Source organism: Cottoperca gobio, chromosome 22 (genome assembly GCF_900634415.1).
Source record: "Cottoperca gobio chromosome 22, fCotGob3.1, whole genome shotgun sequence".
In the NCBI taxonomy this organism is placed as follows: Eukaryota; Metazoa; Chordata; class Actinopteri; order Perciformes; family Bovichtidae; genus Cottoperca; species Cottoperca gobio.
This window is the reverse complement of record NC_041376.1, coordinates 19,899,684-19,971,260: the sequence shown is the minus strand read 5'-3', so window position 1 is coordinate 19,971,260 and position 71,577 is coordinate 19,899,684. Positions and strand designations below refer to the sequence as shown.

The following is a 71,577-nucleotide window of genomic DNA, read 5'->3' as shown; positions in this document are numbered from 1 at the left end:
TAATGTGATGAATACTGTTTTATTATATTCATCTTTTTTTCAAAATTAGTGGACATGGACCTGTTGGGAAAACAAACTCATGTCTCCATGGTTTTAAAGATGCAACATTTTGCACTTTTGTGTCAAGCCTTGTAACCATAGCTTTCCTACTGTTGTGTATGGACTGGTTGCTTTCTGCAATGAATTATGGTGATACAATTAAAGTGAAAAAAAGGATGCACGTGACTCGTTCATTTCATGTATTAGTAACTATTAACACTACTGTAAGTAAGAGTTATTTGTAGTGATTAATTGACAAAGTATTGTGTGGCCCACAAACCCCCAGTGATTTTCCTATCTGGCCCACGTGCTAATGAAGTTGAATAGCCCTGGCCTACAGTATGTTCCCTCCACCATTGTTCCAAAGTAAAAGCATAAATTTACCCTGATCTAGGAATTACGTAGCTATCCATATTTTGTTATAATCTAATCTGTACCCCTCCAGTGTTGATAAGCGGCATATGGTCATTTTGAAGTCAATTACAGCTTTCTATAAAGTGCTACAGAACTCAGTATTCCATTTCCCCCCAAACTTCTAGTTTTGTTGCTCGGTAGGTTATACTGTAGCCGTTATATTAGAATTGGTACCCGTTAGTTAAAAAATGTTAGTTATAAAAAAAAATGTATGCATGTACTGTATGTATCAGTACTGTATGTATCCTTCAGGAGTATACCCCCTCCCGCTCCCTCCGCCCATCCTCAGCTGGTCTACTGACGATCCCCACATCACGCCTCATCACCATGGGTGCCAGGGCCTTCAGCTGCACTGCTCCCAAGCTCTGGAACTCCGTCCCTCCACACATCCGACAATCCGAAACTGTTACAACATTCAAGTCCCAACTCAACTCACCTGTTTAAACTGGCCTACTCTCTGTAGTATCAATCATCCTGTATCCTCCTCCAATCCCCCCCCCCTTTTCTCTTTATTGCTTTCTTCATGTGTCTCAACCATATCTCTGGTATTGTTTGTCTGCTCTCCCTTCCAATGTCCTGCTGTTTCTGTCTCTTTTATTTTGTACGGTGTCCTTGGGTGTCTTGAAAGGCGCCTCTAAATAAAATGTATTATTATTATTATTATTATTATTATTATTATGTACTTTGCGAGTGTACTGTAAATTGGGAAGAATCACTCTACATGTTACAGCCGTATTCTAAAGTGTTATCAATGTTTTTTAACTGCCATAATGAGTGTGGATACACGGAGGGACATTTTACTTGTTAATAGGAAAGCTTGTTACATATTTATAAAGTGAGACATTACACACAAATATAACACAAATATTTACTTGTAAACAAGAATCTAGCACAGAAAAGTATTGCTTAATCTATCATGAAGAGTAGTGATGCACCGAGGCAGGGAATTGTGACAAAATGCCTGCTCTCAAGTCTCAATATGAATTTTCTTTATTTTCTTTATTTTTTTAAAATAATCATTTTGGGGACCTCACATTATGACAACTGAGTCATGAATCTCAATTTTCCATGATACTCTATGGGTGTGAAACAACCCTAAACCACCTCCTGTGTCTGCATTGGGAAGCACCCTAAACTCCGCCTGAGGGCTTAATGTACATACGACATCTATTGCACGTCTCTGGGATAGGGATCCCTCCTCAGTTGCTCTCCCTGAGGTTTCTTCCATTTTTCCCCCTTTAATTTTGGGGTTTCTTTTAGGAAGTTTTTCCTTGTGCGATGCGAGGGTCTAAGGACAGAGGGTGTCGTAACCTGTACAGTCTGTAAAGCACACTGAGACAAATGTATAATTTGTGATATTGGGCTATACAAATAAATTTGATTTGATTTGATATGAATGTACACCAGCAATTGGTTACTGTAGCCTGTGACCCATGACGTCACCGGTTCAACAAAACTGTAATTTGGCGATGTCATTGCTCTCTTTCTCTTTCTCTTTCTACCCGGACCTCCTCTCTTCTGGTCTTTCCTCTGCGCTACTTTATTCTTCCCCGACCGTAGTGCAGCAACGGCCTGGCGCAGACCCTTGCAGTTTGCCGCATTGGATGGCTCTCTGATCACTGAGCTTTCTTATTTTAACGGTACAGATTCGAAAACTTGCCTAAAGGACTTCCAGTTAGCTGGCATTGCTATTCTTCAGTAACCAAGTTTAGTGCGTTCAGTGGCTCTCCACAGCCGGTTAGCCTTCACAATAGGAGCAACAAACAGAACGACCAGTCTCCTCTGTCTAGCACACAGCTGACTAAGCTGTAACTGCACAACTCAACACGACTCGACCGGCAGCACATCGCCATCAACAAAGTCAGCTTTTTTTGACAGAACATTTTGCCAGCTAAACTAACAAGCTATCAGCAAAGTAATCTCTGCATTCATGGACTCCACTGAGCTTTTCAACTATCATTATTCAAGAATGTTTTTCAATTTGAGAGCATCCCTCCTTGATTTCAAATTCAGATGTTGTAATGTTTTCCCCCAAAACCCTGCCCTCACACTCAAATCTGAGCGCAGGAAATCTGTGCAAGTAACAATATATCTGAGTGCAAGCATGCAGTTTGAGGAGAGGCTGAGCAAATCTTAGCACAAGCAGGGACCATGTAAGTGTGGGGCATGGTTTTGGGTGGCAAGCCTTACAAAATCTGAACGTGAAATCAAGGAGGCATGCTCTTAAAATGAAAAACAAGCTCTTGTGTAAAGATACACTCTATATGGGCAAAGAACATTACATACATTAACTGTACACGGTAAGTAAGCACAGAACTACAATACTGTTGTAAATGTATGAGCATATGTTGATTTGTTTTTATTCACTAAACTGTATTGTGTAATATGTTGTATGGAGCTAATAGGCAACATTAGGTTGTTTCGCCAGGTGATGTGTTTGCATCGTATACACAGACAGAGTCGCATGCACACTAACCATCTTCTACACCCGGCCCCAATATCATACATGTTACCATCTCACAATAATTTGTTCAATCCCGGCCCCTGCGGTCAACATGTCGAAGTTTCCTTGGACAAGATACTGAACCCCAAATTGCTCCCGGTGTGTGAATGTTTATATAACTACTGAAAAGCATGTGGCACCTTGTATGGTAGCCACAAGCCGCAAAGATTGGAAAAGCGCTACATAAATGCAGTCCATTTACCATTTATTAATTTAAATATCAAATTTCTAGTCTAGAATATTTTATGAGATTATATTAACTGTCTATCGTTTTACTTTGATACAAAGGCTCTAAAGGTGGATTAATGTAAATTAAATCATTCTAATTAAAAGAAAATAATAATTATATTAAATATAATTGTTAATTCCTTCTGATAACCATTTGAATGCCTTTTTAAGATAACACACTTACTTCAATGTAATGCCAGTTATTATCAACCCCTATTTATTATGGTATGAATATGAAAAGTCGTATTAATATTAATTATCATGAATGTGTGTTACTAACCAGATTTGCTCATACCAGAACCCCAACAATAATTAACCAGGACAATTCATTTCCACAGTGAGACATATTTTCTGTTTGATGGTTGATAACCTGGATAGTTTTAATTCACATTATCACAGTATTACACACACAGCCGTTTTATTCTTGTTGCACAATATTTATACAATAAAATACTATACCGATTAATGGAATTCCAATTATTGGATAAATATGTATTCAGGATCATGGCTGGTGAGGCACTGACTTTTTCAGAGTCAGATTTACAAATATATGAACCCAACAGAGGAACTTATTCACCATTTTCTTGGCAGCATGAACATTGACTTCTGGTGATGTTCCATATCTCATATCAGCATTATTTATACACACACACACACACACACACACACACACACACACACACACACACACACACACACACACACACACACACATACATACATTTATAGCGGCTCAGAGAGAGGTACACTGCACCCTCCATGTGTTCTAAAGTTGCCCGCACAATTCCACAATTCATACTCCTTCTACACAGATTTCAATTTTGACCTTAATCGTAATATTCAGTTATTTTTAAAAGCTTTTTTAGTCTGATGCTTTGATTAATTTTAATACAGACTGTTCAACAAAAGGATAACAAAAAACTAAATAATATTATATTTAAGGTCAACATTTATTTTTAATTTAAATATCGGATTGTTTTCTCTTAAAACAGTTCACATTTTCAATACAATTGTGGTCTTACCTTTACTTCTAAATGAAGTACTATCCTTCTGAACAAAAATCTCCTTTACCTTTTCAGTTTTGAGAATTGTTTAATTAAGCAATAGCTCACGACAGGCCGTGGTATATGGCCATTTTATCACCAACCCCCTTAACTGTGATATAATGACCATATATCACGGTCTGAAGTGATTTTTATAAAATGGTTACCAAGTGTGGCAATATGAAAGAAAAATACACACTCCAATTTAAATAGTTTTTATTATTGAATAATGATGTTCAAAATAAAATAGTCCCTCTGTTGCCTTCTGCACAAAACATAGTGCGAGGTGGCTGCTATGCAACAACACTAACAGCTCTGCTCTTCACTTAGCTCTGCATGTCTCTTTTAGGGGCTTTTTTCTCTGGAGATAAGCACTGATCAATCCATTCCTCCATAGTAAAGCTTTGTAAGTTTGTTTCTTAACGGACATAATTTAGCTTTTTCTCAGATGCGGAGGGATACTGACTTGTTGTGAAAAGTAACTACAATTCTACCCATTACCACTCATTATACCACGCTAAGAACCAATCAGATTTCTTGATTTGACATGTCCGTTTTATAAGCTTAGATATATACTCTTGCATGTTTGGCCATCAGTCTGAGAAAAAAATTCAACTCAACGGACTGCTATAGTGCACTTGACTAGCTTGTTGGCGCCAACCGTCTCTGCGTAGAAGAACAGCAGAAACACGAACCTGTGGGCTCACGTGGGCACTGAGTACCGTCTGCCTCACCTGGTATCTTCTCACTGTGGTTTTATATTACATCAGCAAGTCTTAATATGTTACACACATACATTATATACATTAACTGGAGTATGAAAAGTCAGGACGCATAATAAAAGTGTCTGTAAACATTATATTGGCGACAGACAGAGAGATAGCGACAGGCACGCGCCAAATGCATGCGCACAACATAGATTGCGCAATCCGAGGTGAGGCTCAGCTCGTCGCTGCCGAAACTCACATCTCTCCTGAATCTGAACAGAGAATACGCATATTCAGCGACTATAAAAATGATCAAAATCATACAGAAAATATATTTAGAGCACAGACCAGTGGACACATATTCATATTTATTTTATTTTTATTGTTATTTGTTTTTTTACTTTTCATGAGAGCCTCCTCTGACTGCACGTCCCTGATTAGGATTTTGATTTTTGGAAACGGTTTGCCCATTTACTATCACTATCTTTTTCCGTCGAAGTGCAGCACGATGGGTGAAAATTCATAAAGTTGAGATTTATCGAAATGAATTGATGCTTGGTACATTATCGAGGCACCGAATTTAACAGAACGCCATAACAAGTCTTAAGCAACTCCAAAGAGTTTTGAGCCATGTGTGATTTTTTTTGGATATTCAAATAATCGTTTATTTGAAAGATATATCAATGAGGTCTGGTGTTGCGCTTTCTAAGCGGGGATGAATTGAGCGCTCAGAGCAACCGTTAAGAAAGGACGTGTATTCTAAATCCTTATGTTAACGCGGCTCATTAAGGTCGGTTGTAGTCCACTTGTAGAAGCCTAGCCTACTGCTGCTGCCTAACAAAACATCCCGTTAAACAGCCTTTATATGGAAAACCACAGACCCGTGGCCGGAGCCCGCGCGCGCGGTTAGTCTGCCGTCCGAGCGCTAGTATTTTTCTGTTCATGTATAAAAACACATATCACTGACATAACACTTACCGTGTCTTCCACATAACGATCAAAGAGACCAACATGGACATGAATTGTCCGCTCCATCGTCCTCTCATTGCTGAAGCCTGAAAACAAGACGGGAAACGCTTTCAGAGCGCGTAATTACATGGTAGAGCGGCACAAACCACCTTCCAGCTGTTGATATTCAACACATCCCAAATCGATATCTTTGTCCATAAAGACAGACATCACACCGGTTTAGTCTCCTCACACTGGGTTTCTGTTCAATTCACCTAATCCAAGACTCTGCAAACCCAACTCCTTCTTCAAACACTGCCTGAATAATAAGCTTTCTCAACAGCTCTTTCTTTTTTAAATGCGCCTAATTAAGTGTCGTTATCGAGTGATTCTCCCTACCTGAATCAGGTAGTCCTCTATGTTGCCAAGAGAGACTGGACAGAGACTAAACACAGTGGAGTTGAACAAGGCTTTGACAGAAAATGAGAGAAGAGCGTTTACTGTCCGTCCATTCTGTCAGCTCCGCCTGAGACTAACCCGAGAGCAAACTGTCCTGCTGCAGATCAGCACACTGATGGAGACATACTGAGGCGGAGTGGGCAGCGTTCATTTCCTGGTAAAGAGGTATTCGTTAGTGCGCACCACTGTGCACAATGACAATCGACCATGCAAGTTGCACAAAAAAAACGTGTGGAATGACATGTAGGCTATAGGTGTTAGGTGTTATAGTTTCGTGAACAAATGAATTTCTGTCAATATACATAAAAAGGAGGAGAGGAGAAGACTTGGCAAAATGTGAACTTTAGTAATCAAAAACCACAGCAAAAGAATAAATCCAGATCCTTTGAAGACCTCAAACTGAATTGGCACAACCGGAACTAATGAGAAACATTCATGAAATAAACATGCAGTTACCTTTTTGATAATGTTTTTTCCATGAATTATATAAATACGACTTGGTTCTTTTTTTGCTATTAGTTACCACTTGAAATAAATGCACTGATTGTACGCATTTGGGAGTATAACCCTTTTCAGCTTCTAAAGACAGAAAATGCTTTGCAACTAATTTCACCCAACACTTCAAAATTGGATGTACTCAGTGGTCACAATTTGCCAGACTGGCGCAGCCAGATTGACGGGCCACACACTGTCCCAGGTGTTACTAACTGGAACTAATTCTCAACCCAAATCTGAATCTCCAAAGCCAAGCCAAATCTGTTAGCCATGTATAATCAAGAGCCCGTTTACTTTAGGTGGCAGCCACAGCCAAGTGCCTTCAGCACACCTCCCTGGATTTTGAATCTAATCCTAGTATTTTGGAGCACTTTTATTGATAATATAATGTATATGTATAAAGCATTAAAATTATTGACATTTTTTTTAAAGCATAAGAAATTAAAAATAGTGTTATTTGTAGAGTACATGTTAATTAGCCTTCATTGTGCATAGCATGTGTGTGTTGTGGTACTGACAAAGGGTTAGGAGGATATCACAGATGAACCCTGGTTGTCCTCTGTGCCTCTTTTATTTGAACTCGCCCTGGGTTTTTTTTACATGAGAGCCGAAAGCGAACAATCACAAGTCGAAATAGAGCAACTGTTATTTCCACAATTGTGAAAACACACTCTGAGAAAGAGAAACACAGCAGGAGAAGAATTGTAGAGGCACCATGACCTGAAAGGTCGTAAATGTCTCAACTAATAGTCCCTGACGGCAGCAACCTTCACCAACAGTACTAACTGTTCAAAAACACACAGGAAATATATAGACCTTTGGGTTTACAGCTATCTCCTACCCTGCCAGCAGGGCTTTGGTGTCAGTAAAGATGCTCCAAGATCTGATGCTAACATATGTCAGGGGGTGGGTACAAGAAATGCATGGATATCAGATCAAAACAATGTACCTGCAAAAGGTCAAGGGTGTTGCATTTTAATAACCTTTGTGCTCTGTGCAGGCACCTCACTTTGCATACATCACTGATGCTCGGTTGGTGGTTGACATTGACATTTAATACAGTCCAGGCTCATAAGTTTTGATTCATTTTCAAAGAGTCACATGAGCCTCAGAATGAACCAGACTAAAAGCCTAAAGCTCTGATAGAGCGCTCTAGAATGTGTGGATGAACAGACCTAACTGACAACTTTGCTATTCTTATTCGTAATTGGAACAAAAGTGTAATTTTTTCCCCTAAATTTGGCTGGAGATAAACGGTCATGAGGTCTCAGTATAATTAGACCAAAGTGCTTGTCAGATTTTCAAACAGCGTCTAAACCCCATTTCTGACGGTAGAATTGAGGAGTCTGCATTCGTAACTTTTCAAAACAGGAAATATGAAAAAGCACACAGACTGTTTCCCCTCGAAGGCATTTGCAGCACTGCAAATGCCTGTTTGCCCTGTTATTCTCATTTGCTCACTTCATGGCATTGAGATGACAAAGACACGCAAAAGACACAGAGTTGTTGGGAATAGATCAGGGATGCAGTGGGAAGCAGCCATGGGCTGTGACGGCAGGCTCTTAGCTTTGCACTTGAGTGTGGCCATTCAGAACCGGTAGAAACACTTTTGATTGAATACATGGTTAGATGGCACGCCACATGAAATTATCTGAAGCAGGAACAGCATACAGGAGTTTAAATGTGCCTAAAACATTTCCATTTTTTGTTTAGTGGACAATTGGAAAATATAGCCTGATAGATGAAGGAAAACCAAAAACATTCATCCTCTTGGATATGGAATAACACAGCAACCAGCTACCAACTTACATGTGATTTGTTATACATACAAACCTACATGCAGTAAAAGGCTTGAAAGGCAGAACATACTTTGATCAGAAGAACTGCGGGGCGTTGACAGACGTGGACTTTTGCAGCACGTGCACACTCCTGACAGTGCTGATGACCGTTAGCACTCTGGACTGCACGTTTCCAGGCTTTGTTAGGTCAGAGCTGTTCTCAAAGGGTCAAAGAGTGGAGTGGATCCAGGCTTCGAGTGTAAATGCTTAGTCATAGGCACAGTCACAGTGACCTGAACATGAACACTACAGAAGACACAGTGTGTGTGTGTGTGTGTGTGTGTGTGTGTGTGTGTGTGTGTGTGTGTGTGTGTGTGTGCGTGTGTGTGTGCGCGCGTGCGCGCGCGTGTGTGTGTGTGTGTGTGTTTGTGTGTGTGGGTATTAGTCAGTTGTTTTATGGGCTTAGGGACAATTTTAAAGGTTCTTTACTTTACTAGTACACTCAGGTATTTTCATTTTATGTTACTTTATGCTTAACATATATTAGTTTGTGCCCGAGTGAAATTGAGTTTGACACACCTGAGTTAGAGACTAGCTGGTGAACATAGAGGAGCATTATGCAGCTAAAGAAACAGTTGTTGAAGTCCAAACCAGAGATAAAAATCAAGGAATCCAACTTAATGTAAATGTAAGTATTTACTTCCCCCTTCCTACTGTATATGTTTATCAGTACTGGGAAATCTTTGTTCAATTTCACTTCATATCTCACTCAGCCGTCTATGTATCAAGTCAAGTAATGATAGTTCTAACTATCATCTATCAACCACATGTACATAATACTCATGTAAACCTTTTTCTTTAAATGTTTTTCAATCAACTCCTAGCAAATCTGTACCAAGCTCAAAGGTAGCTGTTTCATAGATGACACCAACATCATGCTCTACTTATAGCTGAACTGTTGTGACAGGTTCAGTCCAGTATGAAGAATCAACCTGAGGCTATCTGGAGGGCTCCATCTTGGGATCAGCCTGACCCAGGAAACATCTAGAATACTTTGTTAGTGACACAAGGCTGTGGAGATTTCTACTCATTCAGATTCAATCCATAGCTCAGAATTTACTCCACTTGTGAGGCTATGGCTTTTCATTGCCTTTATTTATTTTATTGCAGATATGTTCTGGGTTGCTGTGTTTTGAGTAGGATATGTTATAGCTTATGTCTTCTTGATGTGTCCAATTATACAGATGGCCGAGTGGTCAAGGTGTTGGATTTAAGATCCAATGGCCAAATGCCCATGTGGGTTCAAACACCACTCCTGGTATTGTGTGTGTGATTATTTAACCTGCTGTTGGTAGTAGTCTAGTGTTTAGGCCAGGGGCAATAGAACACAGGAAGATTGTGAGTTCATTGTGCCCTTGAGCAAAGCATTTAACCCTGAGTTGGTCCAGGGGGATTGTCCCTGTAGTTAGTTCACTGTAAGTTGCTCTCAATAAGAGCGTCAAGAACAAGCTTAATGACATATACAAATAATAATAATTTATTAATATTCACATGACCACATGTTTTTGACTGTCGTTTTTTTCTGGTGAGATCAGGTACCCAACTTATATGACACTATGGGCCTTACAAATCCAAACCTTTCTTGATAAATGTTGTCATCTGTGTATTCAAATTTAATAGCAATATTGGTCCATTTCTGGTCATTTACTGCCAGTTATTCAAAATTGCCATGGTCCTGCCTGCAGCCTGCCTGCTTTGATTTTGTATTTTCTAAACCTTATGATCCTAAGGGCCCTGTCACACATATCTGTATGACAGAAACGTATGCCGGCGCATACGAAATATCGGCAATAGGTTGATATAAATTAAGGGTAAGTTGTGATCGTTTGAAGGACGCAGATGATACACTGAACACGCCAGACATACGGCCCTGTCACACAGTTCCGTATGGCAGAAACGTATGGCGGTGTATATGAAAATTAGCTCAAAATGTGTCAGAGTCCAAATACATCCAACTTTTCCACAGCGGTGTTGTAGCTGACGTATACATAACAAATACATAACAAATTATTATACGTATGTCAAACATTGATAGCTTATCACTTACTTATACAAAACGTATCAGAGTCTCTGGCCAACAGAGATGGAAAAGTGCCATCTGGTTCACATCATGCTGATGCTGGAGAACGGCTAAAATGCTGAACGCTAGCTGTACTGTAGAAACACGTTTAATAAGTTACTCCGTCGTCAGGGATAATCTTAACATAGGGTAGGAATAGGTTATCCACTCGTTATCAATACATTGGCTGTAGGATTCACCGTCAGCCGACGTAGCCTATATCATTCATATTTCATATATCATATTTATTTATTTACTATATTTACGTAGGTAAGTATTCGTGTACTGTATTTACATAGGTAAATATTCACGTACTATATTTACGTAGGTAAGTATTCAAGTACGTATTCCGTATTCACGTATGTCTAATGTAACGTAACGTAACTTATGAAGCACACGATGGGTACAGCCAGTAATTTTGAACATGCTCAAAACATCAGCGTTCAACAACGCACCCCAGCGTAACACCGCCTGCTCTTAACGAATACTACTTATACCTTACCTTATATCAACGTAAACCAGCGTGTTGCAGATATTGTGTATACGCCATGTTTTTGTATACGTTATGCATTCGTTGGGTATTCGTCTGATACATTTTGTATAAGTAAATGATACTCTATCAATAGGTTAGACATGCGTATCTGTATGCGTTCACTTTTCCGATCCAATGAAAAGTTGGACGTATTTGGACTCTGACAAATTTTGTACTGTCCAGTCCCCAGAAGAAGGTGTGTTTTCCTTGGCCCCCCAACGTTTTCAGCTGCCCAGTACCTCTGCCTCTCAGCTGCCCGTCTACGCAAACACTCTGCTAGATCATCCCCTGCTCTGGTATCCAGCGCTGCAGACTTTCAGCCTCCTGGCCTGACCTATGGCTGAATCATCAGTTACCAGTCACCTTTTCTGACCTCCAGCCTCCTGTCCACCCTCCAGAGCTGTTTCGGCTGTCTGCCCTGCCTTCTGGTGGACCTGAACCTCTGGAACAGTCCCAAACGTCCCCACGTTTAGAGACCAATTATTATACAAATATTCAGTCTATTCCCCCCAGTAGGCCAAAATCTGTACATTTCTTACATGAAAAATCTAAAACTAATGGCTTTTTGTAAAATCTGCTGTGGATATTTATGGTCTCTAGAGGAGGAATGTCTCTATTCTTGATCACCTGCTAATTATTCCTGAGGTGCCACAATTGGAATAAAATACCAACTTTGCACACAACATCTAACAAGGAAATTGAGTGATGAGCACAAGAACTAGGGCCAGATTTACTCAGGTCAAGTAAGTCATAGTATTTGTGTTTCTATCCTCACTGCATCTGCATTTTTAGAGAGGATCACACAAACAATAGGATGGAAAACTTTAACATAGAATGATTATGCATTCAGCTGGATTTACCAAAGGTCATGCAATCTGTGATGGTTTGTTTTCAGGGGGAAGTTCTCCCCATCTGTTCCTTCCAGATGGAATTTACAGGAATCCCAAGGAAGATTGTGTTGGGAAAGTGAAACGTGAATTAAATACCGTGCTACAAAGGCTCTTTTACCAAAAAATAAACATTATCTTATTTTGTTAAGACATTTGAGCATGTGTTTGGCTGCATTTACCTCAGTATTAACATCCATATCCACCTCAACCTTCTCCATCTCTCTTTTTCTAAATACATGCTTTCTTATGAGTGAAAACGAGAGATGGTGAGGATCATCAGCCGTACCATGTTGGATAACTGTCTTCTTCAGCCTTCTTTATTAAAACATGGTGACCCTTGAATCATTTCATTTCAAGGGTTGTCTGGCTGTGCTGTAAACAGAGAAACCAGATTATCAAAACTGTACTATTAAAATATACTTGCTTTAACCACCAAAGGACTGACAATTTATAGAACAATTAATAGTTTTAAGGACCTAATTCAGACCTTCCTGCCCTGACAACAGTCAAACAGATGATTACGGTGAACATTACATAGATTTGCAGTTGTCACGCACTACAGGAGGAATAGTTGTCACCAGCATCATGGGAGAGTGGGAAACACTGACCTATAGAGGAGAGCTGCACAGCTCAAAGTTGTCAGCTAAAATGGCCAAACATGTGACTTGATTCTCAAAATAAGTAATTTACAAAACATTAATTTAATGAAATGAATGATTTTTCATTTTGTTCCTCATCTGCTTTACTTCCCATGTAACTTACATTGATGTGATGTTAGGGGTGAATGTGGATCACAGGAAGTAGATTTACTTGTTTTATTTTGACAAATTCTGACCGTATTCATGTGACATTTGTTGACATTTATGGATAGGAATATTTACAGCAGCTTCTTGGATGCATAATCTGTGGACAAGCAATTGTGATACTAAGGGATGATGACAGCCACGTGTAGTGTGTTGGGGGAGGGTGTTCATGGGAAAATAGGGTAGGTGGTCATAACAGCTCCTCTTTGAAATTGCAGTATCCATGACGGTGAGCTAAAGCATGTGGCATGAAAGTGGGCTGCTGTTATCATTCAGATACCGTCTATAACATGATCATAGTCTCACAGTCTGTCTCCACTTCATAACCACCTTTAAGTCTGAATAATGACACTGAACCTTTTAGAAAGGGACGACTTCTATTTTTTATTTTCCTGTCAGTGCTCCACATGGGGATGTATAATAGACTATAGGTGGGTCCCAGTCACATATAGCAATTCCAACAGGTTTTAAGAACATTATGTGTTTCCAATGGAAAAGCAAATACATTCACTTTATCTTTGATGTGCCCTCTTTTTCTACAATGAAATGCAAAATAAAGTATTGAACTCTTGCACACTGTCAGCAGCTTCGGCTACTTACAGGTAGTTCAGGTAAGCAAACAATAAAAAGGCTTATGTGTGCCTAATGTTACAAAACCCCCAAAATGTTTTTTTTTTTTACAGATGTACATTATACAACACAAATATGAAACATGGCATATACATTTCACTACAAATAATCACGCTCATTTGAGTTCATACAGTAAATCCCACTGTTGTTCTGGTTGCAGATGTCTTGTTCTCTTATTTGAAGAGAAACTGTGTGCTGTCTTTGTGTTGCAGAGATGAAGTTCCCTTCCCTTCTGCTCCAACCATCAAATTACACCCTAATAACATCAAGTGGATTCTCCCATGTGAACTGAAATGAGCTGTTGTCAAATGCCTGAGTGCATGGAGGCTGAATAAACCTGAGGAGACTGAGCCTGGTTGCCATACATTCTAATCACATTTAGAATCAGCCTACTGGCCAGGTATGTGAACACATACAGGGAATATTACTCTGGTGTGTGTTGCTCTCAATGGTGCACACAGTTTCAATAGAAATAGACACAGCTAAATACAAGGACAAAGGACAACAAAGCTGAAGATAGGTACAAATAAACTGAACTATTATAAAATACAATGAACGAGTGTTTCTGTAAATTGTAAACAAATACAAGAACTGCAAAGAAATACATATTGGATGGCTATATATGAAGTGGATGGTTATGTACAGTATATGTATTCATGTTTATAGTATGCAGAATGCAGGATGTATATTTGACAGTGATAATTCATACATGTTAAAGCACAGTGTGCATTTGAAACTGTAAAACATGTTTTTTTGTAATCAAATGTTTATTGATTATATTACACATGCATACAGAAAGTAAAACACTTCACAGTACACAACTGCTATAGGGCAGGGACACAATACCATAACATGTGGTACTGATCCAAATTGGATCACAACATCACAGCCAATTAGGTGCAAATAGTTCATTTGTAGGTAAATGTTACCGGCTAATTGCCACTTTATGACTGATGTTCATCATAGTAACAGCATGTGGAAAGAAACTGTTCTGGTGCACAGTGCTGTAGCGCCACCAGAGGGGAGAAGCTGGAACAAACTGTAGGCTACCCAGCAATAGTTCACCCTGCAGCACGAGCGGAATAAAATGAAGCAATAGGCCACGAGAGGAGCGGAGAATGGTTACTACATATACCAGGCAAGGTTTCAGATAAGAAACTCACAACACCAAACTAATTAAATCATTCATTGATAACAAATAATCCTTCTTCCGCCAAACAATATAGTTCTTCAGCGACAAAGCAGATTGGTTGCCAAGCAACACGCAGACGCTGTGGAGCTTGTTTAAAGATCGGGCTGATTATTAACATTTATCTGGATATCCTCATTAATCTTCTTCGCTGGTACATGCTCTCTAATATCACAGTTACAGTTGTTATAAACACGTGTTTACCATCTGCAATTATTACGCTCACTATAACTAGAGAGAAGCGGGTATAATAGGCTACAAATAAAAACAAGCAGCTAGCTAAAGTTACATGGTTAGCTCTCCATAGGTCGATGGTGTAGTTTGTCCGTTTTGGATGGAGATAAAAGGGCGATGCTGCAACAACAACAGGAAACGTTTCTTTAACAAAGCAACATGACAAAGTGGGTGCTCTGCTGCTCCAACATAATCCCGCATACGCTCTCTGTGCTTCTTCTTTACAGCATCTGTCTTCTTTCTTTTGTGCATTCATTGAATAACCGTGCTGCGTACTTTCGATCGTTCTTGTCCTAGCGGATGACCAGGTCTGAAAACAGCAAACAGACTTCATAGTCTGTTTAACATTTGCGGCTTTGTTTCGTGACTTTTCCAGCTCTTCAGTTTCTCTCTCATTAATTTCAGTGTGACTCCTTTCTTGTTTACCTTGTTGCTCTGTCCTGTGCATCTCTTCCAACCACTTATCACAGTAGGTGATTTGCGCAGTGATACTATTGTTGTTGTTTTTTACAACGCGCCTCAGCCAATCATAATCTAGTACCGGAACTATCTGTCTATTCAAATAAAATAAAAATGTAAATCTTCCTTCATCCAGTCCTTCACCCTAACCCTTCCTTTACTATTTATAATATGCTTCTGGAGCAGAAGTGATATGAATGCACCGTTTACAATAAGCAATACCTAATTTATATCTGTCAAAATGTACTGTATCTATGTTGTTTATATATATAAAGGAAAATAAAAGTAAGTGATACTTACTGTTTATTTGTATTTATGTTTATATCTCTGTGAGAAGTTTAAACTCAATTTGATGATAATTAAGAAGTGGCATAGATCAGGGGTGTCAAACTAATTTTAGTTCAGGGGCCACATACAGCCCAATTTGTTCTCAAGTGGGCCGGACCAGTAAAATCATAGTATAATAACCTATAAATAACGACATCTCCAAATGTTCCCGTTTGTTTTAGTGCAAAAAAGTATAAGTACATTCTGAAAATATTCACATTTAACAAACTATCTTTTTACAAAACATTATGAACAACCAGAAAATTCTTAAGAAAAATAAGTGCAAATTTAACAATATTATGCCTCAGTTTATCATTTACACATGTGCATTACAACTTACACATCATAGTGTGTCTACAAAGGCACAAAACATTTAGTCACAGGTGTCTGGAACTGAACAATATAGTATTTTACTTTATGATCAAAACAACTCAAGATATAGAAATTATTTAAAATGTACATTAATTTCCACAACCCTAACCCACATCTGTGTGTGTGTATATATATATACATATATATATATATATATATATATATATATACATATATATATATATATATATATATATACACACACTTATATATATATATATATATATATATATATATATATACACACTATATATATATATATATATATATATATATATATATATATATATATATTATATATATATATATATATTATATATATATGTATATGTATATATATAATATATATATATATATATATATATATATATATGTATATGTATATATATAGATAATATATATATATATATATATATATATATATATATATATATATCTATATCTACGTATATATACATACATATATATTACATATACATATCTATATATATATATATATATATATATATATATATATATATACACACATATATACATATACATATATATATATGAAGCAATATACTGAATATACTGAATTTGAAGAAAATATTCTCTGTCTGAATTTCTTGTTGAAAAAGATGCCTGAAGATGGGTATAGCTGGTAGGTAAGAGCTGGAAAACACAATAGGAACATAGCATCAAGTATTACCAAGTTCAGGTTCAAATTTCAGAACAAAAACAACAACATATTAGACAGGTTTTTCTAAGAGTCACACAAGGCATTTCCAAGCTGAGCAATTTGGAGATATTATAACATTTATAACATGGTTTGTCAGTGTTTGGAAACACTGTAGTGACCAAAGTTTCCTTGCTGCATCAGAGTCTCCCACATGCAGCTTGGCTCTCACTGCATCATACATGTCCGTGATCACACGGCCCTGAAGCTGCAGGTTTAACAGTGAGATGCTTCATTATGTCTCACAAACAGGCCAGCTCACATCGTCACTTTTCGTCCCAGAGATCTGTGGTGTGTTTCCCTTTGCTTCCAAAAACGGCCAGATTTCCTCACTAAACTAAAAAAAATCCACTCAGCACTTTCCCTCGACTCAGCCATCGCACCGCCATGTTCAGAATGTATTTCCTCAGGAAAAGACTTACATTGACTCGTATAAATGTTCCTGTCTGTGTAACGGTACTTATTACATGTTCCATCTCCAGAGCTTTACAACACAGCGCTTCCTGGTGTGTGATGTGGTGATACACCGTCAGCTCACCTGCACAGATCTCCCGCTGCATCTTCTCCCGCATCCTGCCCACTAATCCGCTCTTTTCATCACATCGCAGTCTGTCGTCAGTCCCGTCAGTTTGTCCCGGGGAAGTTTCATTTCATTCACACATTTAGATACTTCCTTAAATATGTATTTTCCCGTGGTTGTGCCATGCATTGAATTGGCTCAAAGTTATGATTTTGATTTTGAGCTTAATTGCTAGTTTGAGGAGCTGATTGTACCTGCTGTTGTAATTGTGATCTCAAAATTTAAATAGTTGAGATTCTAAGCTTTCTAAAAAGATGTGACATGTGACATCCAGCATGGTGGACTGTACACAACACATCCAGGATTGTGGACTGTACACAACACATGGCAAAATAAAACTCCTGCTGGGCCCGCAGGCGTCCACATGGTAAGAGGTTTTAAATGAAGTTAAATATATGTTTCACAAAACTCTAATATTGTCGGTCGGAATGATCGGCCATCTGTGTAACGACAACAACAGGTCTGTACCACTAATGATGCAATAACAAGTGCTTTCATTAGTTTTATTTATATATAGATATGCTATATAAATAAGTATGTGGATAATGGTGAATATATGTCTCTGCTGCAAATACTGTGAGTTACATCTGAGCAACCAAACTGAACCCGAGTAATAAATGTCCAGTGTTATAATACAGCTCTGACCTGGAGATTCATATTTAGATATGGAGTTGATCTCAGGCTGATTGTATAAACTTCAGATCACAGAGATGAGGTGACTGTAAGAACACATGTGTACAAAATGGACGTGGAGGATTCCATGGTTGCTATGGTTTTCTCCAGGTGCATCATTTATATACGATCATTATTTAAAAATAAACAACGTCTGAACATTTTTTTTCAACTTTCACTCAACGATTTCTTCCAAACTATCTTCTTCTACTGCAGACTTTTTACTTCCGGACAAGAAGTAAAGACTCACAGAGACGAAAGCAACTCAACAAACCTCCATCATGGAACATGTGATATTTGATCACTTTGAAAGTCTGCAGTGTTTTCTATGTCATTTACCGTTGAATCGTCAAACTATTCATTAAAAACAACGTACAATTATGTTTTAATAATATTCCCTCTATACATATAATAAGATAATGTATATCACTGATCTCCCAGCTGAAATACGTTGATATTTTAATGAAGCTAATTGAAATAGGCCTTCATCACTAAAGTACTTCGGCTTAGTACATACAGTAATTCCCAGTAGATATGTGACATTATATTTTCATACAATATAATAAAATATATAATATGGGCTACAGTATATGCATCACTAAGTTATTACTGACATGAGGGCGAAGTCAAAATGTCTGCTCTGTACTTGTGAAGCCTCATTCTGACATGTGTGTGTTGTTGCAGTGTGATGTATCCGTCCACCTGCAAGTCAAGCAGACAGGAAGGAGAGTCTCTTCACGCCAAGCAGAGGGTGCAAAGAAGCCTGCAGCCTGCAGACAGTGTCCCTGCTGCAGAAACAATCAGGTGAGACATTTGATTCTCATGTTTGTTCTTTCAAATTTTTAAAAGTATGTTGTTAAGAAAGAAGTTTACTGGAGCCTGACATCCTCTCGTGTGTTGCTGACCTTCTCCAGGCGCCAGTTTTAAAGCAAAAGCGCCAGCGCTCTCCTGCTTCTGCAGACCTTCCCCAGAAGAGGAAGCGGGCCTACGTGGCTCCCAGCCCCCAGACCCCCACTGCTGCACTGCACCTTGACAAACCTCTAAAGATACAGAACCGCTCAGTCGAGGAGTACCAGCAGCTCTACCATGAAGCTGTGGATCATATGCTGAGGTATGTTGTGTCAACAATCAATCAGATAATTAACACATTTTCCATCACTGAGAAATCTATCGCAAAATGTTTCATTCATCGTTCTGTTTTAATTTCTGTGTCTTCCGCTCCTCACAGGTTCAAGAGTGGTCGTCTGCGTCCGTATAGTTTACATCTGGGACGTCTCATCAAGCAGAAACTGTGGGAGAGACTGGACCGTCCCACGTCCACACAATCAGTGGATGAAGACGGACTGGTGCTGGTGGACGTTTCCTACAGGGTTGTTATCCATCCTCCGCTTAATGACCTGGATGTTTCCAGAGAGCCAACTCCACCTGTCAGCAACCTGCAGGCATAGCCTCCACCTACAGATTCCTGCATACAGCTTCAGCCAAACCTTCACCTACAGCCTCTATAATTAACCTACAGCCACCGCCTCCACCTGCAGTTTCTGGCAGACAACTGCAGCAAAACCTCCACCCACAGTGTCTGTCAGAAACCGGCACGCACAGCCTTCACCTGCCGATTAATGCTTATAGCAGAGACAAAACCTCCATCTACAGCTACTGTCAGCAACATGCAACCACCACCTCCACCTGCAGGTTCTGGCAGACATCCATCCATCCATCCATCGTCTACTGCTTATCCGGGGTCGGGTCGCGGGGGCAGCAGGTCCAGTAAGGAACCCCAATCTTCCCTTCTCTGGGCCACATCCTCCAGCTCCGACTGGGGGATCCCGAGGTGTTCGCAGGCCAGTGAGGAGATATAATCTCCCCACCGAGTTCTGGGTTCTGGCAGACAGCTGAGACAAAACCTCCACCTACAACCTCTCCCGGCAACCTGCACGGCCAGCTTCTGTCCTATTGCCATGTGGAGACCTCAGCGAGGATCGGAGATACACACACACAATGATCTTTCAGTTAACATGCAAACACATTTATAGCTTCCTGGGCAGATAGTTTAGAGCTGCGTTTCTGTTTGGTTTTCTTCTTCTTCTTCTTCTTCTTCTTCTTCTTCTTCTTCTTCTTCTTCTTCTTCTTCTTCTTCTTCTTCTTCTCTTCTTCTTCTTCTATCTTCTTCTTCTCTTCGCGTGAATAGTGTTTTTTGGGTTAATGGTGTGTTGTCATTGTGAGCCTAGGTGAAGAATAGTTTAGCAGCTTGACTCTGATTGGACTGTGTTATTCAGGTCTGTTTGTGGGTCACTGATTGGACCACAGTGTCCTGTCTGACTATGCATCTCAATGGACACAAGTTGTGGAGGGATTGTTGTTGCTCTGTTTGATGGAAACTCTTGGCACAATATGCCATTTGAGCAAGAACCAAGCTAAACCAGAAGCCTGAATAGTCTTATGACATACAGTAAGTATTGATGTAAGGTAAAATCTAAAAGTGTGGCTTCAGGAAAGTGTTTTTCAAAGCCCCCATTTCTCTTCACTACAGTAGTGTATATGATGTAGATAGACCATGTCAGTCTAAATCCAATCCAGGTGCCAGTTGGAAATCTTTTGCACATAGAAAATGCCACATTGAAAGTTAAGAGTGAAAGTGTCACTAAAACAGTAACAAAGTAACAAAGACTGAGTGCTACATACAGAGAAACATAAAGTCATCCACATCACATGTTCTGCTTCTTTACCACCTTTAGTGAAAAAGTAGTGGTTCCCCCTGGTGGGGTGCAGTACTGCAGATGTGGAGTGAAATTAAAGTTGAGTTGATTTTTACCACGGCAGATATTTTTACTTGTTAAACATGTGTCACTATAATATTAAAGTGAAATCACTTTTTTTAAAGCGTCAAACTCACCAACTCTGCATTTCCTCTCAGCAAGATACAAATCACACATGGCATGAGCTTATGTGACGTGTTGGCAAACACTTTTACACATCCAGCAGACACAGCGGAACATTAGCATTCAATTGGAGTTGTGTTTATTTGATTACAAATAATAAATGAAGTTAATGCTGCTGTGTCTTTTGCATGATTCATTTGGAGAGGCACAGAGGGCTTGGAGGCAGAAAGTCCTTAGAAAGTCTCGAAACTTCATTAAAAAATGATGCGGTTTTAGTGATAAATTGAGTGAGAGGGTACTTTGTATACTTTGTGAAACGCTGTCAACAAAGCATTCTTAAATATGTGTGCTTTCTTGTGATTTCGGCATTATGGCAAGATGATATGGTTGAAAGCTAAGAAAATCTAGGTTAAACAGTAGTGAGCACGTTCAGCTGCCTCAGAATCAATAACATTATTTGGCTTCCTTTCCATCACTGTGGTCCAGTTTTAGAGTTTAAATGTTTGTCACATACAATTTTGCACCACATACGGTTATATATATATAGCATATATGGCATTGATTGAACACTCTTCTGGCTGCCCTAGCATGTGCATCAGACTCAGGGGTTCTAGTGGAGCTGCTGTGCATCTAAAGCTGATGCTAGCTGGAACCTCTCCCTCTCATTGGTGCCTTTCCTCAGCAGTGGACCTCATAAAAGTAATTTTAGCTCTCTGGAACTCTGATAGCTGAATGAGCTTTTGTGATGTCCCCAAGGCTGCTAGCAGAGAGAGAGAGAGAGGAGAGAACAAAACTTCTCTCAGCCGGAAAAAAAAATATGTCATTGGATGGTACAGCGGGCCACACAAAACACTGGCAAGAAGTAAGAAGGTGGTCATGTCTGCTTTATGACTAATACATGGACACAAGGATGAAAACGCATGATTGCATGAAAATGCAGTGAAGTTGCAGTGATAAAGGAGTTTTAATTGAGAATGTTAAGCTTTTAGCATGTTTATGGCAATGTATGTTTATGTTTGTACCATGCCTACCTACGTCTACTCCAGAAGGCAAACAGGCAGATCACCTTAAGCAAGACATCTGCAGACTATCAGACAAACTAAAACAGAAGGATATTCTTTTGTCCAGTTTTACTGCCGCTGCCACTGTTCAGGCATCGGATAGCGAGCTTGGATATTTTGTAGATGCAGTGTTCCACTAATGCTGCCCCTGCTGCCCGATCACCTACCTTTCTGATGTCCAAAGATGTCTATTTGGCCTATTATCCCTTGGTTGGCCTCGATGACACTGGCACTGTCCTGTTTTGCAGCCGGGGAGAGTGGCCCGTCCCCAGAAGGAAAGCTTCAGGTAGGGGCAGTGGGCACAGTCCCGACTCCAAAGACACAGCTAGCACATATAACAGCCATTTTAAAGTATTTGCATTGGTTGCCTATCTGTTTTAATATTGATTTTAATATTTAATTAATAGTTCTGTTAATCACAAAATAGTCTCTCAGACCTGCTCTTTAGATATGTATCTCGCAGGTCTCTCAGATCCTCTGCACCTGGCCTGCTAGTCGACACAAGGATCTCAACAGAAATGTATGGGAAGACAGCTTTTAGCCACTGTTGCCCTAGTATCTGGATTTGACGTATGTATGTGGATGTGGACGGAACAAAACCCAAGAACGTTATTTTAAAATCTAGTGAAGATCAAAGTTTACAAATGTACCAAAAGCTAAATTTATGAAAATGTGTATAACATGATGCACATGTGTTGACGCCATTATTATATTTTGCATCCTGTCTCTTGATAATGCATATTCATTTTTATGTTTCTGTTTTTTATTCATCTGTCCCAACGGGCTCTTTTATGGAACGCCAGGACATTGTTTTCCAAACACAGAGAGAGCTAAAATATTGGAGTTTCTTACAAAGGCAAAAGAAAGGTTGATGCTAAATTACTTTGAAGGGACTAAATACAAAATTCAGAGCATATCTATGATTGAGTGATTGCCTGCAGACGTCTCTCAACATGGAGATGCCTGAGACGGTTGCTAGCAGCTAACGGTGCTAGAAGCTAATGGTGCTAGAAGCTAACAGTGCGAACAGCACTAGCAATGCAAACAACGGCAATAGTGGTGACAACTGTCTTAACCGAGGGGTACCGGATGATGGACGTTACACTTCTGGGACAACAGCGTTGGTGAGGACGAGGGTGTTATCAACGAAAACCATCATGTGAGCACCGTGCAGAGCGGCGGCCATTAGCTAGCCAGTAGGCTCACATACACAACTCACAAACGAAGAACAAATAAACTTGGTTTAAAACACAGAGGGAGTGTGACTTCATTCTCTGCACAGGAAATCATTCATCCACTTTATATTTATAAAGCAAATAGTTGTTTGCTGCTATATTAATGTTCTGAATGTCATATAGATAACCTTTAATTATTGCACTTGGTTATAAACACAAAAAATGAAAGGCCAAACCCTGCCTAATTTCACTCCTCTGCACTATGAGCTCATTATAAACAAAAGGGTTTATCCCTTTGGGTGTATGAATGTGCTCAGTAAAGTTCATGACAATCTGCCTATAAGATTATGATATGAAGTAAGAAAGTTTGGCCTGCTGGTGGAATGAGAGAAAACCTCATGGTGTAATGGAAAGGGTTCATAATCTGGGAGCATGAGTGACCTCGTTATGTTCAACGACAAACCACACTAATCATTTATGAGTTCTAGTAGAAATTGTGGCACTAGAAATTATGGTGGCTATAACAGACAGACATGAGTCACTGAAAACAAGATAATTCATCCTCTGGAGACTCTGAATATCCACAGCAAATGTCATTCAAATGCAGCTATTAATTTATCCGAAGGGGGAAAATAGTTTTCTGTAGCACTAGATCAAAGCTCATTAGAATGAATAGGATTACTTCTCTTGAGACCATGAATATACATACCAGATTTCTGTCCAGTAGTGTAACTCTTTTGTTTTAAACCAAAGCGACCAACTTGATTCATTCCTGTGAGTGCAAGCTTTTTACATATGAACAAAGAGCCAGATGGAAGAAGTGGCTTCCTTCAGGTTCCAGTGAGGACATTTCTCATGTCACAATGTGACAAATCAAGCGACCTTGTCCCTGACATTGACGTGAAGCCGACCGACAGGGCCTGTATGCTTGTGAAGTTCTACTGAACTTGGCAGGTAGTGAACAGATTACAGGGAGATTTCAGATCATTGTCAGGCCCCTACTGGCCTTAGTCATCAGACATGCTGTGCTGTCAGAAGCAAGAGCAGCTGGTGAGTTAAAGCGACAGTGATGTGACATGAGGTTTTGCTGCTCGCTCGCTGAGGTCCGGCTCCTTCTCTCAGCATGCAAACTGATCGGCTTTGGCATAATTTCTGCCTGGGTGATGCTCAGCGCTGTCTGCAAAAAGGAACACTGCATGCATTCTTGTCTGGAGATACATTGCTATTTCTCTTGTGGATGTCAAAATTGCAATCCCAGCATTTGACCCAAATACAACAGGTTTTCTGCGTGTGACACAGCTCATCAGAATCAAAAACAGTTTTATTGTCAAGTAGATTTTCTTAGACAAGGACTAGGTCTTGGTGATTTGGTGCATAATGATAAATACATTGCCAAATTCAAGAAAAATAATTGTGTTGCCCTTAAAACATTTTCAATATCCTCTTTAAATAATTTGTCTGTAATTATTTTAGTTGAAAAGGAGAGTTAATAATATTGTAATTTTTTCGTTCACTTCATGTGATGACGTCACTTCCGGTTCAGTAACTTCCGGTTCGGGCACTTCCTGTTAGCGGCAGAAAAAACATTTGCATCCACTAGGAAACATCATGGAGTTAGTTTTGTATGTTCATATATTTGACAGTGGAGATGTTAAAGATAATATTTTTTCTTAAGATTTTGTTAAAAATTATGTTTGGTGAGTTATTTTAAAACAGGTTTATTTGATATGCCAAATAGCCTACTAACCTTGGGAAGTGCAAAAGTTCACAGTATGAAGTATAAAGTATGAAAGAACATTTGCATTTTGGAAGATAGTAATTTGTAGTTCATCAGCTGCACAAAGCTGATTGGTTCTTGGCTATCTCACTGTACGTATCTTGTTATACTGTATATTGTAGTCCTAATTGAATAAATGAAGGTTCTTTTTAAAAATGAAACGGAACATTCTTGATATTCTGTATGTATACCAGAAGTTATTATGGTTACGTTGTACACATTGTAGCAACAGCACAAAATATATATTTTTTATGATTTCGGACCCAACTTTTATATCTGTACTAACTAACTAGCTTAGGAGCTAAACTAAGACTTGCCTTTTTGTCTGACACTTTTAACAAGAGGGAGAATTTAGGTATCCTGTGCTCTACTTTACTTTGCATGGTGCTAAAGAGAAAAAATATCAGGTCACTCCACCTACTTCAAAGAAATAGGGCGCAGTATTTCACCTCTAAACTGGATCCATACAATCTCTGATGTTCAGTTGTAGAAGTTTGACATTTTTATTGTATTCAAATGTATTCTTTATATTGTGTCTTGCATTTACTCCTGTGTAATGCCTGTCAGAACAGAAGAGCAGTGACACCAGCAGAGTGGATTTACCAACGCAGACCTCTGACACCAAGCGTCGCACAATCCCGACTGGTCAGCTGTGCATGTAAATAGTGTGTTAAGTCGTTAAAAAGACCACATGGCCACACAACCGTAGATTTTCAACCGACTTTGTATCGTTGTGGGTGATATGAGCTCCATGTTCACCCTCCCGTTAAAATCTGCCCCTTGCTGGCAAGTGATTGAAAATAAAACAATTAATTAATTTCTAATGCCCCCTTTTGATATTTCTATTCAACATTTTCACCATTTGCCACGATAATGTAATGTGTTTGAGTTGAAATATTTGAGGGCTTTTCTTAGCAAATATTGATATATTTTAGTCTAGTTTAGATTAATTAATCACAAAGCATATAATTAATTTGATACATTTAATCACTTGACAGCCCTCATATTTGAAAATAAACAAGCAGCTCATAAACATCAGAGATAAGAAGTTTGGGAGTTTTACTTTCCCCACAGGCTCAGGCTGCCGGACAGGGAGGTTCGCCCCAAAGCTTGCTGCTGTATTTACACCCTGCAACTTAAAGAAGGGTGCGTCATTCAGCTGTGAGTGTGACTACAAACGGCGTTCACCCCGTCACAGTGTGCGAGGGTGTAGGGGCCGGATTGGAATTGGGCCATAGTTTTCTGTTTGCAGTTTGCTGCCTTTCCCTCCTTTCCCACCTATACACCTGCTCTGTATCAGCCTTGTTTGTCCTTCCCTGCTCCCAGAGTTCTTGCCAGCCAATCAGCTCTTTCCCGGCTCCCAGTGTTTGTCCCCTGCAAATCAGCTCCGTGCTTCTTCTCACGCCTGAGCTTCTCCGCCCATCTCTCTACCTGCATTTCATTCCCTCGTCAGATTAGTTTGTATTTAAGTCCTGGTTTTTCGTTCAGTCTTCGTTGGATCCTTGGTTTGTTTTTTAATCATTAGTTTTGGCCTCGCCTGCAAGAACGTTGAATAAAACTTATATTCTTTAAGTTTATGTTACCTGCAGTAACTCCTGTATTTCGATCCACCTGCATCACTCTTCATGACGTTGCTCTAATGACCCGTCTTCTGATAGAGAACACCGTCCCTGACGCTTGAGAAAGCTGGCTGCTGCCAAAATCAATCAATAGCTTCAGCACACAAGCAATAATCATCATGTTGTTGATGAAAATGAACACATTGCCTTAAGTCCCATCAACATCAGTCTGTGCAACACACTGACAGCCAACTAATACGATTACATAGTAGCAACGGATCTTATACTTTGTGATAGCAATAGACCTGATATCACTGTTTCCTAATGAAGGCATGATACCCTCCCACAGGAACGTGTTGCATTTAGAGAAAGTCATGTGTTATCTGTGTATGTCCTCTCAGCAGCTGTTCTCCAAAGGCCTGGCAGAGTGATGTGTCAGCACCACCTCGGCTCTGCAGGCAGCACATATCAAGCTGCCAGGATGTGCACTGCTTTCCTGCAGCTCATTCAGATCTGGCGTCAACAGAGCTCCAATGTTCCGTGTGGGCAGTTGAACTTTATAGAGACCTTTAAAAAGATAACTGCTTATAACTTAAACATGCCAATGACATTATTAAGACTACAAGGTGACATACAAAAACAAATAGAGAGTAATGTAGTAGTTTAACGTTAAAGGCTTGTCTCACACACATTATAAAACATTGTTTCTCACTTGCCTCTAGTGGCATCGAGCCATGCTTTGATTTGTACGGATTTATCTGCCTCTTAATGTTCGGCCTCCACCCTGAGACAATGCTGGAGAATAGAACTGCATTTACAACTGCAACATTTCCCGAAACAGTGTTGTCTTAATCTGGATAAAACAAAGACTTCCCTGTCAAAGGTTTTCATATGAAGGATTTTTTTTTGGAAGAAGGTAAATCCAATGAAACATGCGGCCGTGTTTTTAAGTGAAGGCAGAACTCTCAGACAAGATTATAAATAAAACCAACCTGAATCTTTTTATTCGTGAGAGAGATCAATTCTAAGCGGTCAGCAATGTTTACATTGAGTTTCATTATATAAACAATAAAAAGTCAGTTGTTACCTAAAGATTACATTAATATATCACCAAAAGGTTTTTACCAAATACGTTTTAGATAAACTGTAATCGTCACCTGGATTATACACATTGAATGTTACCACAGAATGGTTTCATTCGGGCTCCTTATCTTAAAACTACGTGGACACTCAAGGATCCCACGCCGTTAAACCAAACGTCAGCTGTGGGTTTTAGTTGTTGATACAAAAGAAGCATCTTACACACTCCACAATCAAAATACAAAGAATATGACAAATAGTTTTACAAATTACAAGACATATGAAGCATTAGGGGATTAGCCATTGTGATCAATTGACCTTAAAAGAATATCTATAAAAATGCCATCAGGTACGAGAGAAGCCCTCCATTTATGCTGTTCACTCCCAAATCGGCTTGTGCAACTTAAAATTTGTCATCAATCAGAAACAAGATTTGCAAAACTTTATTTTGTAAATGACGCCATCATGTGCAGTCTTACCAGTGAACATTCAGCATTTACACATTTGTGAAAAACTTTTAGATAACATTCTCAGTAAGTATTTAACAGTGATGTATCAAACTATAAAAATATGTTTTATGTCCCCTCCAGTGGAGAAAATGTGATGCAGTGCCACATCGGCTGTCTGATCGTATACATTCATGTAAACAGTGCATGAGTACCTTACAGTGGGATACTTCCCACTGTTAATCTGCTGATGTGCTCATGCCAACACCATTTGCTGCTGCTTCAGCTCCCGACACCACCCCAACCGACTCTCTATGTGCTGAGCTTTTGGTATTGTTGATTTGACTTATTGTTGTTTTGATTATTGAAGAACACAAATCAGAGCAGTCTCTACCAAATACAACTATATAAATACATATTTGCAATAAATAATAATTTCCTTGACAAAGTGTTTCTGACTGAAATGTCATTTTGAAGTGAAGCACCAGCATTTGTCCTCTGTAGCATTCAAGGAGTCATCCAATCAAAGAGACAACATTCTTAATCTCACCATGCCGGCACTTGATTTATAAAATCACACATGTGCTTTAACTAATGTATTGTACAATATGTGGTATAAATAGAGAAGGTGCAGTGTAACAACAGTTTATCTTTTGCGTTTTGCCTTTAGTTAGTAAAAGTCAATTACAGCAGGCTGGTTGAAGTTGTTCAAAATAAAGAGCAAAGACTTTAATTGAGTAACAATTCAGGTTTTCTTTACAGTTGGAACAGCGTTAGGAGTAGCTAGTAGTTTTGCCTGAGCCTTTGAACAGCTCTGAGTTTCCCAGACAGACAGAGCCATTAGACAGAAGGTTAATGGAGCTCCATTTGATCACATGTTCAGAGATGGCATTTCTGATCACAAAGATGAAGAGCTGGATTGACCTGAGCAGGGCAGGGAACTCTAGAGCTGAGAAGAAATGCAGAGTTGGTGGATTTGTCACAAGTGGTGGCTTCACATTACACATAGTCACTTAATTCTTTGCTGTCCACATACAAATGAACATGCATGTTTTTGCACAATTATACAAATTAAATGGCTGAGCATCTGAGCACTACAGTCTGCAGTAAAAATCTTCTCATATCAGAAGTTGAAGTAGGCTGCAGAAGTACTGCACTGTTACACCACCACCTAACCCCCCTCCTTTCTTATGTCTTTTCGAGCTGCACCCAGAGATGACTGTGTAGGGAAGAATTAGGTCAGGCAGGAGGATACTGCAGTGGGGTTAGCATGACATAGGTGCCCATGTTCTGCTGTGCTGCTTCTTTGTTTGCTGCAGAAATATCTGGACAGAGACGTAGATAGATACATAGCCATGTAGAGAACTAAAGAGAAGAAGTAAAGCAGCAGAGATCATCAACACAGACTATCGGAGGGGAAAAGGAAAACAAATCAAGGGCATTGCTGGCCCTGCTCGCTTGGAATGCAGTGCGGTGCAGTGCAGCACTGGTGGAGCTCTGCAGCTCCCTGCCGCCGTGGTTTAGCACAGCTCATATGCATAACGCTATTCAGCTCATGTAAGGCCATCGCTCTGCTGCGGAAACACAGCGATGATGGCAAAGCGGGTGCTGAGGGGAACATCTGTTTCTAATAATAGTCTTCATCCCCAATGGTACTGTAACCCCCCCACCCACACACACACACACACACACACACACACACACACACACACACACACACACCACACACACACACACACAAAGGTGTCCTCCTTCTTATTCTGTAATTCTCAGCTTCATGAGGCAGCAGTTTCTCTCTGCTGCCTCATGAGAGGTGATGTCATCTCCAGTTTATCATTGGCCACTAACAGGTCCAGTGGCAGGCTAAATGGCTAATCTGTCTGTTTTATTACTCAGTGCTGCACCGCTGTACAACACAGAGCGGAACGCTTGTAGCTTGTCTTCTGTTACTGTAAACAGACATTGGAACTAGAGCCCTGACACTGCTTTTGTGAAAGCAAGTTATTCCTAATAGTATAGAGATTCACAAGGTAATGAAACAAGACTTGGGGGGATATTTACTACGCCTATTGCAAATGACTGTCAGATTCATGTTACTGAATAAGCCCTGGTGCTGTTCAACAACATATGGACAGTTTTTGCTGCAGAACATGGAATATTGGAATACTGCAATTATACATCCTTCAACCCAGCAAGGAAGTTTAGCCCATGTAGTCTGGATGGTCAGCAGACCCATATGACATAAGTACAACAGTTATTGTGGTGCATTGGCGCTCCCTGGTGGTGGAATCTGGCAAGGTACGTAGTCTGCAGGTGCAGAGTTTTTCAATTGCAGCACACTGTTGAGCAGGAAAATACGCTTCAACACCTCGATAAAAGTAGAAAAGTAATTTAAAGACTGTTTGGAAGAGAGCGACCCTGTGTAAGTCGATGTTACTGACATTAGCTGCTAGCTAAAATGGCTATTTAGCACTGTGGCTGTTGTCAGTTTTTCCTACTTGACAATTGTTTAAAAAACAGTTAACTGGGTTTGGTGCCTGTTTTCACTGTATTCTGTCGAATTTCAGTGGAATAGAAGATTATTAGCTTAGTGGTAAGCTAACTAAGCTACAAGTGTGCTTCATAATATCTTCAGTCTCTTGGTAATTGTTGTTCATTTAAAAGTAAAAGTTTAAATATAAGTTATGGTATTCTAAAAGGTAAAAAGAAAAGCAAATTACAATGGTGTAAAATAGACTGAAATAGAATCTTTCTTGAGACCACAACTGTTTCCTGCTCTGGTCCTCGTCATTCCACTGCGTCCTGGTGTTCACCGTCCATCAGATGTTTCCCATCATCATCGAATCCGTCATCTGCGTTCTCTACAGATCCTGTGCCTTCACTGTTAGCATCACTTGGATGGCAGGACAGAGTTTCCCCTCATTTAAGGTTGTGCTAGGAACTCACAGAGTCAAACACAGTTTGATTCATTTTGTGTTTTATTTTTTATATTACATTACAGTTCATTTAGCTGACGCTTTTGTCCAAAGAGACTCACAATAAGTGCAAACAATCATGAGGATACAACTCCGAACAGCAAGAATCTTGCAAGAACATTATCTTCAAATAAGCCAAACCAATGTAAGTGACATACAAGTAACATACAAAGAACAGCGTTTTTTTTTTCTCATTTGTCGAGGTGCAGTCGAAACAGGTGAGTTTTCAGTCCGCAGAAGGTGTGAAGACTGTCTGCTGTCCTGACATCAATGGGGAGGTCGTTCCACCATTTTGGAGCCAGGATAGCAAACAGGCGGTTTTGTTTGAGGGGAATCTGAGTCCCACTCGCAGTGAGGGAGTAGCGAGCTGATTGGCCGATGCAGAGCGAAGTGAACGTGTTGGGGTGTTTGGTTTGACCATGGCCTTGATGTAGGAAGGGGCTGATCCATTCACAGCACGGTAGGCCAGCACCAGTCTTGAAGCAAATTCTGGCCGCCTCTGGTAGCCAGTGAAGGGAGCAGAGGAGCGGTGTAGTGTGGGAGAACTTGAGTAGGTTGAAGAAGTCTCAGGACATTTTTTCAAGCCGTTCTTGTGTGGATGCAGTCAGGAGGAAGTCAGAGAAGGACTCTGATGCACTATTTCCAGACCTCTGGATGATAGCTCGCATATCTGCTTTTAAAGAAATTATTAATAAATTCATACAAACTGGCAATTCAGGTATTTGTTCAAGTAATTGTTTCCAAGAACATTAGAAATCATAGTAATCATACTGTGTGTCACTACATGTCCATACTGTAGTCCATGGCAGTCATAATATATATATATATATATATATATATATATATATTATATAAATATATATATTATATACAGTATATATTTATATACATATTATATAATATATATATATATATTTATATACATATTATATAGTATATATATTTATACATATATATATATTATATATTTGTTTAAATATATATGTATATGACTCTGTTGCAATGGTCCCATTCAGGAAATGCTGCTTGTGAATCCAACTGATCTTTAGTCTGAATATCTGTGTGTAAAATGCCTTTTGTGATGTAAGGCAGTTAAAGTCATTAGCAAGCAATGACTAATGAAGTAGCAATGGTTGTCTTTATGCTTTAACCCCTCTTGTCTTTGTCTTTGTGTTGTGACCACAGAGGGGAATTGTTCAGATGTGCCTCAAGTACACGATTGCTTTTTTTTCACAAAGTTTGCATTTCCCTCCAGCTTGGAGAGAAATGCATGCCTCAGCATCCTTACAAAGTGCAACGAATGCTGGAAAGCCGGAGAGCTGTGAGTGGAATCTTAACTGCAGCTTTGCACCTCAGATTAGCTCGATAGAGAGCAGTGATGCAACATTCTCCTGCCAGCTGCCTCCAAAGGTTACCAGCAGACAAATGAAGCATTTTGAAGAGCCTTTCATTAGAATGACTACAAGGTCTTTAGGAGCTATTATAAATGACATAAATAAAGCCAATGTTGTTCGACATTTAACACAATTTTTAATGTCTTGTTTCTGAATGCTTTATCACTGCGTGTGCTGTTTTTTCTCAGTGACCTTGAGATTTGGAAGACCAGCGTCCATCCTGTTAGCTAATGATCAGCCTTATTCTTGTTATTCTCCACCTGTCCTTGTCTCTTGTACACCCTCAGATCAAATCAATATGCAAGCAAAGGCAGCCAGGGATCTTCACTGGGTGTTTACACTGACAGGGATTTGTGTTACTGTATTGTTATGTTAAATCATGTTTGCAAAATGAGTTACTGTATGAGTCAAAATAAATCCTAAAAGATCTTTTTAAAGGAGCAGATGTTTCCTGGTAATCTCGGCTCCATTTAATTTGGTTTTCCTTAATTTAAATGTAAAATATTTGTACTTATGAAACAGACGTCACCATTCACTCGGTTCTTCTGATAAATTGAGCATTTACAAGTAGTAGTAGTTACAAGTACAAATCTGATTGAGTGAAATCGCATTATAAAGAAATATGTGGATGTGTTGACTGGCGCTGTTTCGGGATGCTAAACAGTAACGTTATACACTCACTTTAGTTTATTTAACTTAAATCAATATCAGCTGAAATTAAAAGTCTTTCTTTAGGAGTCATACAAAGTCATACGTTAGGATTTAGGAGTAACATCAGTTAAACGGGGAACCCAGATCTGTTAAATTAAGCAATATGTTAATAGGGTCTGGTAAGTGATGAGGTTTTACCACGGTCAGGTCGGTGAGTTTTTCTGAGAATTTTGATCACTTACCAACAAAAATGAACACATCTTAGCCTACTGGTGTTATGGATTGCTTGATGGCGCTTATTGTCATTCCACAATTGCTATTTTAAGTTACAGGAGTCTGACAAGTCGGGTTATGTTATGGTATGTGTGGGATGCGTGACATGAACACATGTTATGGACAGATTTAAGGTCAATACTGCAGGCTATCGGCATGATAGTTAAATCAGCTAAATTAACTGTAATGTAATGTTATGTAATGATAGATGAAACACAAATGGTCTCTGCCCTCTCGCCCAGGGCCATTGACACCGGCTCGAAGACAACCCTTGCTTGGAATTGTGTTGTAGTGAAAAAGCGGATAGTTTAGTACAATAGGGCAAGAAACACAAGTTACATCATTAACCAAAATGCACCGTATATGACAACTGCACTGTTACACAAATACAATACAAATGGCCTCCTGATATTTTAGTGTAAAAACATCACCAATGTAACACACCAAAAGAACATCGATTTGTCAGACCCCAAAATGGGTGTATAGGTGGTCTGTGCAAGCAGCTTAATACGACCCATATTTACGTTTATTGTTACGCAGCGACCTCTAGTTTCCGTAGTAATTAAGACGGGAGTAACGAAGAAAGTCAGGGAGGAGGTCAGTGTGGATGGATGGGTCAACGTTGACTTATTTTAACTTGCGTACCAACCGGAGTTAAGCGTTAATCAAGCGTGATCTTTTACAAACATGTTCAAAAAAGCGACGTTTCACAATTTCACTGCTCACTGGTTCTCTAAAATGGACATGTTTGTCGTTTTGGTAGTCATTAGCAAACAACCTATTCTTGAATGGATACATTGCATTGGGTCATTGTTGTGCAGCTCTCGATCTGTGTATACTGTATATCTCTATATCAGATCAAAAGTAACTGAAATAAATTGTGATTTCTATGGCTTACTATGAGGAAAACAGAGCTCCCGTCCAGTACAGCTACAGGTGATACAAATTAACACTTCTATTTTTAAATGTCATGTTTGTTGAGTTTATCAAGTGTTGAACCTGTTTGACCATACAGTATTGACATTTAACTAGTCATTGTAAAGAATTATTGGGCTTGCTGTGATGGAGCATGTGGTGCAGGAGACAGCTGTCAAAAAAGTGGAAGACATGAGGCTTTATCCTTGAGGTTACACTGACTCATACTCTGACTGCAGCGCTGATGATGTGACAGGAGCAACTGAAGGGCAGGTGAAGGAGGAAGCTCCAGCTCTCTAAGGAGTAGTGAAAAGAATTGGAGCGAACAGGCCGGTGAAGGTTCCCGCTGCTTAATAAGAAGTGACGTTACACAACATTATCCACCTCAGCAGTCTGTGCTGCGGCTGGAACAACTCTTTTTTAAAAAGAAGGTACAGACTGCATGGAAAGATGCGGCACTCTGACAGCCCGGACTGTGAATCATGGTGCACAGAGACACAGAAGTATCCTATGACACTAATGCACACATTTAGTGCTTAATACTTATGTTGCCAGCCCTCTCACTGCATTAACTGGTCCGTCACAGTGTCCGAGTGTTCTATCACAGTGGTTGACCTATATAGTGACAGAGTACAGTGTAGAATATACAGATATCGTGATCTGTTTTTGTCCCTGAGCCGAGTATCTGCTGTCATGAGTCTGATCCAATAGTAATATTTACTTAAATGTTCATTTAAATATGTAACTGATATGTAAACATGAAAAAAACAAAATGCTAAAATGTACCTGAAAAGCTGCTTAATATTAAAGTTTAAAGTGTTTTTGGAAGTTGTGTCGGTACTCAGTCACTCAGTCATTTGTCATTTGTGGAGAAAAATGCTCCACTCGAGAAAACCACCGTAATCAGTAATCAGTGGACGGTAGTTCCCACAACTCTTCTCACCTCAGTTTAAGACGTCACATTCCACTTCCATTCATATATCAATAATGTACGCTTATAAACCTAATATTCTAACTGGTACCTTATGTATCTGGATCAACAAGGGCTTGAAAAACAAAGTGTGTCAGATTTAGTAGGATACAGCTGTTTTTTTTAATGTGCCATAATGTTAAAAAAAAACTTTTTTCTTCTCAAACTGTCTGCCCGATTATAGCTGTATTCCCTTCTGGTTCAGCGCCTGCCCCTTTAAACTGGAATTACTGATCTCATATAGTATCAGCAGCTACATGTTTCACAGAGTAACTTTGATCTTTTACTTGTCGGACAGTTGTTCTCGTATGTATGATGTGAAATGTTTGTCAAAGCTGCAAATTTTCTGTCTGATATCCTTTCTGTGGAGAACATTGTATAATTCATACTGTCATCTGTCAACACTGTAATAAAGTGTGACTGTGAACCAGATACATGTGTTGTGTTGCTTACAATCAGAATTTACTGGCTGTAGTTAAGGATTACATTTAGTAAATACAGTCAGGATGTTAGACGGACCAGGTTTGTTTACCCTTCTATTTATTTTTATTTTTTTTATAACCTGTTTAAACAGTGTAATTACACTAAGTCTTTGTCAAAGAACATGTTATTTTGTATCTAATACTACACCCTCTACACTAGTCATAAACACAGTGCAAAAGTCTGAAGACGTAATATAAATGACATTATTTTAGCTCGTCTTTTTCAAGGGACCCGTTCCCGCTCAAAACGTCCTGAGGCATGCATCACCGGAGCAGAGCGGGCCTTCATGTAAACAAGGCCAGCTGATCTAACGTTTCACAGAAGGAAAAAACACACTTACTCACATCCAACTTTCCAACCTGCTACTGTCGTGATTTAACTGGAACCTGAGTATGATATACGAATCCACTGATATCGTCAGCAGGGGAGACGAGTCTGATTCGCTCTTTTTTTTTACACAGGTTTTCTGATATATGGAGCAGGAGGAAAAGAGGATTATCGTTTCTGAAACGAATGGTGTGTCTCGACGGACCCTATAACTTCAATCTGATTGACAAGCCCCCGGGGCAGCTGTACTTCTTCTCTATGTACTGAGGCAGACTGCAGCTACAGTGACTCACTATCACCTCTAGAGGAACAAGTGGTATTACAGACTGGACGGAGTGGAACTTGTCTATTTTAGTGTATTTTGTTACATTATTCAACATTACCATAGTTTTAATAAAATCTCACATCATGCAGTGTAGTGACATGCATTCCGCTGCTCAACAGTGACTTCATGATATTTTCCTCAATATAATCCTGTAGGAAACATCAGTCTGTGAGTCCAGAGGCTGTTTAGATTGTTGCGTGTCCCAGGTGTCACTTCAGCAGTCAGAATCGTACACTGTGGACAGAATATTCATAACACACCTCCATCAAGTAAACACATCCAGCAGATTGTGTTACTGCTTTGGCGTTATAGGCTGTTACTTTTTGACAACTTCTGACGAAGATCTCTGTTAAATCACGAAACATTGCACAATTAAAATAGCTGGGAGCTTTTAATACAGTGTGGATCTTTTGTCTGATTCTTATTATGTGTCCATCCTGAGAGAGATGTCTCCTCAGTTGCTCACCCTGACGTTTCTGGAATTTCTTCCCGTGTTGATTCAGGTTTGGGAGTTTACATATATACAATTTGATTGATTGATTGATTGATTGATTGATTGATTGATTGATTGATTGATTGATTGATTGATTGAAAGAAGAGCAAAGAACGGCACAGAAGGCTTTTCTCGATGGAAAACATGTTTTCACTCTTCTCCTGAGTTGGGTTCGGTGATCGGATTGTTTTAAGCTTGTGATAGACCGTGATGGATTTGCTTCATCCAATTTCCTGTGCCTGCACTTTTCCAAAGATGATGTTTCACATGGTTCTGTGTAACAAAGCATCAGCAATTAATTCTGTAGTCCAATTTTCCCACATGGGCTTCATAATGCGTACTAACACTCAAGGGATTAACACACAACAAGGCACTGACTGGACCTGGTGAAGTCAAAAGCTGCTTTATGGACTTATTTAATTTCATGTGAAAAACCATATGCAATCAGGAATTTAGTTTTACCATATCTGACAACATTGTAGATTGTCTTTTCAAGTATTATAAATGTGACACAATGAATCCTCTCCACCCACAGTTAATGTGAACCTTAATAAGAACCGTCTTAGTTCTGTCTTGGGGCTTTTAAAACCTAGTGTACATGTGACAAAAATCAAACGGGCATTCAGTAATTCTGTGAGTAGTTGTTCCAGTTTATTTCAGTTAAAAAAGTGACTTAATTGCTGATACACAACCTTTTAACCTTCCTATCATTATGTGTCCTTCCTGCAGGACTACACCATCACCATGTACTTCCAGCAGTCCTGGAGAGACAAGCGCCTCTCCTACACAGGCATTCCTCTCAATCTCACCCTAGACAACCGGGTGGCAGACCAGCTGTGGGTCCCTGACACCTACTTCATTAATGACAAGAAGTCTTTCGTTCATGGGGTGACAGTGAAGAACCGGATGATCCGGCTGCACCCTGATGGAACTGTGCTCTACGGTCTCAGGTGAGAGCTGCTTGCACTCATCACTTACTGGCCCTTTTCACCTGAGTACACTTAATAACCTGTAACGTGGGGCTTCCCAATACTTGAACTTTGCTACGCTTTGGTACAAGATTCTATCTATTCTATTTCCACTGTATTACCAAACTGGGACCTGGGACCTCTAAAGGGCAAAAGCAAGACTGACTGTGTCATTTTTATGTGCTATTTAGTAAACAACTGAAGTAGCGCAAGTAGTGGCAATCATGCTATTACTATTTTCACATTCCCCATTATGTGAACCGTAGAAAGAGAATCCAGTTCCCTGCTGGGGCCTTCACAAGCCGGTTGCTATCCAGCGCATCAAACTACTTTTTGCTTTGCTCCACAGCTTGATTATTAAATTAATAATCTGCTGCACTGCAGCCAATAATGGCAACTGTCAGAGCAAGTAAATCTACCATTTACTTGCTCTGACAGTCGTGCACCTGTGATACATGTGCCGAAAAGTGCCTTGATTCTCTAGGGCAACAGGGAAATGTTAGCTGTCTTTTATGTGACATAACTGCATATTCAGGGCTTTGAGTAATACTGTAGTTAGTGTAGTTAGTGTAATTGTTGCTTTTTATGTGGTGGAATGTACAATAAAAATAATATAAATGAGCACATATTGCGGTAACCTTGGCCCATCCTCAGGGCACACCTGGGTGCCGCAGCACCCACTCCGGGAACCACTGCAGTAGGGAGTGCTACAATATATAATGTCTTGGCACTAATTATAGTGCATATCAGCCAGTCACACTGTAACATTGGAACTAAGTGTTGTGAACGGTAAATAAGAAAGAAAAATCTGGATTAATGATTATATAAATGGTTACTTCACATGTTAAAGCCTTTATTCCACATGTGCGTGTGGGTATGTGTTTTTCTAGTCCTATTTTCTCAACACCAACAACTCCTAATTAGAATAAGACTTATGGCCATGTTTGCATAAAACAAACACTGCAGAATGTGGTTAGCAGCGACTGATTAGCATGGAGAACATTTCTCAAAGGCTTCCATCAAAAAGGTATGTGTTGCTCTGTCTCCTCTAGCGCTATGAGGAGAACTAGCTGGTAAATCATTTATGAAGCCTCTCCTGGTGCAGTGTACACACGGCCGTGCCCTCTGCAGCAGAGCACAGCTACCATGAAGTGAGCTGCGTGGAGTTAACTGAGGAAACAGTAGGCCTGTCACTGTCAATAATTCAGTCCTCTGAGTTCAAAGGCATCCTGTGTTTCACAGGGAGAGGAATGATGACTTGACAGTTTTCAGCTGAGAGATTTTTTTTTTGCTTTGAGGAAAAGCTGCACATTTTAATAAGGTGCTGCATACATCAAGGCTGGACTAACATCTCAAGTCACTAACATATAATGTCACAGTGTTGCAGGGTTTTCTGGTGTCACTGACCATTTTAATTGTTGGGTGTGATTTAATGGAAGACCATCAAGGGGTCCTGTGATGGTTCAGTTAAACAAAACTAGACTAACTGACTAGAAAATATGTATATATCTCATAGTTAAATCATATAAATATCAATTATAAGGCTTTACATGTTTTTCATCCTGGTATTCCATGCTTTAGAAATGCATTCAGTTTATTCAGAAATAATCAAAAAGATGTGCCACATCTTATTTGTGTGCAGAGTAATCTTTTACTTCAAGACAAAGTATACTTCACATATTTCTCACATTTATATTCTGTTTTAAATAAACAATAGGTTCTCAATTTTAGCTTTTTTTTTGGCAGATCTCCTCTGCTCATTTTTTTTTTGCCTGCTTTTTCCTATGATGCATCAAATATTTCAGATGCCTATTTGCCTCCAGTAGAAGAGTTGTAACAAAATGTTTCATGGTAACCCCTTTGCTTGGTAAATTCACCATGCTGGCCTTCAATTTAATCACAGAGAAGTCCCATCTCATATCATTAGCTGCTAAAACCCAGAAGGTGCACATTTTTAACGGCCAAAAATAATCTAATTATCGTATTATGGTAATAACTCTCTCTCATCACTTAGAAAAGACGACCACAATGTCTCGTGTCTTCCAATATGTTTACCACAGGTGTGTAATGTCATCTGATCGTCCTCAACATGTGTGTGAACATGTTCATGTTTGGTTTACATGAACAGTGGAGTGGCCCGCTGCATCATGATGCACACGATTTGGTGATGGTGTGGCAGGTGGCTGAACAGCAGGCCTCTTTTACACTGCACCAGCACTGGAACAGAAGCAACTATGTTACCAATGATAACCATTATCATGGCAACTCTTAATTTAGAGGAAGACACTGTAACGGTGTGATGCTTTACAACAAGATTCAGTGTACATTGCTCTTCACTTTCAGCCAGAGGAGAGAAGCACCAAGTTAATAAAAAAAATACAGATATAGTCGTCTATGTTGCTTTAAGTTATTTCCATACAGGCACAGCAATAAGCTTTAGCAGCAACATCAACTGCCCTGGAAAAGCTTGTAGTAGTAATAACCAGTCTGGAGAGGAAGATGTGCAGACAGTTCTCTACTGTGCTGTTTTTGGGAAATGTTTCATTTAATCTATATTTTTACTTTGTGACCATGCATAATTATAATATTCTTTAAAAAAGAAACTACAATAAAAAATGCATCAAAGATAAGGCAGTGAAGGACCATGCTTTTTTTTAGTAAAGATGCAACAATACCATATCATTCATAATTATTTTCTAAAATTATATACATTTATATAATTGTGTCATTATATATGTATGTATAGAAATAGAATTATATATTATACATAATATGTATATAAATACCATACTAGTAATAACATATCAGAGATAATATTTGCATTTGTATTATAATTTAACAATTAATTTAATAACAGTTGCTAATTTTTACTTCTTTAACGCATTGGTGGCTATTGTGAAAAATTATAAGCTATTACGGTGGACTGGTGTTCACCTGTTTTAGTTATTAGTGGTGAATTCATTATTATTATTAATAATAATAATAATAATAATAATAATAATAATAATAATAATAACACATTTAATTTATGTAGCTCTTTTCTAGGTACACGAAGACGCATATTTGAGATCAGTAAACAGAGAATCTCTTCACACAACAGTCCTGTCTATTCATTACTTTTATTTGTCCATATTTGATGTCTTTGTTCTTAGCTGTTATGTCTCTTTCAGTGACATTGAGAGCAATGAAAAAACTGATAAAAAATTCTTGTAAGTGTTCCCATATAACTTATATTATTTGGTATAAATTAGTATTGATTTTATGTGGCTGTTAACTGCTCAGCAAAAGCTGTAGTGAACAGGCAGTAATGGACTGCTTTTTTATATGGCAGTGTGGCCAAACCTGAAATAGCTTATGCTAATTTCTGAAGTCCAGAGTTGTAAACCAAAGTTGTTTAGCTGGTAATTCCTTTGTGCATGCTTCGGTCCGTTTTTTAGAACTCCTGTATATTTCTTGGAGTCCTCTTCTCTGCTGGTAGGAGAGCGCTCATCTCCGATCTCCGTCAATGGCTCGAAGGAAGAACCCTGTCTCTCATGGTTCTCCTCTTTTTATATCAGAGAAACCTTGCTTAAGGTTCTGGTTTCGGATGATTTTGGGCCACACCACAGTGTCATTTAAGGCCATAATACATGGCTTAAGTCCCTGACTCTGTGTGTGGTTCCAATCGTCCCAATCTGTTTGGGTGTAGTTATTGGCCCATGCGATAAACTGGATCTTAGGTTCAGTTCTCCAGCATGTTTGCTGAAAGGTTTTGGTAGGTCTGTAGTGGGCTTGGGTGTGGATTAGTGCTCAGGGTTCCACACCGTACTGGTACAGGATGGTTAGGACCGCAGTTAGTCCTACACATACTGCTACTATTTTAGTCATTAGGCATAAGAAGGTCGGATTCATCCGAGAGATCTGGGGGATGAATGCAGCGGGTGTCCATACGAAGGTCCATCCTTTATCAATTGTGTATGTTCAGATTCTAACCTTGTAAGTGGGTTTTTCTGTTTGTTACTTGTCTTAGGGTGGGTATTCTGGTGGCCATAGGAGGTCACTATCTTTCGTATCCTCTTCTCATGCTTCTGATCCGGTCTTTTAGGAGCTTGGTGAATATAGGTGCTGTATAGGGAAGGGCTTTGTCCAACCCTTGCCACACCCACTTCCAGTTGATGACAAACTCTTCGTCCAGCTGTAGCTGCATCCCAGATGTCTTGTCCTCCTCCGTGAGAACTTGTTACTGCAGAATACAGTGGTTGATTGTGGCTGTCACAGTTTTTAGGGAACAAGCCCCGGACCAAGGTCTGAATGCCATTGTTGCTCCTGGTTCCTCGTTCAGGGCCTTTCCCACCTCCAGGGCCTAAGTGCTCCATTCTCAAGTGTTAGCATTTTTACTAATCCAGTTCTTTACTGCCCAATAGTTCTTTCCACCACCTCGTTCACTTGGGGTGTGTATGGAGGGGAGTAAATTATCATTACCAACATAGAGTCCACAAGCACCAAAAGGTATTTTTTACCTTTTTTCCCTGTTACCCCCAGGGGGACGGCCACATCCATACTAACCGTTCCCCAGGGCACGGTGCTTTTTATGGTTGAACCTGCAACCTGCTGTCCCCTTCGACCTGCGTTGTATTGTCCACAAACGGAACAGTCTTTAAAGACCCAGCGTATTCCAGAACTGTTGCTTTTCGTATTCTTTCCGTGTGGGTAGGGTGCCTGCACGACCCAGTCATGTACGGATTGTATCACATTCACTACGGATTCTTCTGGGACCACCCATCCTTTAGGGGTTCTATCCCACTTCTCGATCTCGACAAAGACAATATTTCTCTGCTGTCCCTGGGTTCTTCATTCCGCTCCAGTACCTAGCCAGCACGGCTAGTTCTTTCTCTTCTTGTGGGTATTTCTTCTCCACTGAGGATAAGGTGTAGATCCAGAGAGTTACCATACCCCCATCATCATTGCTCACCATCAGCATAGCGTTGTCGTCTTCAAATCAAATCAAATTCAAATCAAATGTATTTATATAGCCCAATATCACAAATTATACATTTGTCTAAGTGGGCTTTACAGACTGTACAGCATACGACACCCTCTGTCATCAGATCCTCGCAGAAAAAACTTCTTAAATGAACCCCACAATTAAAGGGGGAAAAATGGAAGAAACCTCAAGGAGAAAAACTGAGGAGGATCCTCTCCCAGGACAGACAGATGTGAAATAGATGTTGTGTGTACAGGATAAACAACGTACAACATCCATGTAACAGAACTGATTCTGTGAATGAAAAAGAAAAAGAAAGGATGAATCCAGGATAATGTCAAAAAGGCTTCCCGGTGTCTCCAAAAAAACTAGGGCAGCAGGCGCAGCAGGCACAACAGGCGCAGCAGGTGCTATAGGCGCAGCAGGTGCAGCAGGCGCTATAGGCGCAGCAGGCGCAGCAGGCGCAGCAGGCGCAGCCATGATCCAGACGTAAACTTTACAGCAACCTGCCACATGAGAAAAACAGAAACTCCGGGGATGATGCCCCGGATGCTGAGTTAGTAACATACATTTACATAAATGCATACATATAGAGAGGGAGAGGAGGGGAGAGGGAGAGGAGGGGAGAGGGAGATGAGGGGAGATGGAGAGGAGGGGAGAGGGGGAGGAGGAAAAGAGGAGAGAGGTGTCCCCCGGCAGTCTAAGCCTATAGCAGCATAACTAGGGGCTGATCCAAGGCAAGCCTGAGCCAGCCCTAACTATAAGCTTTATCAAAAAGCAAAGTCTTTAGCCTACTTCACAGCTGACCTCTGCCACCAGCTTGGTGGTGAAGCTTCTTGGTTCCAACCGCACTGCTGCACTGATGACGCTTTTTAGTTTCTCCAAGTTGTTCTGGTCTGTCTTTTTTCGTTTTCTTGTCTGGTTCATCTTCTTTTTTCGAATAATAATATATCTGACATATTTTTGGTATTGGGAAACATGGTCTATTACGTAGTTGCAGAGTCCTAACATTGTTGTTATCTTTTCTCGGTAGCCTTCTGAGAGTCCCAGGTCTGTTGCTACCTGGAACCTAAGATAGTTCACTTGAAACTGTCCAAACTGACATTTCTTGAGGTTGAGTCTCAGTCCTGCTGCGGCGAGTCTCTCTTCTACTTGCTGCAAACTTTTTAGGTGCTGTTTTTCAGTGTCATCTGTGATGAACACATCGTCGATGTAGATGGTAGCTCCCAACTCACTCAATACATCCATCACGACTGATTAGCCAGGATCTTGGCTTGCTTCCTTTGCTCCCTTGCTCTCTCTCTCTCTCTGTCGAGCAGCTTTTGTTCGGGCTTCGGTGTTACAGGATTCCTTATTGTTTCCAGGACATAAACAATTACTGATGGCCACCACATCAACAAATGCGAGTGAACGGAGAGCGTCATACTTAGTGACTAACTGTATTGCTAAGAGAAGAAACCTTTTACTATTGGTGAAGAATTTATATCCCTATATTGGACCGGCTCGTTGCAGAGACACAAGCTCAGGGCTTCCACTAATTGAGTTTAATTGACTAATTAACTAATTGAATTGAGTTTTTTATACACTTTATCATTTTTCATTTTTATATTTGTCATATTTATCCCCCCCCCCCACACACACACTTTGAAGGTCAGTCCGTGAAGATATTTTCTTACATGATACCGGTCCGTGCCGCAAAAAAGGTTGGAGACCGCTGCCGTAGATTATGCCCTGACAGAACCAGGGTGTGTCCAGACCAACTCTCCGATTAAAGGGTCCGAGACTAAGGTCTATAAAGTATAACCCTAAAAGATGCCTCAAGATTTAGACTAGATTTAAGCTGGTGGTGAGGAGATTCGCCTAGTGTCTAACTGCCTAAGTCCAGGCACCTACTCTGCTTAAGCCAGTAATACTGCTGACTGAATAACCCTGAAGTTAGATAATAATATCAGCCACGCCTGTTAACGGCAGCTCTTCTCTATTATCCATGCACTTGGTAATGACTAGGTTTTATTTAGTGGCTAGAATTAAAAGCAACAAACTTTGAGAAAATAATAATATTTTGTGTAGCTCAAGCTAATGCTTTGCAAGTAATAGCCTTCGTCTACCGAGAAGATGAAATAGGACTGATCTTGAAAATGACACTGGAACTCATACATCACCGGGGTCATCTGAGTTCACACGTGACTTTGTTGATATAAATACTCGACCTGCGCATTCACAAAACTGAAGATATTCAGTGTTAAGCACTGCCTCTGGCGGTCAGTAAGGATGAAATAGAACTATAGTGAAATGTGTAAAGTTACTTTTATGATGTCAGTATGAGTATCAACAGATCATTTTCAGAGTCTATTTTTTTGCTGAGAACTGTGCCCGTCACACGGAGGAAATAGTTAAATACGGCGAATCTCTATGAGCTGCAGACATGGACGTCACAATGAAAAGCAAGAGGTGCCGCGACGCACACACACTGCTCAGGTAGGCTGTGTGGCCATGTTGTCATCTAGTGTTGTAATGTGCGTCATGTTTGTGCATGATAGTTTATCGTTCTTTATTATAAAATTGTTATTCTTTAAATAATCGATGTTTTTAGTCAATGTATCAGTAATCTTATGTCTAATTTAAAAAAAAATTATAACGGAATACAGTTATCGTTTTTTTGTATCCTTGTTAAGTAACCTTGTTTTCAGTTACTGCCTAGTCTTTTGTTGTGCACCAGTAGTGGCAAGCACAGGTGAACACAGCACAACTGGCAGCCCCCCAACTAATTTCAGAAGCATCTTGGTTGATTTACTCAGCTGGTTATCCTGGCTTTGTTTATGGTTGTAAACTGTATGTGGGTAATAAGTTAGTCCTAGCATGCATGTCTGTACAGATCAGGTGCAGCGGCCTGCAGGATGTTCCAGTTGAGAGCTGGTTTTCAACCAGATGAACTCACACACACACAAAGAGAGAAAGACAATGAGCGGGAGAGAGGGCAATTCATCAGGACAGACCTGGAGTGCTTTCCATTCAGGCCCAAACAGGAAAGAGCATGTTGAATAGGACAGAGAGCAGTGGCGATTTGTCCGGAAACAAAAGTGGCTGGCCCTTCCTTCATGACTGAGTGAGCACAGGCCTTGTGGGCTGCCTCCTCGAAGGTAAACACTTCTCTGTGTGTCCGGATAAGTAAGGCTTCATTCCCCCTAAGTCAGTTCACACACAACATATCTCTTCTGCCTCGCCACAATCTCATTCCATTTTTTATCTTTCCATCTTGCTTATTTTAACACCTCCCTCCCCTCCTCTTTTCTTTCTCCCATTTTTAATACTGTCCTTGAAATTGTATCCCACTGAGGAGGATGTTTCCAGATTGAGAGAAAACATTACGTTTGTATTTTTTATTTTTTGTTTGAGGTGGAAAATATAATAAACAGAAGGTACAGGGTCATTATGCAGTAATACCTCTTACTATATATATCTTATAATGTGTTACCACTACTTCTTCTTTTCTCTCATCTGCCCCCCTCTGAATCATGTTTTCAGATACTGGGAGCACATGACTCTTTACTCCTCCACTTTGGGTTCAGCTTTTCACAATTTCTGAAGGAGCTGGGTAGATTTCACTCACAATGGCATGCTGCAGAATCATTATCCCCTGCAGGCTCCCACAATTATTCATCCAGTGTGCTTGCTGCAGACATAAGGGCTATATTTAGGTTTGCCAAAATGACCTCACCACTGAGTGGTACATGCACATTTTGGTTGTTAGCACCTCAACACCTTGTCTTCCTCGTCAAAGCAAAAAAGACATATGGCTTATTTGTTTATACTAAGTATTGCAGACCTGTCTTGTTGCAAACAAGTTGAAAGATGACAGAGCGCCAATGTTTAGCCTGGTCTGTTGGGCCTGTGTGGTACACAGTTTATAAATACAGCAGTCATAGTGGTCAATACAGGCTACTCAAATGTTCCAATACCCAAGTAGACCTATGCAAGTCTAAACTCCAGAGAACAGGAGAACACAGTATGCTCCATCTGCAAGCATTCTTGTTGACACCCACGTTGCGAGTAAGATGCCATTGTGAGATAATCCTGCTCTCACCAAGATGAAATGACGGTGTGAAAATAACAGGTTTATTGTCAAACAGCTGCGCCAGGTCTCACACAAACACTTTCTGCTGTCGCTCTCCTCTGGCTAGCTGTCTCTCTCTTTCTTTCTCTCTCTCTCTCTCTCACACATACACATGGACCACTCCATTTGTCTTCTTTAGACCCAGCCTACTGCAAAAGAACAGAACCAGGTTATCACCATGCTTATGTTATGTGACTGATTATCTCCAGCTGAGACACTCCCATCTCTCCCCCAGCAGCCGGCATGGTAACCACACCCCTCGGCTACATACCCCCACGGCCAGACTCAGGCCTCGAGCCCACCGGCTGCAAGTTGACTCCCCCCCTCCGCCGAGCGCAAGAAAAAGTCAGCCACAACTATCCGGTTACCCGGCCTATGGATCACCTTGAAGTTGAACGGCTGTAACACCAGATACCAACGAGTGATCCGGGCATTGGCATCCTTCATGCGGTGGAGCCACTGGAGCGGGTCATGGTCTGACCAGAGGGTGAAAAAGCTACCGAGGAGGTAATAATGCAGAGCGCCGATCCATTCACTGGAGTGGATCTGAAGCATCCTTTTTGGTCAGATTAGGCAGTGGCATGGTTAGCCTTCCCCTGACCTTCTTTTTTGTCTTTGGGCAACGAGCAGTCTTTTCTACCTGTGGTTACACCTGCCCGCAACCCAAGTGGTACCCCAGATAGCATACCTCCCTCCGCCCATCCGCGCACTTCTTTGGGTTGGCCGTGAGCCCCGCTCTCCTCAGGGACTCCAGTACCGGCCCCACCTGCTGCATATGCTGCCCCCTCATCTCGCTGTGGAAGATGACATCATCCAGGTAAACAGCAGTCCAGTCCATGAGCAACTGGAAGATGGCTAGGGCTACAAACAACCCGAACAGAAGTCACAAATTGGTACAACCCGTTGTGAGTGGAGAAGGCCATTATTTCCCTGGACTCTGGAGACTGGGGAATCTGCCAGTAGCCCTTGGTTAAATCCAGTGTTGAGTAAAAACGAGCTGTGCCTAGCTGATCCAGGAGTTTGCCGACCCTGGGCATCAGGTAAGCATCGAATTTAGAAACCTCATTAACCCTGCGATGGTCCCCAAAGAACCTTATTGACCCATTGGGCTTGTGTACTAGCACGATGGGGCAGCACCAGTCACAGTTGAACTCTTCTATTTCCCCCCATTTCTAGCAAGGCCTGAAGCTCCGCCTGGACAATTTTTTCTTTAGCGCTCAGACAGTTGATAGGGCCGTGACTGTACAGTCACGCCTGGGGATGTCTCTATGTGGTGGTGTATGAAAGTTGTGCACCCTGGCAGGGGGGAGAACACATTGGCAAAACGCCTTTGCAATGAGGCAACGTCTGCTCTCTGACCCGGTGAAAGATAGCCGTTACAACAGACCTTTCTCCATTTTCAATACCTCCGGTCGCAGCTCATCTTTCTCAAACACTGTGGTAGCCAAAGAAGCAGAGACCACCTCCCTCCATGGTTTTAGAAGATTGGGGTGGCAAATTCTTACGTGATAATTGTCCAAGTGAATGGAGTTTTGCGCTCAGGTCCATGAAGTATTGAATATCATTCTTGCTTGTTACAAGAGTTCAATGGAAGAAAATCCTGTGAAGGCTTGGGGAACTTCCCGCACTGCAAACAACTCAACAAATTATTTAAAATTATTAAAATGGTAGACATAAGTGCCACACTGTTTTTCCTCTAGCGTTGAATCCTTAGGAGTTGATCTACTGGCTAAACACATTTTTTCCCGAATAACTAAAGCAACATTTCAAATTGATAAATTGACTATACAGTATTTATTATACTTCATTTCTTGCCTAAAAAGCTTCAGTCAGCCACTTTTATCCCACATAAATAAAAAAAGGGTTTGGGAAAGAGAAAACAGTGTGTGGGTTCTCTTTGGTCTACCCAGCACCTGTAAAGAATTTAAGATGCGTGCATGTGACTTTGGGACTGACTGAATGTTTGGTTGATTCAAACATGTAAATGCGGTTGGTTCAGTGAAGACTTAATGATTGCGATAATGGAACGGGTGAACTGCAACATCCTAGCAGTCCTTCCTGACAAGTCAAAGAGCTGACACAATCTATTTTTAGTGGTTGTCCACGCTCTCTTCACCTGCTTTATAATTCATCCAGTGCTTCCTAATGTGTCCTGGACAGGGATCAACACCCCCAGAATATTCAAGAAGGTAAGAAAATAATGAATATTCATGTCTTGAGGGGCTTTTAACGTTGTGACACTGTAACAGCTGAGTATGGGGAAATGTGCGTGTAGCTGAACACTCACTCAGCAAAGTGAAGTGAGAGGATCAAGGAGGAGCATCAGTGGATTTTTCTTGGCTTCCAAAGTCACAATTGTTTTCCCTTTTCTCTCGAAGTTTGCTTATGTGCACTTACATAGTGCACATAGTTTCCTATAAGTGTTAAGAATTTTATCTCAAGATAAAATGTAAAAAATGTCTGCAGTGCTGAGCTCTGCAAAGCCATGATACGATGAAACATTCAGTACTAGGACAGACTCCTTATTAGAGATGATAGGTACATTTCCTTCCACCTGTACTTATAAAGCCGTTGAGTGGACCTTGTTGTTTAAAGTGAGAATCTTTCAACACTCCTGCGAGAGAGTCCTACTGCTAATGGAGTGTCGAGGTGGATTAACGCCTCTGGGCTGGATGTGTTCTACATTGCACACACTAGCTGATTGTGGAAGTTCATTCTCGACCTTGGGATGTATAGTTCTCTTAATAGTAATAATAATAATAATAATAATAATAATAATAATAATAATAATAATAATAATAATAATAAATTTTACTTACTAAATGTTTTTAGTGGTTTGCTGGGATGAGGTTTAAATGTGTTTTCTGTTTCAAACAAATGATTATAATGACTGACTCTTTTACTATACGGAGCCCATACCAGGGCCACACCACACTAAACCACTACTTATGCCTATTATTCTCACAAAGAACTGTTTGTGGCTCTCATCAACACACAAAAACTAAAAGAGTCATTCATTGATTCTCTCCTAAACTGTCAAACGGAAGTATTTCCTCCTTCAGATGTAAGACTTCAAAGGGGGGAAGTCGCGGCTTTCACCCAATTGCCTGGATTTCAGTGTTAATTCTTAATTACTCATAGTTGTAATTAAGATTGAACATGAGGCTTTTCAAAGGGTAGGAGGCTGCAGTCGTGACTTCAGCAGTGCAAAGGCAATTATGGGAAAGAACCAGATAGTTCAATTCCAGTCAGGATGTAAAAGGATTTTAGTGATCGAGGGATGAGTCTGTATAAGTGTGCTGCAAGATTCAACATGAGTGTAAGCGGTAAACCTTATTGTTCATTCTATGTGTTTTTCTCCAGTCATCAGGAAATAAAATGTTTGTTTCTTTTGAAACAAACATTTTATCCAACATGCTGGATGTGCTATGGTGTATACTGAATCCCCATTTGTGCATATACTGAATTAGGATTTCTAGTTGTGGAAGTACAGTTATGTAAGGACACAGTGTGTTCATTATGATAGAATTTTCTTCAGATATCAGTAAATGTAATAAAGCTTTTTTCTTTTAGGATCACCACGACAGCTGCCTGCATGATGGACCTGCGCAGATACCCACTGGATGAGCAGAACTGCACCTTGGAGATTGAGAGCTGTAAGTGGCACTGACTTTGTTTATGTGTTTGTGTGTGCATGAATGGTCATAGCCCCAACGCAAAGGCTCTTTCACACCTGTACTTTGTTTAGTTAGTTTTGGTAAAGTCATCTTGGCTACATGGACCCACAGAGCAAAACCAAATTCTGGTGACTGACAGCAGGTCATGCTGCACTTTACTGAACTGAGATAAATACTTTATTTATCATGAAAATAAATGACTGAGCATTATTAGTCCAGCCTTTAACTTGACCTCATCTGTCAAGAATAATGAAGGTCAGGTGTCTTGAACTTGCATTGAACAGAAGTGAACACATGGCCTGCACCAGGTCTTAGGTTGCTGCAACATCTAGTGTCAAGGCCATCTTTGTTATATGTTGTCAAACAAGTTCATCACCAACACATCCAAGAGTCCAGTGATTGTTCTTGAGAAAAAACTCACTATTGCATGGGTTTTCAGGGTACCCGTGACGCCTAGATGTTTTTTTAAGTTACTGCAGGGGGGCTGCCAAATTATTGTTTGATTTGTTTTGAAAGTAGGTATTTTAAAATTAAAATATGTCTCAGAAGTCACGGTTTGGTGCAAGTTCGGTATAGCGGAGGCTGCTCCACCGGAAGTAAAGTGTGCGTCAGCCCGCCGTACCAACCCGCTGTGACTCCCGTTGCTGGGGTTTTTACCGGCCAAATCTAAGGCTACGAAGTGGCTGCACGCTCTTATTACGGGAAGGCAGTCCTATGTCGGCGTGGATAAAAAAAATAGTCGTTCGCTCGTCTCTGCCGCCCGGACACAAGCAAACGTAACAATACACGGACTGTACAGCTTTATATACACAGCTAGATTATAAAATAGCAGTTATATGTATACCTTATCTCAGAGTTTCAGCTAATGAACTGACTGGCTGAAAAAATATATCAACACTAGAAGAGAGAGATATATAGGCTAACTATAGAATACAATACACAATATAAAGAATACACTATAGTAGCCTACTCTAAAACTTAAAATACAATAAATATGACAAACTACTAAAATATAAAAAGGTCAACATACTATAGTTGGCTTTTTTAATAACTGATGGTTTTGACGATGATGAATTTAGATTGTATGGACCCTGTAGTAGAGATGAAAAACTGCCCGCTTATTCTTTGGAGCAGGTGGCTCTGAATTACACATTGAACCTTTAAAACCTCTAACCGTGTGTGGGCCCGCAGGCAGGCCCAGCAGGTGTTTTATTGCGCCTGTACATGTACATTTTTTAATTCTGAAAAAAAAAAAAATATATATATATTTTTGGAAAGCTTAGAATCTCATCTATTTTAGTATGGAGATGAAAATCACAACAGCGGTACAATCAGCTCCTCAAACTAGCAAGTACACTCAAAATCAAAATCATAACTTTGAGCCCACTTACCTATAAAGCCTCATAAATATCCTCTTTTCAGCAATATTTTGAAAAAGACGCTCATAAGACATTGCCAGAGGTCCACACGTTCGTTTCCGGCAAAAAGATATCCACTGTGAACATCGTCACATCGATAAAAGTCCATGAACAGGTGTTGCAATCTGTGAAATCAGCTGATCGATTTTTACATTGTGTGATCATAAACAGTCATAACTTGTGACTTGTGCGCTCATCACGGTTCAGACACGGTTTTAGCGCGGGTTCTATGTTTCTATTGTGTATTTTAGCTCGGGACTACCAGCTATACCCATCTTCAGACATCTTTTTCAACAAAGAAATTCTGGCGGAGTGTATTTTCTTCAAATTCAGTATATTCAGACCACTATTACTCAGTGCCAGAAGCACTTGGAGTGATTCTTCACTGTTTTGCAAGAACAATAAGAGAGTTATCTTTTGAATGAGCCCAAAATCATGCAGCTGGTGCAAATGGTTGAAGAGCAGCTTTCAATTTACTTTGGGTATGTCGTTTGTAGGTATTTTCGGGTAAATTCGTCCACCTTCTAAGAGGTTTTAATGGAGGTGGTGGAGCAACTGAAGATTACTGAAGATACAGATATAGATCAATAGCAAAAATGTGGATTATGATGCATCGCTGGTTTGAGAAATGTCTACAGTCAATGTTTCGCCTTGACTCGGACTTGTCGACAGAGAACCAAGCATCACACGTTTCAGACCTGTTAAGCCTAAAAGATATGTATGTTATGTGTATATGTTTTAGCAGTATTCCTTTGGATATGGATTATCACCATGCTAATTTTGAAGATGTTCCTATTATAGATAAACAGAACTTTGCCACCTCCAACAAGGCTCTGTCAAACACCTAACAATAATAATAATAATAATAATAATAATAATAAATAATAAAAGCACTTTTTATTTGAATAAATAAAACTCAAATGCTACTGACGTCACATTGAAGGTTTCACCTACAGTGACACATCATGCTTCACACTGAATTGTCCATTTTATTTTAATGTGATTACTAATTAACACGCATTTAAGTACAGAGATTTATGAGCCACACTAGGGTTGTTAAGTTTCATCTAATTTCTAACAACTTTAAATGCTCCTTTTCCACAAATCTCTTAATTTCCTTTCACCCATTGTTCCTGTTCATACAGTACCTCAGGTCAGTATTCACTTCCTGCAGAAGACTCTTTGGTCTACAGCCATGCTGCACTTCACACCAGCTAATGCAAACTGGCATCTCTTGTTCAATCCAACCTGGCTGGAGTGCTTCATTTAAATAATAGATACTACCGACATGCATAGTTAAAGTCCCACACATAATATATATATATGCATATAGAAACACTTAGGGCTTAGTTGAAGGTGAGTGTGTGCCAGTCAACAAGTCATTGTATGACACCTGCATGTCTAGAATATAGACGTGTAGCACCGCTTCTCCCTATATACAGAGTGGAACCCACCGGTATTAACCTGCAATATGTATCTGGATACATTATCCAGACAATGACATCTATTTACATATTTTTTGATCTGGTATTCCTGGATCAGTATTTTCAGATCTCAATATGTAAATTAGACAAGCAAAGCTGGTAGAATTGACAAACATCTCTGTTTAACACCTTGACGAACCAACACAAATTGTTTTGAACCAATCATGGTCCAATACGTAACCTGCACAGGTGTGATGTGGAAACGTGAAGCCTCTGATGCACATACTGAGAGTGGACTACAGTGAAGAGGAGAATATATTGTCCAGCAGTTAAAGAGAGAATAATTAGATGTAATTCAAATAGGTTTTAAGGCAATTTGATCTTTTTAGTGGAAAAATCCCATCAGAGACTTACTATTCTACTATTATTATTATACTATTGAATTTCCAGAAAAGTGCTATATAAGTAAGATGTATTATTATTTCTAACTGTACAGATATTGTTTCCACCTGAAAGACGTTATCACAAAGTAAGGACATGTGTTCATAAAGCGCTTTTTTCTGGCAGAAAAGTGCTGGATGAAACGCTCTCTGATAAAAGACACAGTGGGGTTTTTTTTCACAAGGAGTCGCTTCCACTCTCTCCTCATTGGGAACAATTGAAAAAGGACGCTGGCTCTCAGAAAATAACACTATATGTACACTAAGCCTAAGTTGATTGGCAGCCTGGTCTCCTAAAAATTACGTTCCCAGACAACAAAACTGATTGTCAATCACAATTAGAGGGAAAAATATTTTCTCCCATATTACATTTATTTTTCAAAGTATCACACAATATGTTTCTGATCCACGTGAATGCGCGTATGGAGGAGGTCGGGCTGGATGGATGGGTCAAACAAACCCATACTTTCCCCCAGGAGACGGCTGTTCATGTTTGAAAGTACGTCTGTAAGGTCAATGACGTAACAAACTTACTTATTTTAAGCAAAACCATGTATCACGGTGGGGAAAAGGTGAGGACTCAAATGCAAGACGACAGACGAGGAGATTAACAAAAAAAGGGCTTTATACTAAAAAAGCTTATGAAATCACAAAATAAGGCAAAAAGTAAAACACAAGCCGGGACAACACAGGGAGCACGAGGAAGCACAAGGAGACATCTGCAAGGTTGACACTTAGATGACAAACTGACAAGGAACACTGGGAAAGATATATATACACAGACACTAAACGAGGGGAACGAGACACGGCTGGGGAGAGAAGCTAAAACACAAGGCCAAGGTGAACGGACACAGGAGGAACAAATCAACAATCACAGAGGGAAAACACACAGACAGGAAGTCCAACTAGAAATTACATAAGGGGGAGTGAACACTTCAAAATAAAACAGGATATACTAAATCACGATCATGACAGTACCCCCCCCCCCCCCCCCAAGGGACGGATCCCAGACATCCCGAAAAGTCACAAAAAAAGTCCCAGTAGGGCGGAAAGAGGGGGTCCGGAGGAGGGATCGAGGGGCAAACAAGGAGACCCCCGATCTGGAGGCTGGGCAGGAGGCCGGCAAAGCAGCTCAGGAAGCCGGCGGAGAGGCCGGGCAGGATGCTGGCGGAGCCGCTCAGGAGGCCGGCTGGGAGGCCGCACTGGAGGCCGGCGGAGATGCCCAGTAGGCCGGCCCGGATGCTCGGGGGGCAAAAGGAGCACATGGGCTGGGGTCTCGAGGGAGTGAGGGAGCACAGGGGCTGGGGTCTCGATGGACTGAGGGAGCACAGGGGCTGATGTCTTGAGGGACTGAGGGAGCACAGGGGCTGGGGTCTCGAGGGACGGAGGGAGCACAGGGGCTGGGGTCTCGGGGGGCAGCTTGGGAACAGCTGGGGTCTTCAGTGGTCCGGCATCAGCTGGAGCGGATGTCTGCAGAGATCTGGCAGTGGGGACGGGGGTCTGCGGAAGTCCAGCAGCGGGAATGGGAGTCTGCGGAGGTCCGAAAGCGTGAACTGGAGTCTGTCGCGGCACAGCAGCGGAAACAGGAGGCTTTTGCGGCCCGGCAGCGGAAACCAGAGTCTGCCGTGGTCTGGGTCTCTTGCGCCGAGACCTGGAAGTCCCCTGGAGACTCCGAGGACCTCCCAGGGCCAGGCGAGTGCCCAGAAATGGCTCAGGGACTGGGGTCTGGTGCGGCCCGACAGTAGTAGGAGGTGGCGACTGGAGAAAGGGGTTGCCTTCTCCAGGGGGGTTTTGTTTTGATTTGTTTCAATATACAATGTTAACCACCCTAACTTAATTGTGAATGCAGTTTAGTTGTATGGGAACTTTTAGGAGACAGGGTTGTGATTTGAACTGCATGCATTTACAGCTGCATTAACATGCGTTTTGCTGATCCTGATAAGATATCCAGATACAGATCACATGTAATGGTGGATGTTGGATTGTCGGTCAGAGAATTGAGCATTTATAATATATGATTATCTAGTTGGATTTGTTTGAAAAAGCTGCAGCAGCAAATAGTGTTGGCATGAGCATATCATCAATACAATTAAGAGGCATCAATACATCTATACTTAATTACTTTTAATTATAATAGAGTATTTTGATAGTTAAACTACCATCTGTGTTTAATCCAATAGACATCTGTGTTTTTGTGGTGAGAATACAGAAGTTATTGCACAGTGCATTTTCAAACAATGGGAAAACACACTTTATAGCAAACATGCAACTGACCAACAGAGTATTTTAATTATATCAATGTGTAAGCATTATTTAAGTAAGGCATTTATGGATAATAATTATAATTATGAATTCTGCAGCTAAAACATAGGTCTAAATATTTTTGATCCACTAAATGTAAACTGTTTGTATTTAAAAGTCACCACATGTCCCATGTGGAGGTCTTTTCATGTACATTAATTGGATGAGAAAAAAAATAGAAGTCAAAATCATAATGAAGCCCTTCCAGTAATGAGAAGTAGCTAACTCCCAATAATCCTGCCAGTACCTTTAGATAAAATGGAGAATCTGAGCAGGGAGACAAGCTGGCCCAATTAAATTGTTCTAATTACTGACAGGGCAGCGGGGACTGTTTCACTCTGGTTCAGGCTGGAGACATAGCCCAGAGACTTTATTGTTGTTTCAGTTCAGCCTGTGGGAAACTAATTTGTGCTTTATCAGTCTCACTGATTTAACAATGATTTATTTTTACTTTCAATTGCTCAAAAAATCTGAAGGACATACTTGCGACACTTCCTCTGTTGAATGGATGATGAATCACCAAGAACATTTCACTGTTATAATGTTTTGGTCCTGGTCAAATGAACAAGAATGTAATGTGTTTCAGGACAGAACTCAACAAAAGTAGTGTGTACAGAGTTGTTGGTTTTTGATTACTTTTGCTCACTCCTCCTTAACACTTGTTTTGTTAGGTATAATAGTAGTTTAGCTCTTTAGCTCTGCAGTGAAAAAGGACATCATGAAATCTTTTAGGATATGGATGGGGAGGGAGGCAGCTTGTAGGGGGAATACTGTGGAGGAACTAGGAGTGGATGGTGAGAATCTTATAATTCCTTATAATATTGCCTAAAGGAAGCATAAGTGAATAGAATAGGTCCAAGTACAGATCCTTGCGGGACTCCATGACTGACTTTGGCTTGCATGGAGGATTCATTGTTAACGCGTACAAACGGAGCTCGTTCAGATAAATAGAGGAGCGACAGAGTCGATAGTCATTCACAGTGAGGCTGCAGCACGATCAACCAGATGATTAATTTGTGAGGGATTAAGGTTAGCATTGGAGTCCTCTGTTACATTGATATTGAGACATGGTATTGAATTAAGTGATCATGGGATCATTAGTTACAGCACTATCAGATAGACCTCGAGCGTAGGATATTTTGTCTAACGGCTTGTAGTCCAGTAACAGGACTTCAAAAGTTATTACAAAATGGTCTGATAAAAGAGGATTATGTGGACAGCCTAATAAATGTTAAATTTCAATACCATATGCCAGAACAAGGTCCAGAGTGTGGTTTAAACAGTGAGTTGGTTCATGTACATTCTGACTGAACCCAATTTAATTTAATAATGAGATAAACACAGTATTAAGGCTGTCACTATCGACGTTCGCATGAACATTAAAGTCACCTACAATAAATATGTTTTAAGGACTAAACCTGATAAGGATTCTGAGAATATTCATTTCAATGGTCGTGGGGCAGACACAGTCACTATGGGGATTTGAGTGGGTGACTGCCCAGAAGGAAGCACAGACATGGTCTGTTTCAAAGTCTTACAAGTGTGTAAGACTGCAGTTCTGCCTCCTGGTCTCAACTCCGGGTTGTCATGGATTGTCACTAATGAACTTTGTAATGTTACTAGATATGAGATCTGCTCCTTCCAAAGTAGGATGAATGTCGTCTCTCCTAATCAGACCAGGAAAAGTCCGCCAATTATCTGCAAAGCCCACATCATTATCTGGACACCTCCATGACAGCCAGTGACAGAATAGTGACATGCGGCTAAACATGTCAGCTAGTCCAACATTGTCTTTCCATATCTACTCCACATGAATTTTTGTGCAATTTGATTGACGCAAGCTGGCTTCTCGGGAACTACCGGGGAACAGCTAACAGGTGTTACCTCTGGTCGGCCCGCACCGGCTACAGAGGGCTTGCTAACAGCTACAGTAGCCAACCGCTGACTTTCCATTGCGCGGTGCCGTGCTTCTAGCCCACTGAAACTCGCCTCCAACCCTGCATATAAACTACATTTAATACATGTACCATTATCACTAAAGGAGGCAGAGGAATAGCTAAACATGAAACACACCGAGCAGGAGAGAGCTGAAGAGGAAAAGAAAGATGGCAAAGTTAGGTGCCAAGTTAAAGTAGCTAACATTAGCAGAGCCAAAAGGAGTGTAAACAACTGTGGATTTAGCGAGAGGGTCGCTATATATTCCTATATATATACATGGATAGTTCCCTCCTCTCCTTTCCTCCGCTCTATCTCTGACTGTAGGTGTGTGTGCGCACGTGTTTGTGTGTGTGTCGGGAGCGGAGACCCGCCCTTTGGAAAACAGAGTGGAGGAGAGAATGTGAATGCGCAAAGCAACGCAGTAAACACTGAAACGTGCATATAAATTAGATAAGTAACATAAGCGTTTAGTTTATTTAATAAAAGAGCACCTGTTCAATGGGAAAAGTGAGTTGTGAATATTAAAAAATAATAATAATAATTCAGGGGGTGGCTCCCCTGAAAGTAGGGCAGTTTGTTTACAATTAGAAAGCCAACCAGACTTCATTTAAATTGACAAATGGACTAGCAGGTGAGCCATACCAAAGTGAGAAAACGCTCCAAACTAATAACAGCATGTGTGAAAGCTGTCAACTCAAGATGGCATTCTGTTTAACTTGTTGTGTTCCCCTGCCTCTCTTAGATGGATACACCACTGACGACATCGAATTCTACTGGCAGGGAGGAAGCAACATAGGCTCAGTCACTGGGGTGGAGAACATCGAACTGCCCCAGTTCGACATCATCGACTACCAAACCCTCTCCAAGAAAGCTGTGTTTGCCACAGGTAACAGAGTCAAATGGTGTTCAACCCTTTAGGGTTAAAAAAAAAGGATAGAATTTCCTGTCATGTCATACTCTCTTTTTAAAGGTATTGTAGGTAGCATTATCAGTTGATGTTTGTAAATACACAGCACTTAATCAGAAGACATGTGTGGTTAGATATTTTGACATTTTTTATGATTGATCCAAGACAGTTGTCTTCTTAATAGTACATCATATTTTATGTATGTGTTTTGTGGCTCTGTATTAACAATGTTCTTATAAATCACAATAAATATCTGCAACCCTGTGTGTAACAGGTTCTTATCCACGTCTGTCCCTGAGCTTTAAGCTGAAGAGGAACATTGGTTATTTCATCCTGCAAACCTACATGCCCTCCACCCTGATCACCATCCTGTCCTGGGTCTCCTTCTGGATCAACTATGATGCCTCGGCTGCCAGAGTAGCTTTAGGTCAGTGACTTTTCAATTCTCTACATATTATCAATTATGTTTGCTGATATGATTTTAGTCATGTGTGTCTGTTGGCCGGTCAGTTGGTCCTGAACAACAGCTATTACATGGATGTGTCATTTTGTTTAGAGACATTCATGGTTCCCGGGTGATGAATCTAAATAACTTTGGAGGTTCTTTGACTTTTCAACGAGCGCCATAATCATGTCAAGATTTTGAAATGTGTCAAAAACTTTATTATGCAAACCTAATGACATTCCCATCAGCCTCAGCTGTACTTTGTGTTTTATGATAATAAAGCAACTTCAAGGTGTTACCATGAGATTATGCTTGATTTTACAAAAACAACTCAAATCCACTAAAGAATATAACTAAGTACATTTACTCAAGTACTGTACTTCAGGACATTTTTGAGGTACTTGCACTTTAATTAGTAGTACTTATTAGTAATATTGTACTTTCTACTGTACTTCATAATCCACATGACATGTTTTAAAGCTTTATTTAGGCTATGCGTTACTTTTATATTTATGTTTCCTATCAATATATTATTATAGGTTGTAGGTTAATTGTGATAATTGTATAAATAGAAATAAATATACTCCTCCTTTACCAACTGCAACATTCAAGTGATGAACACATTAATGCATCTATAACTATAATTCAATAATAATATAACATAATATATATAATATAATATAACATAGGACGGAGTCCACTAAAATGGACAATTTTTTGGTCATCAGAAAAGCTATGCATGTGGTCTAATGATATTTGTATGAATTGGCATGGTCATCATTAATATTTATGTGTTCAAAAAATGTGAAAAAGTATATTTGTTTTGGAATTATGAGAGTTAGAGTATCAGCAGGTGCTAGAGCTACGACACAATGTTCAGGTAAAATGGTAAATTCACACTATTGTCTTTGCTGTACCATAGTAGCAACACTGTATATATATTTCATGCAAAAAAGGGTTGAACAAATATTTAATTGAACATTTTTGAACCCAGTAGCAGTGCGTTTTACTTCAGAGAAGAATATTACTGGCTTTTTCATAATTAAATGCAGTTCTCTGGATATGTCTTTTGGAAAATGAGGGAACCTCTTTTGGAGGCTTTGACTCTTCAGATTGCTCTGACAGCGATTACTCCCAGATGCACATTCAGAGCCAGCAGATTTGTTGCTATATTGCCTTTGTATTGTTCCAAGCCCTTGCTAAAAAGCAAACAGATCAATAATGGTACCTCTCATTCTACCAATCTGTTCTCCACTGATTGTACTGACATCTTCCTTCCTTTCCCTGTATTTTCCCCTTCTCTGCCTCTCCTCATGCTACAGCCTACTGTCTGCAACGCATACTTTTAAAGGATATTAAGATTTTGCATGTTTTTACATCTTTCATTTATATGTCATTTATATGTAAGAGTGTGTGAATGTGGTCAATTTATTCTTGTTAAGCTAAATTGGGTCAGCACCTAAAATTATTTTTTTCACAAAAATCTAAGTTTCTTTTTAAATTTCAACACTTTTTTTTAAAGAGCCTGTGAAAACATTGTTAATAAACATTTTGCTTTGTTTGCTTTGTATGCTAATACTTTTGTACTTTTACTTGAATGCAGTACTTTTACTTGTAACAGAGTATTATTAGAATCTAGTATTGCTACTTTTACTCAAGTAAAATCACTGAATAGATCGTGTGTATGTGACGTCACACTTACGTCCCAACCCTTAAATCAGCCATGTTGGTTGGATTACACAACCAAGACTGCGCCCGTTCACGTGTGAGTTGCTGCAACGCTTCATAATTTTCATTGTATTTAAACGTCTAAGATTGAAAGAAAATGCCAATCATGTCCGCAGTGTATAATTGTTGTAATAACGCTACTCGTGACCCAGAGAAACGGTTCTTTAGATTTCCTAAAATCATCAAAAACAATGATCCACAAAAGAGGGATGAATTGCTGTCTACCGAATGCCGTAAACTGTGGTTTAGCAACATAAATCGTAAGGATTTAACAGAAGAAAAAGCACAATTCACCCGTGTGTGTGGCGTCCACTTTATATCTGGTAAGAGCTCATGCTAAAGCTATGTTTTCAATGTTTACGTTAAACATTTGTGCTTATGATATACCCGAACACTGTAAGACCTCACCTCACTCACAAACCACGGCTTGAGTGGTGTATCTCGAGCTCTTTGCTCGGGCATGGACGAGCACCCTGTTATCTTTCACTGGTTTGGTAAGAAAACTACCAACCCATCCAGAAACAAAGAAATTATAAGCATCTAAGCTCAGTGATATATAAAGCGACTCAGAGGGGGAAGGGAGACCTGTGTCACACATCTATGACCCATTAGGTGCGAACAAAGGTGCACTGTAATGCTAATGAGCTGTTTTGGGATCATTAAGGAGCAGAGACACTGTGTCACAGCCCTGTATTGGGACTCACTGAGAATAACCTGAACAAATTGCAAAAAAACAAAGGCTTCAGCATCGTTATACCTTAATGACCTGGTATGATAATAATCATTGAAAGTAATTTATGCTATATGTGGGAAGCATACCCAGCCTACACTCAAATATGATAATAACACTGATTTAATGTGCAGAAAACCATTTTGATAACTTCATTGATAACAGTTTGTCGTATCTTAGTTCAGTGATCAGGTTCTGGATACGTGTGTTAAATTCCACAGTATAATGCAATATAAAAGCAGCACCCATAATCTATACCTCCTATTAAAGCTGATCACCTGAATAGAGGTTTAAATGTGTAGCCTATATTCATTTCAATAGGCAAAAAAAAATTCCACACTGTCTGATCTCATCATTAAACAAATTTCACTGAATTTTATTCAGACAGAGTGTGTTTTTGTGGTTATATAAATGTAATTTATAGTGTGTTATATTGCTGCAAGACAGGTTAATACAGGTGTGTGCAAGAAAACATAGTTTTTGAAAGGCTAATATTTCGACAATATTTTATACCCCAAGGAATAAAATGTTTTCAGAGATTTCAGAGAATGCTACTAAAAGCTGCTAATCACCAAATAAATATTGATTGAAGCAGAATCATTCGTTAGATAAAAATATGTTGTGAATTTTGGAAATTATTATATCTATGACTTTTGTTCTGAGGTCTGCGACAATTACAGAGACAGAGCACATCGGTGTGTGTGTGTGTGTGTGTCTTAACCCAACCTTCATGTCATCAGTAGATACATGTTAACATAAAGTATAAACGCACATAGAAAATTAATTGGAATCACACACACATAAACCATCTACATGTACTTATACACATGCTATTTTCTATACAGTGGGATTTTGGCACATGTTGAACATACCCATAGGCTACAATCATAACTATGCCTTAGACCCACATAGTTACCCCATAGTTATGAGAAGATAAATTTCAATGTCACTACTCTATGTCCTATAAATGGCATATTAGGCATAATTATTTTCCAGTCTCCGTAAACTAGGGAAAACACATGCCTGATCTGATGGTCGCCATCTAACACGCTAACACTTGCTTATTAGAATGAAACACAAAGTACAGCTGTGGCTGATGACCTCATCCTGAGGTAGAAATAGACGGAATCGGAGTTTCGGGCTTCCGGTGTAATCGCAATGCATGCTGGTGTGGCAAGCCTAGAAAAGTGAGCACCAACTCTACAAGGGCCGCCATATTGGATTTCTTCTCTACGTGTTTACATAGTATTTAGCTTATTCTTCAAACGTGTTGTAAACAAACCTACTACTCTACAATGAGTTCTGAACTCCTTTCTTATGATAAGGTTCAGATGTGGAAAGTCGAAGCTTTTAAAGTATTTTGCCGCAAGCGGAATTTAAAGGTTTCAAGAAAAACTTGAGCTTATTGCCAGGGTGTTTGCTGCATCAGAGATGGGCATTGAGGAGCAACCAACAGCTAACGAAAGAATTTCAATCACAGAAAAAGAAAAGACTAAGCTTTTGGTTATGCCGAGTGGCGTTTCAGTGCCTGATCCCTTGACATTGCAGGATGGCTGGGTCAATGAAAACAACAGCATGACTTCTTGGCCGCCGATATACCTCAGCGATATAACAATATTTTTATTGTTGTTAATGTTTATTGAAGCTCACAATGAGATTCTGCCCATTTATTTAGCTTTTTCCCACTTTTTGAACATCCTTTTACCACACAATTTCGGTGTCCAAATCCCATAACTAGAAGAGATGATTACACACTAAAAACTAACTAAATACAATGTAAATATGCTTGAAGAATAAGCTAAATACAATGTAAACACGTAGAGAAGAAATCCAATATGGCGGCCCTTGTAGAGTTGGTGCTCACTTTTCTAGGCTTGCCACACCAGCATGCATTGCAATTCCGTCTATATGCATTTCTAGAAAATCCATCAAATAGCCTATCTGTCCAGTAGACATTTCAATCTGATGGCGTCACAACATCGTACGGCCATTTGTCCAATATATGTCAAGATATTTCAGTCTTGACCAAAGTGGTGGACCAACCAATCCATTGACCAGCATATCTCTAGAGCCAAACCACTACTTGAACAGAAACATAGGATGTTGGAGAATGTCATGGGGACTGGAAATGTTTTTAAAGTACACAGTTGCAATCTAGTACAACTAGAAATATTGGGTACCTCTCTATGTAAACGTTGAGTTACTGGAAATCCTCACCAGTCCTTTTCAACAGCTACAGTTTGTATATGATGGTTGTTTTGTAACAAGGACTAATTAAGGCCTTACATCTCCTGTAGCTATGGTGTTCCCTCAGAATGCTGTCTTGCCAAAAGAGCTCCTTCTAACCTTCCCTTCCCTCCACATCTGCTTGTCTGCAGGTATAACCACGGTGCTGACCATGACCACCATCAATACTCACCTAAGGGAGACTCTACCCAAGATCCCCTACGTCAAGGCCATTGACATTTACCTCATGGGTTGCTTTGTGTTTGTCTTTCTGGCCTTGTTGGAGTACGCCTTTGTCAACTACATCTTCTTCGGTCGAGGTCCTCACCTGCAGAAGAAGGTGGCAGAAAAGGCTGCAAAGTCCAACAACGAGAATAAGAGCAGACTGGAGAGCAACAAAGTGCAGGTGCGAAAGGGGCTTTGTGTAGTTTTCATACTGTTTGCGTAATGACACCATAGAGCCCAGACACGTCAGTAGAACCAGTGTTAGATTACTGATTAGCGTATATGGCAACCTGCATCACTCTGTGAGAGCTGCCTGACAGGCTATTCAGCCTGGTAAATGAGTAATCCAGCAATTTAGTGGATGTCTGCTTATTTTTTCACTTTAACGGTAATTATAAATTAAACATATTCTTGGTTAGTATTCCAAGTTTATGATTGAACAGATTCACAGTGGTGTAAAAATGGTAGTTTAGTTTTCAGGTAACAATTATGACCAAGTTCTTAAACATAAGGTTCATTTATTGTCCTTGTGCAATACAGGGTTGTGCAATGAGATGGAGTTATAGTCCTATTTTTCTACATAAGAATAAGATGAACTTGATAAAGCCCACAAGTCAAGATGCGTTGGTCTAACAATACATTTGTTCTGCATACTGCAAGTGTTACTGGAGTAATAATAGATGTTTATGGTTTTTCTTTAGTGATAGTGAGGGGGAAAGACAACTAGTTGTCTACAGGTTGGATTAGAATTATTTTTATTGTCCAACACTTAGAGGGATGTGAATAATGGATGCACAATTTAAATTATGTGCTTACTGTAAACACAAATGAATACAAGAACACTGCAAAGACAAATTGTTCAGGAAACATTGGCAAACTCAACCACCTCCAACCTGCCTAACCTTCCTTCCGCACAAACTCTCGAGACCTCCATGTGTGTAACACACATTCAGCATTATTGGCTGCTCTATGCCATTCAATATCGGCAAGAAGTCCTCCCCACTAGCTTACTGTTTTTATAGAATCACATATAGTAGCCTTCGATAGCCATAACATCGGAACTTTATAAGGTCTTCCTTGTATAGGGCAGTCCATAATGCAATGTTAAAATTCCCATATGTTTCCCCTAAATAGGATGCTGCTTGTTGTTAGGGCACAGCCTTTGACTTTGCATTCTATTTGGGTTTTGGTTACAAAATAAATGTAATGAAATCTGATGACTTCCTTCCTCAGGTTGATGCTCATGGCAACATCCTCCTGACGAACCTAACCAGTGAGATGGGTGGATCAGATATGATGGGTGTTCTCAACGACCCTCGGGCTACCATGTTCTCTTACGACAGCGCCAGCATACAGTACCGCAAGCCCATGACCAGCCGAGACCTGTACGGACGACCGGCCATTGACCGACCGATGGGCCACAAGAAGGGCCGCTTGCGGAGGAGGGCCTCACAGCTCAAAGTCAAGATCCCTGACCTCACGGATGTCAACGCCATAGACAAGTGGTCCCGTGTCGTCTTCCCAATTGCATTCACCTTCTTCAACCTGGTCTACTGGCTTTACTATGTCCATTAGGGTGGCAGTTGCGTGTCCATTAGGGTGGCAGTTGCGAGCCTGTGTGGCAGCTACCCTGCTGATGATTTGACAGGAAAGCTTCATAGATCTTGTACAGCGATGAAAATGATGGAGCATTCAGTCCATTTGTATAAATCCTGTTTTGGAATGAGTAGTACTGGATGTCTTTACAATGTAAATACAATTTAATATATACTATATAAATATATATATAACAGAGGTATAATTTATTAAAATCCTATCCCTTTTGCTGTACTCATCGGTACAAAATAGATAGATAAAAATAATGGAATTTAAGACACAGTAAAGGTATAGTATTTCAGTTCAAACTTGCCAAAAAGACTTGGGTGACTCCAAAATTACGGGCAATGATGTTTCATTTATTCTATCTTATTTTATTACCTTCTGTTATCTCACTTTTTGCATGTGAATGATGCACAACTTTTGTTTGCTTAAGATACAAAAAAAAAGCAAGAGACAAGGAAGCCAAAAGTCAGTAGCGGACTAAAAAAGTTTTTACATGATCTTTTGACTAAAGCTCACCCAACTATTTAACAAATGACATTTGGTTAAATCCCATCGTAATAAGGTAGTCTCTGCTCAGTGCGCTGAATGAGGTCGTTTTTGTAGAGTTGGTTATCTATCCATGTGTTGAATCCTTCTCTGACAGTCATCTGCAAGCTCTAAAACATGTTAGATTGCTTTTTATGAATGATGTGGGAGGTTTATTTGGCAAGTATCTTTTTATTTATGTAAAAAAAAAAGCTTTGCATGGCTCTACTGAGCCACTCTGTATTATAATCATTATACTGTATGCTTGCGAACAATCATTGCATTTAAGGTAAGTACAGGACTGATATTAATTGGAACTCAACTAATTTCTCAAAAACAAAATGTACCTACATTATTCTCACAGCGTCTGTGAGCATGTACAATGTAATTTTCTTTAAAAGAAATCAGGTAAAGAATGACCAATGATGTCACCATGCTTTCAAAATCACATTCAAAATGTCAAGCCCTGATAAAACTCGCTGCTGGTGTTGAAACATGTGGCGTAAAAAACTATTAATAAACATTTTTGTCAGATAATGAAAAATGTATAAAATAAATAATAAATGATACTGTACATAACTGTTAGAATTGCATAGAGAGCTATTCACCTCAATGGGTTAAATAATTTAGGGGAAAGCTTGAGATCAGTGTTTTTGAGTGGATTATCTTTCAGGTTCTGTAGTCAGGGCTAGGGAATAGTTGTAAGATCCAAGTTCAAGTTTGATCCAGCTCCAGTGCTACAGTTAGGTTCAAAATGCACTTCTGAAGACAACTAGTGGTGAGAACAGCAAGATTAGGAGTGACCAACAATTGGCAAAGTGTATGCAATAGCCAGCTCGGTGTTCCTATAAATTACGTCCATATTAGACAATTCCTCACCTCACAAATTATGTTTACCACCAATAATGGAAGTAGCATGTCCCTAGTGTCAGGAACGTGGAAGGGCATGAAGCAAGTTTGAGTTTCATGCACGACACTAGAGTCTGTGTTCCATCACAGACCTGCAATTAACATTTGCCAACTCTTATCAACTCTTATCAACTCTTAAAGTGATCTTTTCCTAACCTCTACCAAGTGACCAAGTTGACTAACCGTAAGCACACCTTAACCATAGTTTATTTGCCATAACCAAAATCTGTAAAGTAAAAGAACATTGGCATTGATTGTAATCAAGGGTTTGCCTATTGTCCAACATATCCAATGTTGTGTCACATGAAAGACAGGATTTAGCTTTACTGCAGTTACAGGAAACGAAAGTGAAGCTGAGGCAGATCCTATGTGCCGAAAACTATAAAAGAATAGCAGGAAGTGCGTACCTTTTTCTCTGCTGAGCTCAGGTGTCTTTTCAAGAGAGATCTTCATCTCAATCAGATTACCTGAATAACGTTTATAGACTGGCTGTTGAATGCACAAGAAAGTTAAACGTATTCTGTACAGAAACCCTATCCCGTGCTGGACAGAAGGCTTTCCCTCTCCTACATGATCTGTGGCAATCCAAGTTAATGTATTTCACATAAGGAACTCTAACATCAACACTTGTGTGACAAATGAAAAGAAAAATCTACACATAGTGTCCAAAATCTCACAGAGATGTTCAGTTGGTTTGAGAGCTTTTGACTGTGAAGTCCACATAATATGATCAACATCATTTTCATCAAAGCATTCAGTGAGGCTTCATGATATGAATGGAAAAATCAACATTATCTATGATTGCCCACTCTTTCATTCAGTGTGTTATATAAGAAGAAGCAGAGCTACAGCACAGGTTTTTTGGATTGGTACATGTAAACAGTGACCAGAACATTAGAAATGATTTACTGTGATTGGCAGTGATAAAAGCCGCCACAACTGGTAGCGTGACTTATCCATGGCCCTGTAGTGTGCTGGTGTTAAAGCTGACCATGCCAACGCCAGCGCTCTACATTACCAAGAATCTATTGGTGCTGTGTTCATTCCAAAGATGTTAGTAGGATTGACTTGACTTGTGGTCATTCCATCTAAATGTTCCTTAAACAGTTCCTGGACATTCTTTGACAAACTGCGTTGACAAACAAATGTTTTGTTGAAAGTGTCCATCATGAAGAATCCAGTTTGCCACCATGTTAAGATCTTCTTGTGCTTTGGGTACTGGTATCAAAGTGAGAATATCTGCCAAACAAGTACCACCTCACCCATAGACATGCACAGTTGTAACTTTATTTGGAGACCAGTTTGAACCAGAATGTATGCACAGTGCATCCCTGATGATGCTGAGCCAACCCTGTCACCAGCTAAGAACGTCAATACTGGACAACTATGTTTAATGACACAAATTTACATACAATGCTAATGGTTACAGTTACAAAAAGGTCATAATTTATTGCGTTGGAAGCCCATCCATCCCGCTAAACTCTACACCTTACACCATACCTGCATTGGCACATAACTGTAAAATTAGGCTTAAATCATGAGGTACAAATTAGTCCAGTATGGGCACCATTTCTTGGGATACTGAGCTGTTCTTAGCCAACACGTTCATCAGTTTGCAAGGAACAGGAAAGGCATCCTGTATCGTTTTCTGCTCTTGCACTCCCATAGAGGTAGACTGAGACACATTATCTGATGTGTCTTTGTTCTGGCCGGAGTCACCTGATATATCCAACGTTCTACTTATCTTAGTAGAACCAAGGGGGTCGGCCTTAGCAAACATTCTGATGAGGTGTCTCTGTGTTACAGTTCTATAATTGTTTCACTTTGAAGAAGCTGCCTTTTTAAAGTCCATAAACTATACAAGCTTAATGATAGAAAATTGTGTTGGAATTAAAATTGCTGGCTTTGGTAGAGACAAATGCAAATGGAAAAGCAGGTTTCATTCCTTTGGTTGTGGCAGGGTTGATATTTTCCTGGTCACTGAGTGAGTTTGTACGCTATGTAATCTCAATGTTCCCAGTGGATCAACAGCTGAGCTCTTGGACCTTATCGTCATAGCTTTGGCCATCATCTCTATCAATTATGCTAACATTGTGCTCAATAACTGAAGTACTGAGATCTGTGAACACAACAACAAACTTGGGTCAAGAAGCAGTCAGACGATCAGACGGGTTGTAAACAAACCAACTGCTATCCAGATTATCTAAAGCACATATTTAGAGGTAAACCAGACGGGTATTTTTCAAATCTTTGCAAATGTATCCTTTAAAACCTGTCTTAAACAATGTTTCTACTTTTCTGGATGTGGCTGATAGAAATTAGAGCATAAACAACAACAAAACATAGAGAAAAGAAGAAATTATCAGAAATGAATTTAAGTGGTTAAAGTAATATGTTTTTTCCTCCTCAGTTTCCTCAGTTGATGGTTAAGACAAATGTGAACTGCTTGTCTTATCAGGGCTTTAAACAAAAAAAAGCAGCAAAACCAGATAGGCTTCTACAGGACACAATAGTAGCAGTGTGCTCATTCCTCATGGCTGAATATTGTGCCTTTACCAAGAATCTCAATATTTTCACAGGGTTTAACTTAACTTCTATCTAGTGAGTAGAATTTAAAACAAATCATCTTGTACTTTTTTTAGATTAGGAAGAACAAGGAGAACCAAAAACAGAAGTGGACTCTTTAAGATATTTTCTGAGGCTCTGAAGTACAGTACCATTATCTAAGCATAGATTGTAGGAGTAAGACATTCCAGCATTACGATGACAATCTTTTGAATTCAATGCTGAAAAGATCTCCTGCGAGGCTGGTTTCCAGTTTTTGCTGTTTCTAGACAGAGCAGAGTGGACGGACAGGAGGTGAAAGAAAGAAACAACAGCTTGGCTTTCTTCACAACAAAGGACGCAGAGCAGAGGGACACATGTTTTCTGTGAACGGATGAGCTAATGGAAGCCCTGAACAACTGTTTTGCCTACAGGCTGTGGAGGGTTGGACATGTGCTCGAATCTTATTGTGTAAAATTACTGTACAATTTTTCTCTCATGCTATACGTGCTCTCAAGTGGAATGGGGTGTGGGTGAGTTTGCTTGTGTGTCTTTCTGCTTGTGTACAGGCAAACACAAGACGTGTGTGTGTGTGTGTGAGTGAGCATATGATGCGTGTGAGAGGGAGAAAACACAAATTACAAATTCTTTGTGTCAACTTATAGAGACTTCAAAGAATAGAGTTTAAATAAAATTGCTGACAACTCTACCAACTACATATAAAGTGCATTTTTGCTGGCTTATCAGAAGTATGTTTGTTTGTTGTTTTTGTCTGATCAACATTGAGGATGGGGGTCGGGATGGTAATAGGGACCAGCTAAAACCTACAGGTTAATCGTGCCATGATAATATGACGCTCATATGTTCTGCATCCAACACACAGAGGTTAACTGGTTCATACTCACACTGCCCAGTGAAGTAGACTCTTTTGAGACAGAAACAATACTTCTCTTAACTTTGCTCTTATGTCACATGACATGTGGACTCACATTTTTGAGATATATAATTTATTTTGTTGGGTCTTAAAAAATTTTTATTTAGCATGTCACTCCACATGTGTTGAATGAGTTCAGCCGAACCTTACAGAAGGTACAGTACAAGGTACAGCATGTTCCCTCTGCTCGGCTAATTTAAAACATCGAGACACTTGAGCTAGTGAGGCTGCATCTATCCATGTGCAGAGTTCAGAAGACTGTGATGATGGTGGATGTTGAAGGAGACTGGTGAGATAATAGTTGACTGCTTTTTAGAATGTGACGTAAACACTGATGGTGGCTTGTGAAACTCTCTTTTAAACTGACTGAGACCTCAAAAAAGAACAAAATCTAAATAATTCACAAGAGAACTGTTGTTCACACAGTTGTTTATTTTGGTTAATAACTTGTACCTTATTTCCTCTATAACTTATACAGACCAAAAGCTTGCTGTAGTGTTGTAGATTATTCAGACTGTACTACCTTCCAGTCAGCCATTGTTGTCAGTTCATTTCACTGCAGTCGGGAAATCTACTTATAGACATTTGAACATGCTTGAGTTATGTAACTGCACGCATGTGAAAACACTATGTGCCA

General features: G+C 39.9%; 2 protein-coding genes across 5 annotated transcripts in view; one reads left to right on the top strand and one right to left on the bottom strand.

Moving 5' to 3' along the window:
* Positions 1 to 6,414, bottom strand: part of gabra2a (gamma-aminobutyric acid type A receptor subunit alpha2a) — a 47,086-nt gene extending 40,672 nt beyond the window's left edge. For all 4 annotated transcript variants that reach the window (XM_029460685.1, XM_029460686.1, XM_029460687.1 and 1 more), the window contains exons 1-2: positions 6,282 to 6,414; positions 5,913 to 5,989 (exon numbers count right to left, since the gene is read on the bottom strand). In XM_029460685.1, the coding sequence (XP_029316545.1) occupies positions 5,913 to 5,980 (68 nt within the window). In that variant the 5' untranslated portion in view covers positions 5,981 to 5,989; positions 6,282 to 6,414. The remainder of the gene's footprint in view (positions 1 to 5,912; positions 5,990 to 6,281) is intronic.
* A 29,861-nt stretch (positions 6,415 to 36,275) lies between these two features.
* gabrb1 (gamma-aminobutyric acid type A receptor subunit beta1) lies at positions 36,276 to 66,529 on the top strand. The gene is made up of 7 exons (XM_029460766.1): positions 36,276 to 36,293; positions 37,652 to 37,872; positions 50,541 to 50,623; positions 58,908 to 59,051; positions 59,347 to 59,499; positions 64,354 to 64,607; positions 65,660 to 66,529. The coding sequence occupies exons 1-7, from the start codon at positions 36,291 to 36,293 to the stop codon at positions 65,999 to 66,001; spliced, it is 1,200 nt and encodes a 399-aa protein (XP_029316626.1). The 5' UTR covers positions 36,276 to 36,290; the 3' UTR covers positions 66,002 to 66,529.
* Positions 66,530 to 71,577: the final 5,048 nt, after the last annotated feature.

Excerpts from the sequence above, each read along its gene's own strand:
- gabrb1 (XM_029460766.1), top strand. Across the intron at positions 37,873-50,540 it reads ACTGTGCTCTACGGTCTCAG|GATCACCACGACAGCTGCCT; the intron begins GTGAGAGCTGCT and ends TTTTTCTTTTAG. Across the intron at positions 59,052-59,346 it reads GAAAGCTGTGTTTGCCACAG|GTTCTTATCCACGTCTGTCC; the intron begins GTAACAGAGTCA and ends TGTGTGTAACAG.